The sequence below is a fragment of the Xiphophorus hellerii genome, chromosome 15 (assembly GCF_003331165.1).
Source record: "Xiphophorus hellerii strain 12219 chromosome 15, Xiphophorus_hellerii-4.1, whole genome shotgun sequence".
In the NCBI taxonomy this organism is placed as follows: Eukaryota; Metazoa; Chordata; class Actinopteri; order Cyprinodontiformes; family Poeciliidae; genus Xiphophorus; species Xiphophorus hellerii.
This window is the reverse complement of record NC_045686.1, coordinates 12,869,974-12,942,062: the sequence shown is the minus strand read 5'-3', so window position 1 is coordinate 12,942,062 and position 72,089 is coordinate 12,869,974. Positions and strand designations below refer to the sequence as shown.

Genomic DNA, 72,089 nt, shown 5'->3' with positions numbered 1-72,089 from the left:
ATTCCCAAGGCCACTCGTCATTTCAAGTCCAATATCTGTCATCAAGTTTAACAGCAACGTTTGTTCATTTACTTGTACTAAGCTCTCTCTGAGGTCTGCCTGATTTGCAGATTTTATTGCACAGTTAATTTCTTGCCATAAAAGAAAGGAAAAGGAGAATTTGAAGCAAAAAATTTACTTCCTGCTTGTGTATTATGTATGCAGCGTTGCATCTGTTTGCATGCATGCTCACGTCAGCACCATTTGTTTGTGTGGCTTCAATTTTTTTGGAGGTGAAGAGGAATAACAAGTTAGAGCCTTGGCAGCCGCTTGCGCTCGCCCATCTGCGCGGACCCTTCATCGGTCTCAGAATTTCCTCGTCCATGATGAGGACTGTCAGGGGCTTTTTAACCTCCTAACTGCCACTCCCCATCGGCCCTAATCATGCATTAATGACTTCAGGAGGACCCTAGGGCTGGCCACGTTGCTGCCTGTGCAGACAGGATACTGATGAAGAGGGCAATTACTGACCAGCAAATAGCATAACCTCCACTGATCTGCAAAAGAGGTTAGGGGCTATTAGCTTGCAGGTTATACTCTCGAGATCCAGGAGCAGGTTTAAGGAAGGATCTGGAGCTGAGAGTAATTGGGGAGGTGACTGTGTGTCAAAGGAAAAAAATGTTTTCATGTGTTTGTCATCCTTTTTTTGTCACTCTCTCCATTAAAGACATGCTCGAAGCCTGTCACCAAAAAAGTGTGACTGCTAAGGGGTCTAGCTGTGAAATACCTCTGAGTGGGAAAACTATTCATATTTCATCAAAAAGTCTTTGATTAGTCCCAGACACATGCACACACTTGCCCCCTTCACACTCTCATTCATGCTGCGCTCTCAGTCATGTCCGTTTTCTCGCTTGGAGATGAGTGAGAGTGTTTGTATGAAATATTAACAGGCCATTTGCTTCTCTGCTCCTCTGTTCGAAAGCTGGATCTTGGCCCCGTTGTCTATAGTTCCTCTTTGAGGCCATCTGCTGGGTACAGGCACGAGGGAGGCTTCCAAGAGGGTGGAGGTGATGGAGGGGGGCCCTTGTCACCCAGGCGGGCAAGCCCAAAAAGCAGCGGCACCCTGGGGATCGACGCACCCGACCTGCGAGGTGACGGAGCATCAAAGCTCCGCCAACCTGCCAGATCATTGTACACGCCACAAGGACCACTGATATGTAAACGGCACTGCTTACCATCAGACCCGTGGGGAGCCGACTGAGTCTTTGTGACACTTCTGAAGGGCTGTTTTCAGCACAGTTTAGCTGCTATTTATGTACGGCTTTGTAGAACGGCGGTTTGGTCACAGAGGCCTTGACAAAAAGCCCAGGATCCCTTTGGAGAGGCTTTCTTTTACTTTAAAGGGCTGCTTGCTTAGTTTGGAGGAAAAAAGTGGAACATTTCTCTTTCATCTTACAATAATTATTCTTAAAAAATCTGTTAGAATTACTTACTCCTTTTAAAACAGTATTAAGATTTAAAAAGATACACACAACCTGCTTCTTTGAAAAAAACAGACTTAAGAAGGAAAATGTAAAACAAAGTTTGTTTCTCTACAAAATATGTTCTGCTTTATTGCAAAACTTATACTTCTTGAACTTTTAACACATGTTGTCCCAACCACAAAGTTCAGGTATAGACTTTGACTAGGCCATTTTTACATATGAATATGCTTTGAACTTAACCCTTCCATTGTAGTTCTGGCTGTACATTTAGTGTTTTTGCTAAACATACAGTCAGAGCTACATCTAAGTCCAGGTCTTTTGAAACTTCCAGCAGGTTTTCTTACAAGACTGCAGTGCATTTTACATAATCCATTTTTCTATTAACTTTTGTTAGCTTCCCTGTTCCTCCTGTAAACCACAATGGCACCGCAATGCTTCACAGTGGAAATGGTGTGTTCAGGGTGCACGGTTAGTTTTTTTAAACCAAAGTAAATTTTGAATATTAGCCAAAAAGTTTTATTTTGTTTTATTAAGCTTTGCTGTATTCACTAATGTGTTTCTCCCACCTTAATTATGCACCACCTTTCTCAGCCTATCACACAAAATGTTAATAAATACATTAAAGTTTGATACTATAAACTGACAAGACGTGGAAATGTTTGACTGGTGAATACTTTTGACATCTGCTGTAACAGACATATTTTGGCATTAATCAACCCACTTCAAGGAAAGTGTGTACAACTGTGTGTGCTCACTGACATTTGATGTCCTTGTTTGGGTAATGGATTTGTCAATAGCAGTGAGAGGGTTGGGCCAGATTCAGTCTTATGAGGCCCCTGGGTTAAGAAGGGTGCATTAGCTCACTGCTAAGTGATTACTGATCGTGCAGCTGGTACACACACAGAAACATGCACACACACACACGCATACAAACATGGCGGCATACATACATTCAGTATGCACACATGCACATGCTTACATTCATGTTCATATGCGATTAAAACAGTTTAGTTCCTGTACTGAAAGGGTCCACAAATTAAAAGGCTTTAATGTACATGGTAACAAGTAAATGATGGAAAGACGTTTTATGGGTCTTTAAGAAGCCCCTGCATTAATCTTGCATCCCTGTCACCACATTTTTGTAAATAGATAATTTGCAGTCTGTAGATCTTACTGATGAAATAAAATAATTGATCAAAAGAGAAACTTTAATGTGAAAATATTCATATCTCTTGAACCATCAGGGATTTTGTCACTGTACAGTATTTTATGCTGTTCTGATTTTTATCTTTAAATGGAAGGAAAACGTGTACGAAGTGGAAGAAAAGGATCAGAAATCCTGACAGATAAAAATCTGGTTTGCAATCGTAATAAGAACCATTTTCTGTGTTGCGTCTAAATAAAAACGGATCCACCTGTGAGTAATGTAAGTCCACCTGTTTCTGATGGCTTCATAGGTTTGTTTGAGATCACTAGTAAGCAAACATGTGGATATTTAATTTTAAGAAATTTGCATTCATTTATTTCTGTTTTACAATTATACATCTCTATTAGATGTCCTAGCATATACTGTAACAAAAAAACACATTGAAGTTTGTTGTTGAAATGTGAAAATTGTGTATAGGAAAATACACAGTTTACAAAAGAAATAGCATTTATATTTCTCATATTACAAAATGGACTGCAATTTTGTTACTCTAATTTCCACAGTAATTCTGGCCTATCCTCTGATGGACCAGTCTTCATGCATGCACACTTGAATGCATTTACACATCTTGGCCCTTCTCTCATGGCCGTTGTGTCTGTGCCAGCACACGGCAGAGCCATGCGTGTTCATGTGTGATGCTGGCAGCACCTGGGGCCTCGCCATAAAAAAAAAATTAAAAATACAGCCATCGTCAGAGGTCTTATTCACAGAACAGCTCATCGTTACAGAATCAGAAAAACAGGCTCTCACAGTATGATCCACTACAGTCTCACGCTTAGCTTAACAGTGAAGTTACTTTTATAATAGATTTGAAAAATATGACTTAGGTTAGACGTGATGTACTTTTTATCTTTCTTGAATTTAAACACACAAAGGGGGATTTCCAAAGCTCTGCCCATGAAGATAACGTTAGAGAGGCTGCACATTCAAAGCTCTAAAACCATAAACAGCTTGTAGAAGTGTGATACAATGGAGAATAAGTGATATGATAGTGTATTAATGGATGATTTTGGATTCAGATGACACCCTGTATGAGCAACTACGTTATGTATTCATAAGGCGTCCCAAAGTCATCAACTCAATCACACAAACATGCATAATTTTTTTCTTCTATAGTTTTACATTGAATAAAATAGAATAGAATTTAATTTTAAAAAATTGTATTGGATTTAGTTTCTAAGTGGCTTAAATTAGTGTCTGGCAAGTTTTGCATAAATGGAGCGGATGGGAGGATACCAAAACTGTATCTTCCTATGTGTCTGTGTGCTCCGAAGTGAGCCAGGGAGATCGTATGCAGTGCTTAAATAAGGCAGATTGAGGTGTTAACATCATTATTGCACATTTCCTCCCATGAAATAAAGCATTGTTTCCTCCGTTGCCATCCCAATGGGAATAGCATAATCCCAGATTAAAAAGGATGGGTTAGCAGACACACAGCGAAGCACAATGAGGCTTTTGTGTTCGTGTGTGTTTCTATGTGTGCCGAAGCATTTTTTGTTTACTGTACAGCTTAAACACCTGCGAGAGGGAGAGGAATGTTCTCATGCATGCACTTTAGCAAAATGCAGGCTGCTTTTCGGCAGCGTGTCTGCTCACTAAACAGCAACAATAATTTGTGACGAGAAAGAGCTGGAATGATTCATTTAATCAACAGCACAGCATAGAAATAAATATCTGGCAGTGACTAAGACTGTGTATTATCGGCTTTCCTAATGTTATTTTACATATCCACAATTAGTATGGGGTTTCTCTAGCTGCGTACAGGGGCAATGTCCCCCTCTATAACTTTTATAGTTCTTGATCATTCATGCAAGAGAATTTGTGGGTCGCACAGTAAGCAGGGGGGAGCAGCTAACAAGTTTCTCAGTGTGACAGATGTCCCCTGGAACATTTCTCCATCGGTTCCTGCACCCTCCCACTCTGTTATCCACCTCCGGCACCCATCCCTCCCACCCCCAGAGGGAGCGTTGCGAGGTGATCCAGGCCTGCTTAACCTACTTCCCAAGACCTGGCTCTGAAAATGGCTGCACGCGTATCTCTGCTGGTGCTTCAGGATAACCTCCATGCAACATGTTAATGTATGTGGTTGCTGTCAAACCTCCAGAAGAATAAGTCTGATTCTGATTGGCCAACATTAAACCTTATTTCTTATTGGCTAGACAATGTGTCACAACTCCAACCTTGCCCAAAGGCCTGCTCCTTTGTGGCACATTTACTTGTTTATCACAATAATGCCTTTCTAAGTTGTTTGGTTTTGAGTAAAGCTTTTGCAGTCATGTCAGACACTGTGGCTTTAGAAATGTTTTCTATACATGCACTCTTTGCATAAACAACCTACAGTACATCCTAATATAAAGGAAGATATCCCAAAAGCCAGGACAAGGTGTACCTGATTCATTAGCTCCGGATACATTAAGGCAAACTGATCATATGTGGAAAACGAAGTGACATTTTTGTCATCCAGAGTGAGACTGTTCTATGCTTAAAGTTCTGGCTTGTTATCTGTATGGTTTCTAAAACGTTGACTTCCTTCCTATCTCTTACACCCAAAGTTTCTACAAAATAACTATATAGTAAAAACAAAAAACATCTGAAAGCACCATCAAAAGGTCTTGCTCTTGATACCTGAGAATTAAACAGATATTTGTTGAAATTTTAAATAAGACTTAATTCTTCCTGGAAAAGAAGACGCATTCCACTTTGAGTACATATAGCAGCTACTTGTTCATCATCTGCATTTTTATGTTTGCCTGGCTGTGTAGTTATACTCAACTTAATTTTATACATCACATTTTCACATAGTTATGTAATCAGTTTTATATATACATAAAGATTAACATATATAAATATGTTTCTATGGAATATAATATGGAATTTTAAGTGATTTATGTCATCTACAGCTAACACTGCTATCTCCGTCAGACACCATTGATGCAGGAACCTTGCGGGGATCAACTTTGCAATGTCATTTAAGACAGAGATCAATCAGTGAGATGAAGGGAGAAAGTCTTCAGCTAAAGAGAAATTAAACAGTGGGAGGTTGTGGCAATGGGAGGAGGGCATCCTTTAAATAAAGAGAAATTAAAACAATGACAGGGATGGTGTCTTTAAATACCGCTCAGTGCTCCGTGCAGCTTCCCTCATCCTTTAATGTAATGAGAAGAGGTGGAATAAAAAGGCTTGTACCGAGGATGAAAAGGTGATGCCGGTTTTTTATTCTTTTTTTTTTCCAGAGTGGTGAAAGCCTTATACTAATGTAGATTAGAGGTTAAATCTGACAGAAGGGTGAAGCTTTTGTAAGTCCTCATCTCACTCCGCTCCCCCAAGGTTAACGAACAATTGTATTCTGATAATGAGAGGGAAAAGAAAAGTAAAGTGGTATAACATGGGATACAAATCAATATTCCAAAAGAAGCTATTATGTTTTTTTCTGTAAGATGAATGGACAGCAGTTCTATGCTTCTTATTAGCGTACCACAATGACTGTCTCTTACACTGACTTTCAAAATAAATACCTTTCGTTGGTCAAGCAGTTCATTAGTGACGGACAGAGAAGGTAAATCTCTCTGAGTGTGGGTGGGTGCGCATTTTCACTGTAACAATAATCCCCATGAAATCCAGATTTCTCAATCCAGTAGCTCAAGCTGACACTTTAAATAAAATCATTCTAATCCCACACATGGTAGGAGAAATGAAAATGAGGAGATTAACATGGCGATGGGAGTTTCATCCTCCTCCTCCTCTACTCTGTTCTTCATTCCTCTCCTCCTTGAGCCTCCCTAGAATGATGCTGACCGATTCCCAGCTTAGATACGGAGAAAAACAAGATCAAGTATTTTACTCAGATACTATTAGAAATGACAGGATTTTGGACATTATGCAGACGATAGTGTAACAACTTTAGAATCTGAATTAGCTTTTTTACAAGTCAGTATTAGTAATTCTGCAGAGCTCCAGTGTTCCCAGGAGAAGAATGGAGAACCATCTAAAAGATCAGTCAAATCTACACCTTCATGATACAACAGATATGGCAACCTGCTTCAATTTTGCAAAGAAATATCTTAGAAATTGCCAGATGAGGAGAAACTAAATATTTTGGTTCGAGTAGAACTTTTTGGCTCAAGCCCTAAGCATCATTTTTTGAGATAAACAGCCACTGCTCAACTTCAACCCCACTGTGAAGCTTAGTGGTGGGAGCATCATAATGTGGAAAAGTTATTCTTGGACCAGAATTGGGCGACTAGTCTGTAGTAGCTAAATATGGAGAGAATCTAAGAAAACATGTTTTTTGATTTTGAACATGGACATAAACATGTTAGAACATTGTAAAGTACTTCCACTAAAAATATATACTGTTTATTACATATTCACGTAACCTTCAAATGTACAGCAGATTGTGTAAAATAAGAAAAGTCTCTTTAAGTTGAACTGTGAATGTGTGGGGGCATTTTTGGTTAAAACCTGCTTGTTCTCCGTTTAATTAATTAAATACGGGTAGAAAGAGTAGCCATAAACTGCGCTCTATTAAGAGCACTTACAGTACTTCAAAATTACACTATTCAAGTGAAAATAAAATGGATGGAGCAGTAAAACTACTAAACTACTAAAGTTCAACAGTTTTGAGTCACTCAAGTGTGTGTAACTGAATAGTTGTACCTAGTTACTACTCTGCTCTGATAGGCTGCAAACACAAAAACTGTTTTTCCAGTTTAATCCAACACTTGTCCTCATCCTTCCTGCTTCCTCATTACTTTATCTCTCCATCTTTGCTTTCTCTGCGTAAACCTTCCTCCTCTCTCTCTGGCTAGAGCGAATAACCTCCACCTCGGCTTTTCATTTAGGTATTTCCCTTCACGTTGTTCTCTCTTCTCGCTTTTGTGTTAACCCTCTCCCACACTCATTTTATCACTGCATGATTCATTTGCTCTCTCCCTGTATCGCTAACTGTCCTCGCAATATCACACTCCATCCACATCCCCCAAACCCTTCTCTTATGCACATCCTTTTTTCTTTTCGATGTCCTCCATCTCCAACATCCCTTCCTTTTAAAGGATAATCTTCACATCAGTGGACAGCAGAGTCTCTCTTAGGAGACCATCCGATAATCTCAGGACTTGGTTGAACAACCCTGAGCCGGAAGAAGGGAGCAGATGAGTGGGGAGGGGGTGGATATGTCAGCGATCCCGGAATGGAAGCCCAAAACTGGGTCAAGACAAGGCCAGTTCCTAGGTCCTGTGGGGCTGATTGGGCCAGAGTTGGATTGAGAAAAGGCCAATGCCAGATAAAGTTGGAGGGAGATCATCACAGCAGATGGACATAATCTTTCTATAATTCTGTCCATCCACTTTGTTCTCTCCCTCTCTCTAGCTCTTCAAGGCTCAATAATCTTACTTACATATGTTGGCCTCTGTTGTTCAGAGCTTGGTTTGCTTACAGGAATTCCAAACATGGGCTAAAGACAGGAAATAAGGATGATGTTGGCAAGTTCAGATAAAGACTGGGTCATGATACACATGCAGAAAGGGTTGTCCTGATTACACAAGTACTACGTTGTCTCCTTAGTGGAGAGAAAAGAAACCCTTAGTCAGGCTACCACTCCCCACTAAAACACCCACTCATTTTCTGTTTTCTTTGCTTCCTCTGTTGTCTTCACAGGTCAGCAGGCGAATAAAGCCTTTGTCACTTTCCTTTAGGAAGCGTCGGTGACAGTCAGGCCGATCAAAATAAACTTCCGAACAGGAAGAGGAGATTTTTGTAAGGAAGAGGCCAGAAGGATCAGGAACAGCCCCGGGCAGCACTTGTCCGCTGGCTTAGCAAAAGACACTGAAAACACCAGTGTGTGGGCGTGTGTGTATGCAGCAGGGGAAGCTGGCTGATTCAATCATCATTCTGCCACTTAGAAAGAATAACTAAATAGCCTGAATGTAGATTATAAAGCTTAGTGTTTTAAGAAAGTAAAACAGGATGATTTCACCAAAGAAGCAAAACAGAGTTAAGCAACCTGTACTTGTAATGCCAATGTTCCAAAACATAGAGAAATAAATGTAATTTTGACACTATAGAGCAGTAAGGTTGATAAATGTGTGAACTTATAAAGCTGATTTATAAGGAAATCAGTATTACCAATACATCAAAGTCACAAGTCAAAGTATTTATATACAAATTTGTGGTTCATTACGTAACCTACCTCATAAAGTAAAAGTTTAATATTTTTTATAAAGCACGACGCTTGCTAGTCCTCTTGTAATTCTTTTCAAGATAATATGTTCACAGATCACGACAAATATATTCCACCTCCATGTATTAACAGGGACCAGCAGGAAACATTGTTCTTATATCTATTTATATCAGTGGAACAAAAGAGACAGCTTTCTATTACTGGACTTTGCTCTGGTCTAAAACTGGATCTCTACCTGCCTGTGTGACACTGAAGCACTTTTATAGTGAGGTTAGGCCATGGTTGAGGTATGAAGTTACGGTGCACCAGTCATACAAATTATGTGTGTTGGTGATTGGAAGTTATTATTTCACAGGCATTCATTTTACTTTTCTCTGTGTGTTTCTCTTTGACCAGACAAGTTATAAATTGCACTATTTTATGAAGTGCATAAAAAAAGATTGCATTTGGATTCTGGGTGATACATTTACTAAAAGAAGCACAGCATTGTGGAGGAGAAGGAATATAATTCAGTTTTATAACTTGCTAAAGAAAACATTCAGTGTGCAACAATGTTTAGGGTCCCTCAACAATATTTTGACCAAATTCTCAAGGATTTTTCATCCTATTATGGCTTTTATTCTATGATTACCCAGTTTTTAACTTCTAACATCTTGACCAGCTGCTTTGCATCTGCTCAAGATAAGAGGCCCCACAGCATGATGCTTCCATCAACACGTTTCACGGTGGAAATAGTGTGTTCAGGAAGATGTGCTATGTCAGACATAGTTTTGATTGTAAGCCAAAAAATTTAATTTTGGTTTAATGAACCCACATCACTTTCTTCCACAGATGTGCTATGTCCTAGTCCAGATTAAGTACACAACCAGTGGCTGTTTTTGAAATAGGCCATTTGGGTAGTTGCCAGGGCAGCATTACAAAGGAGGTACAACAGATAACTAGAAATAACTAACCTGTTAGTTGGTCCATTAACACGTTTTCTATTGCTTTTATGCTTGTTCAGTGCATTAGAATTTGAACGAGAATCCCATGTTTGTCACTGAGGATAGGGAGACTGGGTTACAAACTGCATGCTGGACTGCACTGCATTTTCCAACCTTAGCATCACAGATGATTTGTTACAGTTTAATTAGTTGGGGGAATGGCAGAAATAATGGACTTTGTGAATCCCTGTGACTCCCGCAGTGTTAGTATTGGCCTCTTAGCTGCTCACTGATTAATGCTTTTGTTCTTTGTTTGGGTGTGTTCGCAGTTGTGTACTCTTTGCATCTTTGCAAAGAGTACACAATTGCGAAGACGCTCAGTAAGTGCTCAGCAAGGCGCCTAATGCTTGGATGATTGGATCATAACCAAACCTTGCTTGAGACCTCCCCATAGCACTATTCCTGACCTACCTGATAGGACACTTGGTCTTCATGGTATTGTTTGTTCTCAATGTTCTCCAACGAACCTTTTAGGTACTCACGACACAAAACGCAAACTGGTAGATTTTGCTGACCAACTGGGATACTTTTGAAGGCTAATGGTTGCACTAATGTATATGGGAGTGTCAGAGTAAAAGGGGCATTTTCAGATTTCATTTTTAATAGATGCTAACAATCATTTATCACTTTTAATTCAACCCTCAAATTATAAGCAACTTTTGCAGGACTTTCACACACAAATTCAGTAGAAAATGTATTTTGTGGCTGGTAAAATGTTTAAAAGTTGACAATATTGCCACATATAAGGAACATGTCTAACTATCCTGTCTCAAGTCAAGTGTCGGGAAGAGATTCCAACCTTTTGTGTGAATGCATTGACATGCAAATACCTTTTTGCATTCAGTCATGCATTTATCTGCATGTGTTTTGAGCTTAAACAAACAATCCGCTGTATTCAAAATTCAAATCACATATTTCTTTACTCAGAAATCATGTTGCATATCAGCAGAGCAAGACTAAGTACTTCTAAGGACGTGTATATGTAATTGTACAGGAAATAAGTTAATATTTATATTGCAAACAATGGATAGCAGAGGCGTTTTCTTCCAGACATTTTTTTTTCTATATTAAGATCTTTCAATGGAGTGGCAAGAATTGAATGTTATGTGAATTATTTGCTCAGCTTTTCCCTCTGCAGCACTAAAAATCAGGGGAAACAATCAGCAGATAACTCAAAATTTCACCCATCCTTTGTTCTCTTTTATGTGTCGGATGGCTTGTGCAGCCCTCTCCTTCTTTCCAGAAATATTACACCTCCTCTGGAAAGGGTCACGAAGGAAAGGTGCACCTCCTCAGCCAAATTCGGCACACCCTGAGGTAAAAGGAACAGAGAGAGCTGATTGGCTCTGAACACCTGTGCCAAGCAGGCACACGACAGGATGAGGGCGTTGGCATCCTCCTGGTAACCACTTGCTTCCTGCTGTTTTGCACTGCTCCTCTTCACATTTTTTATTCCTCTTTTTCATTCCCCTCTTCAAAGCAGGAAGTCATTTTAGTGACAAAAAACAAAGTAGGGGAGGGGAGAGCATTCACTGTGGACAAATGTTTCCCACTCCAACAAGGGAATGAAATTGAAATTCCTACAGCTTAATAAGTTACTCTTATAGTAAGTTGCAATGAAGAGAGGATGGGCAAATGATGGGGATGGAATGGAAAGGAGGAGGTCAGTTAGGGGCATCCAGAATAGAGGTGGTGGTGGTGATGGCGGGGGGTGGGGGGGTCTCCTCAAAGGTCATACTCAGAGGGCATCGGGCAGCACGAGAGGCAGGATGTTATGGTTTATTCAGCCCAGGATTGGGGGCGACGTGCACAAGGTGCGCCTTGCCCTCAGCACCATCCTCAGCTTGATTTATAGCGACGCTGGCAGACGCCTCTGTCCAGAGGGAAGTCTTTGAAAGTGCCGGGAGTGTGTGCGTCTCTGTGGGGATGTGGGCGCGTGTGTGTGTGTGTGTGCCAGCGTGCTAGTGTACATTAACCTAAGCTTGCGTGTATGCACTGTGGATATTTGTCTGAGGCATTTCTGCATATGTGTGTACTTGAGCACGTGAGAACTTTATGAGCTGCTGACATCTAACCTGTGGCTGGAACTTGTTCATGCATGGCCCCAACAGAGGATAGGTAGTGGAGCTACTCTGATTAATTACAAGCGGCACACATACATCAAGTATCTAAATCCTTATGGTAAGGCACAGTCGTGGGACTATAATCATTATGTTTCTGTTATTATGTATGTATTATTATGTATGTGGCCCAGATTTTTGCTTGACACCAACTTCAAAATATTGCATGAGCCTTCACAGTGACTGTTTTTTGTGTTGATAGCATTACCGCATGCTTCTGGAACAAATGCATCACAATCATTAAGTGGAAACCAAAACAAATGTCAGCAGAAAAGAGCATGAAGCAGCAACTTGTACCGGCATGCAGTCTTGGCACGGTTTTTGGTTTTACTCTAAAGGATTAGATGCCGTTGCATTGTCTCATTCACTGGCCTTTGGAAAATTGTAGGAGGAAACTTTTTCTAAACTATGTGTTATTTATGTATTCACATAATTAAATGTAAGTATGCTACTATTAAGCAAGAACACAGCCACCATTAATTGTCAGCTGTGATTTCAAAACATTTTGTCTAGAAAACAACATTTGTAATATTGTTTTAAGGTGAGATCCCTGCCTTTCTCAAATAAAAATCCTAAAGTCAAGGTTGAATTTTGAGTCTTACGCTATGCTACTGTAGAAAAGAGTCCTAACATATCTCTACAAAGAGTGCCAATAAACGTGGCCCGGGCTATATGTGCTGTCATCCAATGATGCCAGAGGGAATAAAAAAATGATGGCTTGTTAATATTGATCTTGTGGTTAAAAGCATTGTTTTTTTAATCACTGAGGTCATTCAAAATGAATTCAAGACTTTCTTCTAAAAAATATATTTTAAATAGAAATAAAGGATAGTAAATTACTGAATAAGTCATGAAGGGTTACTGTCTTGATTACATTAGGGTTATGTGTTCTAATTCAAACATTAAAATATATAAACCATATGTCAGTAAAATTGTACAGTGCAAAGAATAAATAGGCATGAAAATATTTTGTTTTAATTCAAACTCTTATTTGTCATCTGATCAATATCAATTAAATAAACGTATCAGAGTCACATGTACAACGTTTTGATAATTCAGTAATTTCTTGTCAGCCTCATACACTGGAGACATAATAAATAGCTTTCACTTTGACAAATGAGTTCTATTCAATTATCAAGCAACACACTCCTCAATCTGAATGTCTGTGTTTTCTGTCTGTCTGCGTTCGTATTCACAGACCAATTATAACTCTTACCCTCATCCCGACCTCCCCCGAGGCGGCAGATCTCCTTTGGTGCGAAAGGTCAGAGAGATGTCACCAGAGAAAGGCTGTCCTGTCGGGTACTGCGGGGTCAAAGCTCCATAACAGAGGTCAGAGTTCATGCAGATACATATACCAGACAAGAGGGTGCCAACAGGTACAAGAAGTGTGAACATTCACTGCTGTAACATGAGATGAGACTGTTGCAGAGATCTAAACTTGTTCTGTATGAGGTGAGAGAGCCACTTTAAAGCTATAGTTTTTTACATTTCACTCAATATCCTATAAAAGTATCTCTTTACAGAATTTGAGGACTAAATCACGGCTTAATTCATTTTAAATAGAAAAAGCTTTGTTAAAGTGAATGCATTCGCCCCTGTTAATCAACCATGTAGTCATATAAGCTATTATAAACTCATTAACCTGTGTTTTATTTGAAGCCTCCTGCCCTTGTCCATCATAGCCCTTGATGTGTTTTTCCAGGAGGGTTTTTTTTCCCCTCTCTCTCCCTTTTAGATTTAATTTAGCCACTCTTTGATTTTACGGCTCGCCTCTGTTATTGTAAGGATATCTTCTCCTTTCCTTGTAATTTTATTTTATGACATGGAGTGAGCGGAGTACAATGCGCCCCCCGGGGAGGGCCACTTACCTCCACGCCAACAAATATAATTACACTGATCAGAGGAGTGAAAACAGACCGCCGCTTATCTGCCGCACCACTTGCCTCTTTTTTTCTCTCTTCGGCTCTCTTTTTTTATTCATCACCATACTCAGGCAGGAGAATGACTGCTGTAGTGGAGGGCTTATAAAGAGAAAAGACAGCACCAAACGTAAACATTTTGTGATTTGATCAAACTGATGGATACACTTCCTGAAAATATTTGATCAATTACTGTAGATTTAGACTATAGAGAGTTTTGTAAATTCGACCAGATGGGGGCTATTTTTAATTTTGGGGGGATGATTCACCAAAATCAAAATGAAAAACTATTAAACTTTCCTTAGAACCTTTCTTCACCTCACCTCCAAAAAATTTTTTTGTCTCCTTTAAAAATGGATACAACACCCCAAACACTTTACTTAAACCCATGAGCCCATTCAAAAAGGGTCACTTTAGTGGGGAGTTTAACTAAATATTACAATATTAAAATGTCATATGCATACATTTATGCATTAAAATAATATGCTTGGAGTTCCTGTTTGAATAAAGGTTATAAACAAATGTTGTTAGGAAGGAAGAAATAATGTTGTTTATGGTAACGGTTAGGTCAAGTCCTCCTTGAATAAAAAGGGATTTTTATCTTGAGGGACTTCCTTGTTAAATAAATATTGAAACTGAATAGTAATAAGCCATGGCTCCCAGCCCCCGTTTGGTGGCGCCACTGAAAAAATGACACCCTGGGCAGGAGCCACAAACAGAGATTATTGCATGTACTTTTGAGAGGGTTTAACCTGGCCTCGAAAGGCTCTCGAGAGAAGCAGCAGCATCACACAGAGTTGTAGCTGTGTAACTGTGGCCTTGCAGTGGCTTAAACAGGCCAAGTCACCGCCCGACGTAAACAGCTAAAGTCCTTTTGTGTTTACCAAGTAAAATCCTCTCCTCCATGTTGACAGGTGAGAGTTCATAAGAGCAAAGTTGGACCCCTCCTCCTCCCCAGTGGAACTGCGAGAGTGTAAGCCCCCCCAAGAAATGGTGTGTGTGTGGGTGGGGTGCGTGCGCGTGGGTGTGTGCGTGTGTGTGTGTCAGACAGAGGGAGAGATAAACAGGGAGAGTTGCTGAGGGGGCTCTTTGACTTTGAGCACATAAGCCCTTATTTCATGGTGCCATTGTTTGTTTTAAGGACGTCGGGCTTAATACAGTTCCAGGCGATTTCCCAGCATGTCTGTCCGCCCGAGCACCTCCAAGGCGCTGCATGTGTGTGTGTTTGCGTGTGTCTGGAAGTGTGTCAGTTTACTTTTGCACACCCTACGTTCTAGTTGACTTTGGTGTAACTTCCACCACAAGCAGAGATTTAAGCACTTTCTCAGTTATTTGTAAGGCATATGTACAGGGCCGGATTGAGGGGGACGTGGAGCCCTGGGCGGCAGACAATTCTGGTGCCCCAACCACGTTTCCTTTTTTCATTAAAATTACTTTAGATTGATACTTTATACAGATAAATTTTATGATTGTTTATTCTTGCCAACAGGACATCTTTAATAAATAATCTCTGTTTTTATGATTTCTTAAAATATTCCAGAAAAAAATATTTATCTAGACAAAAGCGGCACATTGTGTTATAGTAACTATGTCAAGCCTTCATGTGATGATGTAGCTCAGTCATTAAACTAGAAAGAATATACTGTAGCAGAATGATTAAAAGAAATTGGCGTTTCATGGCAAACACTGGCCACAGTTAAAATTTTGTCATTTTTCTGTTAATTGGGATCTATCGTGCCATCAAAATGAATTTTTGAAAATATTAAGTGTTAGCTGCTAAAATTATTTATGTTTTAAAAAACAGATTTTTCCCACGTTGTGATGTGTGGTCTCCCGCAGAGAACAGCAAGGCTGAAATCTCCGTGTAGGTTTTGTTATAAAAAGTTGAACTTGGTAAAAGAGAGGAAATGTTATAAGTCTTGTAGTAGAAAAAGTTGCTGTACTATAGCAAGAATTCAATTTCATATTAAGCTTTAGCAAATTCAGCTATACAGCTAATGCTAATGTCAAACATGCAGTCAAGCTGAGCTGCTAATGGTGTGTCTGATTTGTTAGCTTGGACTTTTGAATATTATGTACAAGATAGTCTGTGATTTTGCTAATTTTGCAACAACTATTATTAGCAAGAAATAATGACAACAATCTCAAATTTCAACCTTCATCGACAATTGTTGTATTTCCAACCTGAAACACAGAAAAGTCAAATTCACACATGCAAGTGTAATTTAGTGACATTGGGGGACACCATAAAAATTGTCCCTCTGGTCAGGCAATCTCCTATACATAAAATATTTTTATTATGAATCTGGAAAAATAGAGGACACACTTAAAGAAGCTGTAAATCTGTAACATTTAATTAATTAATCCATGTATTTATTTTTATTTATTTTGTAAGTCAGTTACTCGTTTATACACATTATGTTTTTGTCCACAATAGTGTGACAGTTGTTCTTAAAGTTGATTACTCACTTCTACTCCTAATCCCCTCCCCCTAAATACAACCCCAACTCAACGAAGCACCTGCAACCCCATGATCAATCTCACAGCCCCCCACCCCAAAAAGGATTATGCATAATTCCTGCCTATCTCCTTTTGAAAACTTATTCAAGCTGTTACATTGATTTCTTAGTTCAATTCTAAATTAGTGTAGGATGTTTGGTAGCAACCATTGATATTTGCTTTTAATGGAACTGCTGCATTTTCATCATCCACACTGCACAATGTGGCTTTGATTGTCCATTACTTCCTCACAGAATATAATACATTTTTTTTTCAACTTTGAGGTTTTTATCTAAAATGTTGAAATCACAGGGTTCCCAATCTTAAAAGGTGCTGCAAAGTGTTGTCTCTTGGACAAGACGATACAAGTGTCATTAAAGAAATGTGTTCATGCTTTGGTTTTGTTTTTGTTTGTTTGTTTTTTGGGGGTGGACGTGCTCTCATATTTCATTGTGAGGTTATGTTTAGGCCATGTATTATATTCTGCAGCGATGGCCAATAGACATTCATGCAAATAAAGCATATTTGAATTTGTAGTGTGTGTTCATTCAGTGGACAGCCATTAAAGAGGCCACAGGGGATGCCCCCCTCCTCTGCCCCCCTTCCCTTCTTTCTTTCTGTCACACATACGCACAAACAGACACAAACATAAGCCAAAATCACCACTATTTGTAGCCTAGAAAGAGAGATGTGAGTTGTGGGGATTCACAATCTGCCAATCATCTCTGCTTTGAAGGTAATAATGACATATATGTAAATTGGTGTTATTTCACTGCAGCAACAAAATAGTTGCTTCTTATTTTATGTTCTGGTCATGCAGGCTCCTTTTTTAACCAGTAAAAAAAAAACCCTCCAAACAACCCAAAGAAGAACAAAAAAACAAGTGGCCATCTCTCTTTCTCCAGCATCCTCATCGTTGTCATGGATAACGAAAGCTGAATACATTAAGTCTCGGACACGAGGTCCAACAAGGACTTCAGACTCCTACTCACTTATTACACTCAAATCCTCTCCTCCTCCTCTCGGTCCTGTCTCCTAAACCTTTTTATTCAGGGACCCGGAGACCTCACCGGAACAAAACAGCTTTTAGCGCTACCATCACTGTACGGGTGTGTGTGTGTGCGTGTGTGTGTGTGTGTGGCTGCGTGTCTGCGTATATGTTTGTGTGTGTTTCTCTCTGTGTGTTTTATCTCGCCATCATTTCTCTGAAAACTGTCTCTCTGAAAAGGAATGGAACTGTTGTATGGAGCTCATCAAGTCATTATCTGATTAAGGTCATTTTTATAAGAGATTGCTTCCTCTTCCAAATAATGTTCACTAAGTTTGCTTACACTTTGCTGATTTCCTGCCTTCGAACGACTGGGAGAGTGCCAACAGAAAACAAAACCATAAAAAATAATAATCGTAATAGTAATTGTTATTATTATATGTGACTCATATTCTATGATAGATAGATAGATAGATAGATAGATAGATAGATAGATAGATAGATAGATAGATAGATAGATAGATAGATAGATAGATAGATAGATAGATAGATAGATAGATAGATAGATAGATAGATAGATAGATAGATAGATAGATAGATAGATAGATAGATAGATAGATAGATAGAATATTTGATAAAATTAAGAAACACATTTGACAACACATAAAGGTTTGTGATATTGAAAGGTTTTTAAGTGTGTCAATCTAAAATGGTTTTAGTGCCAAAACCACTATAAATGCTCCTTTTTGTATTGTCACAAGTACAAAACCAGTTTGAAATCCCAGATTATTTTTGAAAACATTTCTGTTTGTGACTGAAAAACATTGTTCTGGTCTGACAAGTCGAACTATTCAAAAAATAAATTAATTAATTAAAATGAAAAAGAATCTTGAATGTAGCACCTAACGACATGATGCTGCTAATCAGACAACAATGTTTTAATTGTGTTTACACTGTCCATACCAAATGGGTTTCATTTTATTCTATGATTTTTTTTTTTTATTTCCTTTTTTCATCATTGTCTTCTCTAGGTAGAGCTGCCCTGGGCAGACAGCCATACTGCCAGTACTGCTACTACTCATAATAAAAATAATATAATAATTTTAATAATAATAATCATCATCATCATCTGACACGTCATTGATACAAATTATATGGCGCAAATACATACTCTTTACGCCGCAGGCCTGTTCATCACTACTCTAAATTTGATTTACAGTAAGTTTACAGCACCTCTGGGGAAAATACTGTGTTCACGGCCTTCCTCATTTGCTTGGACGATGCTCCAATAAATATTCCCTGTAAATTTACCCATCAGCGCGGAATGCCGCTGCGCATTATCAGTCTCGGCCATCGAGGTGTGTTGCGCTCGTCCCCAAAAAAACGTGGAGGTGAGGGGGGGTGAGTTTGGAATAAATGCGGCGGGTTGATCCACCTGGAACGGGCCGCGATAAGAGCTGCCAGGCAGTGTTAAAACCATCACGTTTCCTCTTCACCTCGCCCGAGCCTTTCCTTTTGCAAACAAGCTTTTCTTTAATGTCCCGGCCCTGTTTTTCCAGCCTGTGTGCGTATCGACGGCACCCAGGGGAGCCGGAGGGCCAAATCGAGCCACGGAGCAGTTTAGGGGAGTAAGGGGACCGGGACACCTGCTTTGGAAAAGCCACTCCAGACACTAAACTTTTGCTGACTTCGTTCCATTTTGTTCGTCCTAAAAAAGAAAGAAAGAAAAAAAAATCCCACTTGCTTGCGACATGGAAAAGAGACTCGCCTTTTCCTTTTTGGCACCTGACAGAGGGGTACATGGAAAATAAGATTTTTCGTTAAGTACTTTAGGATCCTGCTTGTGCAAATGATTTTTTAAAAAAGTGAAAGAAAAGCTGGAAATAAAAAGCAAAGGGATTGATTACTTAAAAGAAACAGTGCAAGAAAAGGAAAACGTTTTGTTCCTGTTTCTTAATAATTTTGACGACCATTTTAATAATAAAAAAAATCAGTAATAATGCTTATATTAGTTTGCTTAATATTTTTTTTAAATCTAGAAATAAAAGTTTCTCAAAATAAATGGTTCTGGCCACACCGAAAAAAAGAGTCCTAGGCAAAATAAACATTTTATTAAAAAAATCATTTCTTGCACATTAAAGTCGGCAAACGCCGCGCAACAGTTAGGCGAAATCACCTGTTGTCGAGGACCAAGGACTCAAACGTTTGTTTTCCGGAGCGCACAAGCCGCATTGTAAATTTGGGCATCGAGTTTAAAAGAATGAAGGAAGACCAAAAAGCAACAGCCGTCATCAAGTCATAAATCTGAAGCGTCATTTTTTTTTTTTCCACCATGGAAAAGATCGAATGTCACCGTCCGCAGGCTTCGGGAGTTACAGGTGCAGAGATGAGGAACATCCAGCAATTCATCAAACAGAAAAAAAGAATAATTTGCATCCAGTCAAGCAATATTTTCAAGTTTACTAATGAAGCACTTTTGATGGTCTTTACTCACTGGGATATTTCGGTTCGCGGCTGTGGATCACATTGACAGTTAAACGTTTCAGGGATATATTTATCACTTAGCCAAGCTGTTTCTTTTTTTCTTTTCTTTTCTTTTTTCCAGAGAGACTCTTAGCTCTTCTCTTATATAGATTTCTCTGGGATAATCGGAATTCCAAAGCAAAAAGTAGGCGAATCCCCTGTGCTGCCCTGCTACTTCATTAATCGGACTGTCGCCTTTTTTTTTTTTTTTTTTGTTGCAACCAAAAGGAAAACTCTGAGGTCTCAGCATGCCAGGCTAACGCGCGTCAGCCAGATTTGCTGTGGAAAAACTTCCTTACATTTGTGAAATGTTGAAAATCTATTAGAAATAAGCTTCAACAGCAGCAAACAAAGAGAGAATTCAAGAATGGGAAGAATATTTTAATTTTGGATTTTGGTGCAAAAGATCTGAACTCAACTGAAAGATAAAACATTTCAATAAAAACAGAATATAAATTTAGGTATTCGTATTTTTTATAACTATTTTGGAAAAATATAAAGTTGTGTTTTGATACTGTATGCCATTTCAATACTAACGTTTATGGTTCGCTTTTTTACTTAAACAAATTTGTTGATATTAATCAGTTTAGGCAATTTTCACTTTTTAGAACCTTTGCAATTAAAAAGATGATTAGACGCCAAAAGACTCTAACTGCTGCGGATAAAATATAAAATTTTCGAGCGTACCGATGCTTACTCGCATTTCTGAAGAAACAGATAAGCAATAAGTTGTATTTCCTTTCTTTTATTCCTCCCACTCCCTCACTTTGGCTGCACGATCAAGTCCCGTTCTTCTGGTCAAGTTCAGCGTGTTGTTCCCCCGGCCCTCGCGGACGCTTCTTATTGGTAGGCTGCGACAGTTACATCACGGCGCTCGTGACGCGCACGTCTTCCTGTTTCCTTCAGCCGTGTCTTAAAGTGAATCTTAGTGGCGGAGGAGCGCTCCAGCAGCATCCAGTCCTCCGCTCTGCATCCAGCGCGCCTCAGAGACGCACACACGCACAGCTTCTCTCACTCTCTCTCTCCCTCTCCCTCTCTCTCCTGTCTTCTTTCAAGGTCTCTCACTCTTTCGACCACAGCTGAGGATAGAAGGAGAGACGGACGCGCAAGAGCCAGTTTTTTCCCCGTTTTCTTTTTATATTTTTGCCTCTTTTAGTTCGCGCCGCTCACTTTATTCCAGCTCTTCCTTTCCTCATATTTTGTTCCAGCTCCTCCGCACAGCAGTCCGCGGCGCTTTTCTCTCTTTCGCCGCCGCAGGAGTTCAGGTTGTCCCCCCTTAATCTTCATCTTGGACCGGGTAAGTAACCTTGTCCTCGGATAAGCTCCCTCACTTTTCTTGTTCAGATATTGAACTCTAAACTAGCATCACTTATTCTGCCAATCACCAGCGAACTGAATAGGTGCGATAATAAGGGCTGCACTTGGTTCTCTCAGCTCGGTGTGTGCTGAGAGTTGCGTGAGTAGCCAGTGTTTTTTGGTGAGGATGATTTGCGAACGTTAGCCCAGCCTTCCTCATCAAAGCAGAGATCGAGTTGATTTGCAACTCTGCGAAGTAAGTTTCAGAAGTGTGATTTATTTATTTATTTATTTAGCACTCCGTGATTCAAACGTGTTTATTTAAGGGGAAAAATTTTGATTTAGACTACTTGACCTGTCTGTTTGTAGATTGATCTCTTTGTCCCTTGGGGTATGTGGTATTCTGTCCCTTTTTTTATGTGTTGAAAGAACTTTGCGCAGACGATTAGAGAGCGTTAAGCGCCTTCTTTTTGGCTTTGCGTTTATTTTCTATCTTCTTTGAGGTTTGTTCTGAAGATGACCAACCAGTTTGGAAACAGTGTGCGCAACTCCTGTGTTTGAACGAGAAAAGACATCCCCATATCTCAGTTTTATCTATACAGAGCCTGTTTTATTGTCACTTCATTTTGACTCAGGCAAACGTTATTTTTTACAAGTATGGTGGTTCGTTTACATATTTTTACCAGAAATGTAACATTTTTAGTGAGGAAAAAGTTTTTAAAATACCTCCCCCAAAATCCTTTGTATTTGCCATCTCTGTATTAGGGAGATGGAAAGGGAGAGGGCAATGTGGGACAGGTGCTTCAACATAAGAAAAAAGACAGGTGCTGGTGACTATTTCAAGCTCTTTGTTAAGTTCCCAAAGCAATCCAGTCAAGTTTTAATCCTATGTGTGTTGCTTCTTCTCCGAGCTGCTGTAAATGGCTTTCAAGACATAAGTCTTGCCAATTTGTCAAATTGTTTCATTTAAAATACTTGCTAATGGAGATATTTTCAGAAATTCTGGTTTTCTATTCTTTTATGGAGGCTTTAAATTTTATTTTTATTTTTTAAGAAAATAAGTATGTCACATTGTCAGAGTACAACAACGCCAACAGCTCTGAGAGGGTGTGTGAAGTATAAATTAGTGGATTAGTTTCATTACATTTAAATTTATCTTGTAAAAGTGTCAAAATGTTGGTTATTTTATAATGTTTGCGTAAATGTCACTGGTGCTTTAGGAAATGTCCTCCGAAAACTATAAAAAAAAATTAACTACATCATATAAAAAATAATAACTGATGTAAATGTAGCTCACTTTCTATAACTTCACAAGTCTTTCACGCTTTTATAAAGATTTTACTCATAATCAGCCTAAATTGTGGAAAAAACCTCGCATGAAATTTGGTGTAGAGAACGAGTTTTTATTTTTATTACGAAAGTAAAAAGAAAAATAAATATAAACGTCTGCTGTTTTAATGCTGTTAAAGACATACGGGGAAAGAAATTACATATTTAATTTTTACATTTCGCTTTTACACTTCCATGCACATTAAATATCCTCCCATAAATTCTTTAAAATTAAGACAAGAAACATCTGACGTGTCTCTGACTAAGACTCTGCAACCGCTGCTTACATAGCATTATTCGCGCAGACCTGTACTGACAAAACGTTTTGCTTTCAGAGGGGCATTAGGGTTTTTGTAAGAGCGCTTTAAGTTGCTCTTTGCCAGAGTTGACCCATGTGACCTATTCATTTGAGCAGAATTAACTGCCCTTGCCAGATGAAAAGACAAACAAAAAACACAGAAGTGAGCTCACGCTGGCACCAAAATCAATAGGTCTATTTTGTGCTTCTTTTTTGTGTCATTCTCCCTATTGAAGATATGATGGCCATATTGATCAGAGTGAACACAGGACTTGTTTTTAAAAACTGCACAATTTATAGGCACAGTTTAAAATAATTTCTTGAAGCTGATGAAGCTCATTTACTCAGCAGAGTCAAGTAGTGTGTCTTTTTTGTGTACAATATGTTTTTCCTCTATCTGTATACCATTAAAAAAATATATCCCAACCCTATTTTCTTATTATTTGAATTTGTGAGCTTCTGCCTCGTATGTGAGCTACACTGCACAATCATGGAAATGAGGACAAGTACTTAAGTAATTATCATAATTTTATGCAGCTTTGTATTCCGTGGGAACTGGTTCAGTGTCGCGCAACGTGTAACAGGGGAGAGGATAAAATGTAGGACTTTGCCCTGGAATGTCGAGCCAAGGCCTAAATCTGACCCCATCATGCTTATCTTAATGTAATCAAGGTTTTTTAAGGTTTGAGCATCTTATTGCTAAAATTTGTGAATGCAGTTGTTCATCTCAACTAGTTTACAGTTTTAGATTGTGTGTGTGTGCTTAATGACAAATTGCTACCTTTACCAAAAAATAAGGCCTTCGGGAGATTTCACTTTAGTGTGTCATGCCATTTATTTTCTTCCCCTGTATAGATACTCAGAGGCTTTGACCCTAGAGGACTGGGTTTGTGGGATATGGCCCAATAGCAGCAGCCCGTGATGCCGGACCATGACAGCGACTCCCTCCTGAACAGACAGACCAAGAGACGACGTGTGGACATTGGTGTCAAGAGGACAGTGGGTAGCACAGCCTCCTCCACAGCAGCATCTACTACCGATAACATCGCCCGCGCCAAAGCAGCCATTTTCAGTGCCATGAACTCTCTGAGCTCCCATTCTCACCACGGATCAGACAACGACTCCATGGAGTGCTCTGTAGTACAGCCACATGGTGGGCCTGGCGTCGTGTCAGCAGGCGACAGTGAGTCCAAATCAAATGTACTCCGAAAGCTACTGAAGAGGGCCAACTCATATGAGGATGCCATGATGCCCTTCCCTGGCACTACCATTATCTCTCAGCTTCTCAAGAATAACATTGCAAAAAATGGAGGTGGACATGAGAGAGGGGAAAGAGGAGATAGAGTCGAATCAGGCTTCCCTGGATCAGGGCTCTCGAATGCTAGCTCTGATGCCCCGCAGGAAGATGCATGCAGTAACTCCTCCCAAGACAGCACCCCTCAGGAGTGCTTGTCACCATTTGGTCGTCCTCCTGGGCTGGCCACCTTTGACATTGAACGTCTCAATGATGAACACCTGCGTGCCAAGCGGGCCCGTGTAGAGAACATTATACGTGGTATGAGCCACTCGCCAAGCGTGGTGGTGCCTGCTGCTTCCCGTCATGAGCGTGACCATGAGATGGATGGAGAGCGGGATCTAGAACTGGATTGTCCACCTCGTCAGTCCCAACAGCAAGCCCCAAGCAGTCCACGGGGAGGTGAAGTGTGCAGTAGCAGCCGAGAGAATAAGCGCAAACAGCGACTGCCACAGCAGCAGCAGCAAAGCTTCACCCAGCTGGTGTGTCAGAGAAAGGAACAGAAGCAGGAGGAGCGGCGGCAGCTCAAGCTGCAGCTAGAGGACATGCAAAAGCAACTACGGCAGCTCCAGGAGAAGTTCTTTCAGATCTATGACTCCACCGATGACTCAGAGCACACTGACCTTCACAATGACATAGGAAACTTGTCCGAGGACAGCCCAGGCAGGTCCGACACCGGTGGAGATGACCGGGGTGGAGATGACTTGCGCTCTGACAATGAGATGGCTGATTTGGATCCAGGCCATTTCCTTGACAGGGCGCGGGCTCTGCTTCAGGAACAGGCCTTGTTGGCCGACACTGAGAAGCCAAGAAGAGATGGCCTGAGCCGAAACAAAGGACAGGGAGGTCCGGGTTCCTCCATGCATGCTGAAGGTAAACAGCTAGCAGAAACACTGAAGCAAGAGCTCAACTCAGCCATGACCCAGGTGGTGGACACAGTGGTAAAGGTGTTTGCTAAACCTCCTCGCCCTACTCCTCAGCAGGCCTTTCCACCTCTATCTATACCACCTGAAAGATTTCCTGCTGCTGTCAATGGAGACAACCCAAATTTCCACACCACCAACCAGAGGCTGCAATGTTTTGGTGATGTCATCATTCCTAATCCACTGGATTCCTTTGCTAGCATGCCTGGCATACCAGGTCCTACCAATGACCAAACTGAGGCACTGCCTTTAGTAGTACGTAAGACACCCAGCGAGCATCACCACCAGTCTTCAGCAGTGGGTGCACATGGTGGTAGCCACCATCCAGCTCTCCATCCATCATCTCTCTCTGCCTCCATGGGCTTCAGCCCTCCCTCCTTTCGACATCCCTTTCCACTGCCACTCATGGGTTACCCCTTCCAGACTCCCATTGGCCCACCCACAGTTTACCCAGGCAAGGACCGTACTTCACCAGACTCCATGGACCTGCCCAGAGAGACCACCAGTTTGAGAACAAAGATGGCATCAGGTCACCACCTGGGGCACCACCATCGCTCTTGTTCACCAGCACACCCTGGCAGCACAGCCGAAAGCCTGTCCTTATCCCTAATCAAGTCAGAGTGCAGTGATCTCCAGGATATGGCTGACATCTCACCTTACTCAGGCAGCAATGTATCCTTTTAAAAAAAAATCAAGGTGGGCTGTAGATTTTTAGAATTGTGAAAGCCAAAGATAAACGTATCTTGTTACACACTGCATTTTTCATTTTGAACTAATTTTTACCTATGTAAGAGAGGAAAATTTGCTCTCAGGTGATAGCAGCCCTTACGGACCTACAAGAAACCATGTCTGATACACCAAGAGTTAAAAATCAAATCCTTTTGATTCTGTTTGAAACTAGCCTAAGAAACTGAGAAATTGTTGATGAATCACTTTTCCCTCCCACTACTGTTCTCTTCTCCATTGTTGTATTTATTTTTATACCCGTACCTCTTCTCGCAGCAAAAACAGCATTTTCTTCCATCTTCAATCCTAAGTGCTTTAAAAGCTTTCTTTTGGTATGTAACTTTATTGCAAGAAGATGTGATTACCACATTTTCTTTTTATTAAAAAATTACATTAAAAGAGGGAGACAACATCCTGAAACTTGGGACCCGAGGATGTTGTATAGCATAGCGTATAGTTTAACCCTAGTTTGCCCTGATGCTGCCCTGTGGATAAAGAGGCTTTCCCCCTGTGGGAGGCTCAAATTGAATCCCCTGTAGACACAGGGCTAATCGCTTAAACAGTAATGTTCAGTCCCTTCTCTGTTACCCTTATATCTCCTTAGTGCCTTAGCATTCAACACCCCCTAACCCTTATGAAAGTTTGATTTGTCTCACACCGGCTGCCCAAAAAGAGTTTTGTCTTCCAGTCATTAACATTTATAGTAGGCTTAAGAAATTAATCCTACAGCTTCTTCCTTGTTGGATTTATATTAGTTAAGTGAACATCTCGTTTTTCTCTTTATGTGCACCTGAATGTTTAGTCTTTTTTGTGTGTGTATGGTATGCGGGCGTGCAGGGGTGTGTGTGTATGTGTGTCACAAAAGGTTTGCCTGAGGACTTGGGGTAAAGATGTATATTTATGATTGCTTGTGTTTTCTCTTGTGTTCCTCTTATCATCCATCGTTGTTGTAAAAGCCCACAATCATTGTCGTTTCTTTTCTCTTTTTTTTCATTTCATAAAGATCTGTCAACAGCCCGGGGGGCCCTTCGGCTGTTGCTTGGCAGCCAAATACTTCTTTTTTTGTTTTCACTCCCTGCAAATTCCCCCCTCCCACCTCTCCGTCTTTTCTTTGAAGCGGACGTTAACAGGTGTTTGCAGCGAGCTGTTTATCTTTCATTACCTCGCCTTGTCTTGTCTTCTGACCCAAGGGTGAACGCTTTCCAGAGATCCATAATCCTTTGCTTCTACTGGCTCCCGATGGAGGGATGAAAAGGAAAAAAGGGAGAGAGACATGCATTGACTAAGAGAAAGTAGAAAATAATCAAACAATAAGCGCATATGCCAGATGCTGTGGCTTTCATGGTAGCATTTATAAATTCAGGGCAGTAACAGATGTATTACCCTAAATGAAAGGGACAGGGGGAACATGTCCACATTTTCTCAGGTTTTGTTTTTGATTCGCCTAATGAATATTTCACTGAAAAGTTTGGCTTTTTTAGTGAGACAAAAAATGACAGCTTGTCAGACATTTAGCGAGGTCCGTTCAAGTTCACCAGCATTTTGGAGCAGATGGTCGCTATCACTTATCACATTTGTTCTGAGTTCGACTCCAAATGTTCTTGTCCTTACACCTGGAATTAGGAAGTGTGGCAGCTATTTCCCCCCCCCTCATGACTTTGGGCTTTAGGGAAGTGATGTGAGAATGATGATATCTTGTCAGATGTGGCAGGCGAACAGTGGGCCAGCTGGTGTGAGCTTACCATCATGACAAAATAATGGCCTCGCACACCACCCTGAAGTCCAATCACAATTACATTTGCAAGCTGTGAGTGAATTGGGAATGAAAATGTCTAATCAGGAAGTATGAGGCTTTTTAATTGGTAGCTGAAGGGAGATGATATTGAGCTGAAGGCTGAGGAAGTTAAATTTCAATGCCCGATAAAGGGAAGTGTGTAATTATAATTGAAAAAGTATACACAAATTAGTCTGATTATAAGCACACCTATGCTTTAAGAACAAGTTCTCTTTCTCTTTCTTTCTTCTTCTGTCTGAGAATTCATTGTATCCTCCCTGGTCGGAGCAGATGGTGTGGTGTGGAAAGTGAAGTGCTGCTCTTTTGGCCGGGTCTGACTGAGTAACCCCAGCCTGCCAGGGTTTCCCCCATAAGACCCTCGCTACTTTCTGTCCCCCACTCCCTTGAATCAGACAAAGTAGACAGGGTCTTTAAGGAGCCAGAGCCCAGCGTGGTTCAGGATTTGCTGGCTCTGCTCTGTAGCCCAAAGGCCAAGGGCAATCCAATCTAGCAGCTGATGCCTTCTTCCCACTCTACAGCTACAGCTACATCTGGACACTTGACTGACTTTAACGGTGACAGCCCACTCTGTACATCAGAAAGCCACTCAAGTGTAAACGTAAAAACTTTGTGTTGCTCATTCTGTGTCGTTTTAAGTCACCCCCCACCTTGATTTGACTTATTAAACCAGTTTGAGGTTTGAACACACACCCAGCCCCACCCCCATTCCCTTTTCATAGTCTTATGTTCCAGACTGAAATTATCAGATGTATTATACGGCCGTTAATTCACCATGGAAATGGCTTGGGCCGTTCAGTGGCGCAGATGTGTTCCACTCTTCCCATCGTTGGCCGAGTCCAAAGCCTCAGTGCCTCTCTTCTTCTCCTCCTTCTTTTCTTTTGCTCCTCCAAGGGTTTGGCAGCAACTGAGAGGCTTGGGGGCCAGGGGTGGAGCAGAGGGAGGAGGAGGGAGAATGTAATTGAAGGCTGGAACCATGCTATCCCTCAAGGTGCCCCCAACAGCCTATCTCCATCCTTTACGCTGTTCAATCCAGGGGATCCATTAGGAAGACAAGGCCTCTATTTGAATACGTGAATGCGAGAAGGTTTTTCATACTGCCTGGAACAGTGTTTGGGATCTCTTAGACCTTATTTCGTAGCTGATGTGGCCAGCAGCAGACAGTCATGTTCAGGCTTGGCATGTGTTATCGCCAAGCCATTAGGCCTTCTTGCCCGCCACTGGCGTTAACTGCTGTCTTTGTCTGTGATATGCAAATGTCTCCTTTTTTCTTCCTCCTTTTTTTGGGAGGAGTTTGACGCAGGGTGTAGGCAAAGGCGCTTGGTTGCTTTGACAGTGAAATGAGCCTCCTTATGTAAAAGCACAGGCTGTACTGCTTTATTTACCGTGACGCTCTCACACCTGATACAGACGATGCTAATTCCAAGCAAATGGTTTTGCTTCAGTGCACTGTCTTCAGCTCACCCCTTCCAGCAGCTCTGCATTCACGGTCATGAGAAAATTTGGTTACCCTTCATCCAAATGTACATTTCAAACTTACACTGAGTCATTAGCAGATATAAACAGTATTTGTAATATTCCTATGTTTGCTTGATATACCAGAGGTTCTTGGCCTCCAAACAGTTGTTAATATCCTTAACAGCAGCTGTTTTCAGATCCAGGAGGGCCTCTCCCCTAATCATCTGAAGAAGGCCAAACTCATGTTTTTCTACACCCGCTACCCAAGCTCTAACATGCTGAAGATGTTTTTCTCTGACGTCAAGGTGAGTCTGAGATAGCTTTTAACCTTTTCTTTTTGTTCTAACTGCTTCTGTGGTCTTATACCTATTTGTTTTATTTAGCTTTGGGGTAGTTCATAAAAGGTGCCTTTCGATATCGTATAACCTTATTGCAGTGATAGACGTACACAATGTTGTTTGCACATTTAAAGTCTCAATATTTTGCTCATTCACCTTTGCAAAATATCTCAATGTCAGTTACATTTGATCTGAACCAGTTCTTGTTTAGATTAAGGTCTGAACTCTGACTGGGCCATTCTAACATAATTATTATTTGATCTAAGCCTTTCCATGGTAGTTCAAGTTTTGTTTAGAATCTCAGAGGTTTTATTCCTGGATTACTGGTTATCTATTTGCCTATCTGACAGCTTCCCTGTCCCTACTAAAAAAAACATTCCCACATCATGATGCCGCCACAACCATGTTTCACTGTGTTGATGAGGTTTTTAGAGTGTTGTGTTAGTTGACCACACAAATCAAATTTTTACTCTCATCTGACCAGAGCAACTTCTTCCTCATGTTTGCATGACTTCTTCCTACATTGCTTTTTGCCTGACTTCTCAGCATTCACAACATACAGTTCTCTCATCTTTGTTCACCTCTTAGGTTTGGGATTCCGGTTATGCCACACTGTTTCCATTGAGATGAAGTGAACAGTCCCCTGATCTCACACATCTCAACATGTGTGAGATGTAATTTTTGAATCCACTTAGTTGCACTGGATTTTTTTAGGTGGTATCAAAGTAAAGAGGAATACAACAATTTATAGTTAAGTGCTATTTTGTTGGTTTATCACATAAAATCTAAATAAAAAGCATAGAGGTGTGTGACAGTGATGTGAAAAAAGGATGAAAAATATTAAGGGATATGAAAACATTTGCAACACACTGCGTAAATGGAAGTACATGTTCACATATACTGTAGCTGTTGCTTCATCTTTGCTCAACTTCTTCCTTATATTATTTTTTGCACCTGAGTCAAAAAAGGGAAGTTGATTGGAAATTGTGATGTTCCAGTCTCAGTTACAACAAACAATGTATACTTGTCTGTCTTGAAAAAGGTGGATTTTCACTCGCTACCTTATGTGTTCATGCAAAAGATGATAAATGAGGAAGTTGAATAGGTCTTCACAACGGAAAAGGAGAGCTACTGAGTTCTCCAGAGGTGACGTGAAGGATGAGTAATGGAGGGACAGAGAGGAGCCTCGAGGACAGAGCTGGAGATGGTGGCTCTCAGAGCAGGTGTATGGAGGATGGTTTGATAAAAATGGGGGGTGTAGAGCAAAGAGCTGGTTTAGAGACATGGCAAGGATGCACATTAGCCCCGCTGGGAGTCTAGTGACAGAAAATTTGGAAAACAAAGCACAATATGTAAGCTGCACAGAAAAACAAGAAAAACTACACAATAGTTCTTGTATCATGTGTGGTGAGTTTGTGGTGTTGATGGTGTGTGTGCGTGTTTGCGGAGTGGGGTGCGCGTGCGGGGGTGTGGGCATGTGTGTGTGCTCCTGGACCATGATCGGGGTAAATACTGTGACAGATCCAGGCCATCTTATTCAAATCAGAAGATAAAGGCTTCCTTTCCTACCAGCTGCCCCCTCATGTATGCCATCACCAAGAACCATGACTCTGAGCTCGCATCATTCTTTACAGAGGATTTTATTGGACAGCTTTGAAAATAAGAGGCAACAAAAAAGTTGCTTTTATTGAAAGCAACTTTCAGTGCTGATGCCCCCTCTTTTAATTATCAACATAATACCATCAAACTAATACTTGAAATTTATGGAATAAGAAGTAAGATTACATTTCAGCTTTGCCTAACTCATTAGGCGTTCCCATGAAGGTGGCCTCGTCATGAATAGAAATCTAAATAAGGTCAAGATATTTAAGGGATTAAGTGCCACATAGTTTGTTTTTGTTCTCTGTAAATGACAATAGACTCTGGTTTTAAATTAGTGTATGGGAATGGGACTATCTAATTAAATTCAGCCAGCACAGCCTCTCAGCAAGCTGTTATTTGAAGCTTGTCTTCAAAAAACAGTCTTTTAAGGTTAATCGGGTCTTGTCTAATCAGATCTGGACCTGGGAGGCCAGGAAGCTGATGTTCATCTCGAATAAGCTCATTTTAAGACACTATTTTTTCCCTCTAAGTGTTTCTTAAATGTTTTGACAGATTTTACTTAATACCCTTGTTGGTGTCATGAATGACAGTTTTTATAATCCAAGTGGATTTATAAGATATCTTTATTTAGATAGACAGGGTTTTAGAGTAAGGGCAAATAGATCAAAGATCAGTTCAAAATAATTTAGTTAGTTTAATAAATCATCTTATATTGCTTTGTTGGCATGTTTTTAGAAAACATATTTATGTTGTTTTTTTTGTTGTTTTTTTTATGCCAAACAATGTTTGTTTTGTCAGGACTTTATGACGTGGCAGAGTAAAAATTTGTTTCAGGTTCTCTGATAAAGGAGCAGTTTGGAAATTTAATAGAAAATGAAGGATTTGTAAGAATGTCTCCTTTGATCCATCAAGGCATCACTGATTTTTATTAAACTAAAAAACGAGACAAAAGTACAAAGTGTTGATTAACACATTTAAAAATGGTGGGAATTGGGGTAAAAAATATCCCTTTTCAGAGTTCAATCTGCTGATCACCAATTAGATTTTATCAATGGGATATCAATCGATTTATTGGTGCATAGCTACTTGATAAAGAAAGAAAACAAAAATCAAAATGAGATTTTTCAGTGTTCGATCTGCTGCTCACGGAATCTATCATTGGCCGTTTCGTTAGTAGCATCTCTACTCAGCTTCTGTGTTTACGTTTATGTGCCATGGTGCAGGGAACGTCAGGAAGGGTTTTGCATTTTCTGTATGTCATTCCTTCCCTTTTCTTTTTTTTTCGCTGATGTTGTGGCATGGTATGTGCACCTCGGCGGGTCCGAGGCCTGGAAAGAAAAGCCAGTGGCTGGATTTTGAGTCACAGCAGCAGAAGCAGTAACAAAAGCCCGCTTTCCAGGGCTGCGTTTTGTGTGCAGTCAGCCAATAGACAGCCCCAGATTATCTCCCACAATTCACTCCTGCAAAAACAGGAAACGTTGGAAAGCCCTGATGGCTGTGAGGGGGCTTATATGACAGAGAGTGAGACAGAGAGGGAGGCCCAGGCAGGCTTCTGTGTCTTTCTATCCTCTTCTCCGGTCATTTTGCATGTAGCTGAGCACTCTGAGGTCATCTGTGTGTTTTCTGCTCCACTGTTGAGAAAGCGTTTGCTTTTTATTCAAACACCTTTCAGCCAAAAACCACAGCAAAAAAGAAAACACCTTACCAATTTTACCAAACCCGATAATGAGATGTGTGTAGACCTGAGCACTTTCTTCAGGCGACTACAGTTTAGACATGAGATTCCCCAGTTTTTTTTTTGTCTATTTTAGACTTCAGCATCTGCAGAACATATGCATGTGAGTGTGTGTGCATGCCACTTTCTATCTTATGCTGTTAGCACTAAGCACTGACCTTTCACAGGCTCTTGAGTGTGAGTGTGAGAAACACGCTTTCACTGACTCTCTCTGCTCTGCCTCATAGCCAAGCGCGCGCACCCACACACACTCTTGTATGTATAAACACATTGTATCAGATTCAGCGCACACACTTTCCTCACTGTGCCTCATGTCTGTGCTGCCTGACCCCTGCCAGCTCTGATTAAGGAGCTGCAGTGATGTGCTCCTTTGAACCGATTCCCTCCTTTTACAGCGAACACACCCATCCTTAGCTGGTATCAGGGGGGGTCTCTGTGCCCCTTACAGCAACTTAATGAACCAAGACCGCTGGAAGCTGTAAGGGGAATCTGCCAAAATTTAATCCCTGAGTGTGAGATGTGCAGTTAGCATGGCTGCAGTGCAGTTTAGCATATTTACCAGCACTTACAGTGGCACCGGCCACAATACTTCTTCTCTCAAGCTGTCAGCATAATAAAGTCATTTTTGTCCAAAGTGACAAATTCATTGGGTCATTCTGCTGCAGTGACAATAAAGGTCTCCCAACATGAGCGATAGGAACTTTCACAGTCCAAAATCTCACTGTGCAATGCTCAGGTCTGCATGTAAGCACACTTTCATGGATAAAGAGTTTCAAATGCAGCAACGGTCAATGTTGCACACAACACAAAAGGTGTTTCAGCGTCTCTGCTCTGCTGTCACACTCCGACTGTCTGCCACAGTGAGAGCCATGTGTTTAAGAATAACTCTGCATTGCCAACGTATTTGTAAGTGTCAGTAGTTTGTTTGTTTGATGCTCAGATGTCATGACCCTGGCTTGCTGACTGCTCACGTTCCGACCCCCTTATCCTCCCCTCACCCCTTACAAACTCTGCTGCCGTTACCACCACGAGCGACGCGCTATTGTCCGGTGGTGCTGACCTGCACCCATCCCAACCACGCCCTCTCTTTTTCCTATTTATGCTCACCCTGCACTTTAGGACAGCCACCATCCCAACACTTCCTCCCCATGCACACCCACCCACCCAAACTCCAGCCAAACAAACAGACTTATTCTTCTCCAGTTCACCATTATGTAATTTGCAGATCATTCCAGAAAAGACCACCATCAAAGAAACGTATCTCCTATTTATCAACTTTCCCTACTGTCTTCATGGGTTTGACTGTGCTGTACTGCTGTCCTGTGTTTATGTCTGTGTTGTCGAACAATAGTCAGAGTCTAATCTCCATGTCCAAACCACTCTGCCCCCCCAGCGAGCAGTGTGCTCAGCGTTTAGCAGCATTTTGTCTCCCTTTCTTTCTGCTGCAGAGAGAGCAGAGGGGAGTATGAATGATGTCTGCAAGGTAGAAATTTCACTTAATTTAAGTGTGTTTGAAAAGTGAAACAAGAACCCAAAGCACATAATATTATTACTAGCTGTCTAGATTTTTAGACAGAGTTGTTTTCCCTTTGAGGTCATGATGAAAAGGAGCCAGGGCCAGCTGAGGCTCCTAATAGGTTTACCTCACCCTATTGAATTCACCCAAGCAGCACTAGATCAAATAGCCATTGCCTCCTCGGCAGCGCTTATCGCCTCTGTCTTCTTATTTTTGCTCTTTTTTTTTTTCTTCGTTTCCGATTCTCCCTGCACGGGAGGTGCGGTGAGGGGAGGAGGAACAGGGTGTAATTGGTGAGCGGGGTTAAGTACATGTTTGAGCCCCCCTGCGGGCCAGGGCGCTTCAGATGATGACTTAATCGTTTTTCTGGTCAATTATGTGTTTGCGGTCTCACCCCCTCTCTTCCACCTCTCCCTCCACTCGCAGGGTTATGATAGGGGGTAGGTCTGCTCCCAGCGGGGAAGATGAACCACACACACACTCTCTCTGGCGTCTATTCTTTTCTTCCCTCGCCAACCTCCTCGCTTTGCTGTCTTACTTAATATCTCTATCATCGTCCCTCACTCTGCAACCTGTTTTCTCTTCCGCTCCTCTTTTATCTCTCCCAGCTTCCTCCCACCTTACCTCACGCCTCAGTTACCTGACATAAAACAGGATTCATTCAGATTCATGTCAAAAAGCTGTTTATAAGAAGCACACTGACACATTGGCCTTGTCTTCTGCTGACCTCTCCATTCCTCCTCTGTCTTTTTTTCCAGTTTAACCGCTGCATCACCTCCCAGCTGATCAAGTGGTTCAGCAACTTCAGGGAGTTCTACTACATCCAGATGGAGAAATTTGCCCGGCAGGCCATCAACGACGGTGTCACTGGAGCCGAGGAGATGAGCGTCAGCCGGGACTGCGAGCTCTTCCGAGCCCTGAACATGCACTACAACAAGGCCAACGACTTTGAGGTAAATGGTTCTTGATGTAGACTGCAGCGAAAAGCTCGGTAGAAGGAGGAACTGAGGGGGAAAACTGAAATTTCATCAGACGGCTAATCCAATGTGTATTCTGATACATTCTCACTGTATCCTCGATGACTCTGGATCTGCTTATTATGCTGAGTTCAAGTCTGATACAGAATTATTCAAACCCCTAAGCTTTTGTCATATTACACACACACAGTCATTTATTTTAGCTGAGTTTTATCTGACAGCAACATAAGGTGTATTGTGCGTATATCCTCAGTTCAGTTCAAATAATTGCCTACAGAAGTCACCTTATCTTAAACAAAAATCCACATGATTTAATCTCAGTATAAATTCTGCTTCTCTGTGAGGATTGCTAGAGAATAGTTGTGATCATGAAGATCAAGGAGCACGACAGACCTGCCATGATATGACCATCACTTAAACTGGCAGGGTGGGAAAGGAGAGCAATAATCAGAGAAGCAATCAAGAGGCACAAAGAGGTAACTCTGGGTGAGCTTCGAATTTAGACAGCTCAGGTGGAAGAATCTGTTAACAGAACTAATGTTAACTGTGCATTCTACGAATCTAATCTTTGTGGGAAAAGTGGCAAGAAAATAGCTGTATGGCTAAGTCCCATTTGTAGAGGACACAATAAAAATGAGGAAGAATGAGACTGAGATTAAAATTACTGTCCTGAATGTATATTGCTACCTAGGACAAAGGACCAATACTGCACACATCCCCCATACACAGTCCCTACTGTGAATCATGGTAGTCACAGCATCATTCTGCAGAGATGCTTCTCAGGGAGGCAGGTCAGATTTAATATAGAAATGGAAGGGGCTAAAAGAAAACCTAAAAAGAGCAATAAGACTTAAGACTGCCGAGGTTTGCCTTCCAGCAGGACGAAAATCTGTGGCTTGAAATTTACCGTTAACAGACACTCACCATCTAAACAGACTGGACTTTAGCTACTTTGGAAAGAATAATGCACAAAAAAATCAGTATTCAGTCAGCGAGAGAAAATATAAACTACACTTTTTAGATTTTTAAAAAATAGTTTTTCTTCGATAGTCTGTCACGTTGAAGCCCAATACCATATCTCAAAATTTGTGGCTGCAATGTGACAAGTTGTGGTAAAGTTTCGGGGCAATAAATACTTTGTATGTACACACCATATACTGGAAAGGCAGAGGAATATTTAAGCACCTTTGGCTAAAAATATTATAGCCAATAAAATTTCACATTTTTTTTCAGTCTAGTTTAAACCTGTTTAAGGATGTTTCTTCTGATGAGGAAGAAACGCACAAACACCTTGCTTATTTCACCTTTTCTTCTTCAGCAGTTTCCTCTCTACGGTTATTTGCTTACACTACCTCTCTGTGTGGGGATGTTTTAATATTTTGAAAAACTACCTTGTACTTCCCTGTCCTCATTTGCCTACGAGCATCAGTGTGACCATCCACTGCTTTCCGTTGATTGTCATAAATTCCTGGCAGGTAGCTTCACCTTTAATATGTTCCATTTTTTTCCTCACTTCTCCTTTTGCCGACATCTCTTTGTGCGTGCGAAATGTTTAAAGATATGGACAGCATTCCTCTCAATGTCAGCTTACAAAAGAGCTTTAAAGGACTTGGTGTTAAGAAAGACCTGGAGTGAGCTGCCTGTGTGTGTGTGAGTGTTTTGTTGTTGCTGCATTTCCCGGTGTCCTGTTCACCTCGAAGGGTACAGCCGTCCCTTGGACCGGCCTGGCATGCTGGCAAAGCACTTCTCCGGTGTGTGTGGGTGAGAGTGTGTGTGTCACTTTGAGGGGGGAAAAATCTCACTGTTATCAAGGTTAAGCGTCCTACTGTTTTAGCTAGAGGAAGGGGAAAGAAAAAGGGGGAGTGGGGGACAAGGGAGATGGATAGATAGGGGACGGAGGGTGAGAGCTCGGAGACAAAAGAGAGACCGATGAAGGGAGAAGGGGAAAGGGGGGAAACCGATGGGGGAAATGGAAGGAGAGAAGAGGGAAAAGAGATGACGTGCAGGAGCGAAGTGCCCTTGCGAGCAGTGGGAGTTTTGCAAGCTCTCACATTTAAAGGGCTTCGCTTTCTTTCCCTGTGTTTCCTTCTGTCTCTCTCCATCATTATTTGTCCACTGGGGCTGCTCTGTGTGCACCCAAACACTCACCCCCACACACACACTCTCTCCCCCACATCCATCTTCAAACCTCTTAAGAGAGGCTTTGAAAGACTCTGGCAGACAGAAGCACTTGTATATATGAGGTCTCAATCAACTGGAAGCACATCAGGGCAAAGCAAGATTTCTTCTATTTAGGCAGGGCCCTAATATGTGCAGAAATCAGTGAGATAGGGAAATAAATTAAACAGACAGTAAGTTAGAGTCTCTCACCTCTGGGTTTGACTAAAATTAAACTGCTAAAATATAAAATATTTCATACTATTCCATGTGTCTTAGAAAACAGGATAGATATCTACATATTTGAAGTTTTTAACAAAATAAAAACCCATCATAAGGACTTAGTTCAAGTGTGACATCACTGATTTGGGCATTCTAGGCTCATTTTTGTCACAGTCTGTTCCTATAAAAAATTTTATGAATAGACATAGAGAAATATGTTTTCCCTCTAAATGATGTGAAACTGTGGTTGAAAAATGGAAAACAAAAAAAGGAAAAGGACGCAGTTAAAAAGTGGTTGGGGTTGATAAAAATAGCTAAGTAAGCCTGACATTCAAGATCTTTAAATGGCTGGGACAAAAAGACACATTTTCAATATTTTTTTTTTTAAAATAAGGACTGCTTTAGCTCAAATTTCTATAATACTAATATCCAGTGTTTATAGGATTCACTTTCAAATGATTCTCAAAGCATTATGAGACTCCAATGGCTCACAAACATCAAGTTTACTTGTTTAATTATTGATGTTTCAACCTGGCTGTTAAAATAGTTTCACATCAACAGGGAAACAAGTTTTAGTCTTTTCTTCCTACAACAACCAACATCAGAAAACAGCAGCCTCCACGTTTATTACACTGGCAAAACATATTAAAAATAGCTTTTTGAAAAAATTATCTGAGTTATTTTGTGGCACCCACAACTTTTACTGGGTTATAAATATTATGTATGTGACACTCCCATTTCTGTTAGGCACTCTTTAAAATGAGAAAGGCCTTTCATTTAAGGCAGATGTGTGTGTTGAGGTTTTTAAGTCAAGAAACTGACACATCTACAGTCAGAAAAATCATTTAAAAGTTTAAAACAACTGGAACAAAGCTGGACGTTGGCCGAAGGCTATTCTGCCACCATGTCTGGGGAGGATGAAAGCAAGGGAGGCAAAAAGAAACACAAAGTTAATTGTGAGATTACCACAAAAAGCTTTTCAGTGTGAGATTAGGCTACTATAATGAAACATACATCTTCATTATAAGTACCAATAAATATAGAGGACAACATGAATGTAAAGGCAATAGATGACTTAGTTGACTTTCTGAAAGTGAATTGCACTAAGTTACAAACTGAACCAATGAATTAATGATCATTAATTATCCAAAGATCTTATTGTGTATTTATATTTTGGCCAGTTGCGGTTTAACGTCTTTCAAGACGACTTTTAAAACAATTGAAAACATTTCATTAAGAATCAAGACATAAACTGTTATGACAACATTATATTTTTTGCATTTGCATGTTGCTGCCATACAAACCTGCACATGAGCTTGAACATGAAAATGCGAAATTAAGTTTGAAAATGTTGATCCTACAGGAACTAATGATTGCATTTCACCTTAAAATGAACAAACTTTGTTGCCGGCCATAGAAAATGTGGATGTATCCATCTGTAGGGATCGAGTTTGCAACACATCCTCTCAAACAGAGGAGACATCTTGTTCCCCCTTACTAATTTTCCTACGATACCTTCAAACAAGTCTCTCATTCTTTGCCGGGCACCAGGAAGTTACTGTTGAAACAGGCTTAAGGGGAACAGCTGATTTGCATACATAAATGTAAAAATTTGCAAGAAGACAAGCAGGGTGGGAAAGAGTTAGCGAGGCCAGGTGAATAAGTCTTCTGTTGGCCGAGGAGCTGCCTCAGTGGAGGAGGGTGGGAAGGTGTTTTGCATATTAAGGTTTTTTTTTTTTTTGCACGCCGGGCAGGTGTCTGAGAGATACAGGAGCTGATTAGAGTTTAGCACAAGGAAAATTTGCCCAGCCATGCAAATTTCTAACCCCCCTGATGAACCGACCGCCTTGGTGAGCGCTAAGACTCTTTGTGTAAGTGTTTGGCTTTTTGGCGTGTGTGTGTGTGTGTGTGTGGGTGTTGTTTGCGTGTGTGTTTGCGAGTGCGTGGGTTGTGTGTGTACTTTTTTGATGTTTGTGTGGGGAGCAGTGTGTTTGCGTGTGCTACACATGTGCGCGGACACACTCGTTATGTTTCCCGTCTTATGTGTGTGCGTGTGTGTGTGTGAGTCATAGAGGTAATGTGGAGATGGAAATGTACTGCATGTGTATCAGGATGCCTCCGAGGCCCTTTTCCGTGGATCTCTCCCCTTTCTCCTCCTCCTCCTCCTCCTGCTGCTCTTCTTCCTCCCCTACCTGCCTGCACCACCACTTGAAACAGGAGCCTACGCAGATTCAGCAAGCAAACACACACACACACACACACACAGTTTTCCCTTTGCCAGACTCTGCATCATCAAAGTTCCATCCACCTTGGTGGCGTCTTTGGAATGAATATGTCCTCTGTTTCTCTGATCGCAAACACACACACACACTTACACACACACGTCCGTGGCCTTTCTTGTTTGATGCTAATCTGCTCTGTCACTGTGCTGGCCTAATACGCTCCCCATCTCCCTCCCAGCTTCTCTTTTGTCGCGATTGTTTCCCCTTTCCCCCTTTTCATATCCCTCCTCTCTTCCTTCTGTTCCCTTCCTCCTTTCATCCTCCTTTTTCTTTGCATGTCTTCTGTTGTTGCCTCCCTCACTTTTCTCCCCTCCATTAGGAAGTTTTAATGGCATAATTGTCACATTCCTTCTGGCACAATGAACACCAGCAGTAATTAAAGAGCTTGCCGTTAATTACCTAGACCCCAGCTCTACTTTCCTCTTTTCTCAGCGACCCCCTCTTCCTCCCCTGATCCTCTCTCTTCTTCTCTTTCTTCTTCGCTTCACATTCACTCCGTCAGTTGTCATCAAAGTCCTCCGACAACACGCCCGGCCTCCCAAAGCCTTGACTTTGAGCAAGCGCTGCTTTCATGTAAGGACTCAAGTGAAAATTCTCACTTAGTGTCCTTTTCTTTGCCGTCCTTGTCTTTGAACCCCCCCCCCAACTCAATGACAACAGACACATTGCCTTTCATAAAACAGGAATGTGTGTGACCCGGTAATGGGTTAGAGACACAGAAGAGAGGTGAGGTCTCTTTATGATGTCTCTGGGAAACTCTCAGATTTCCATAAGACAGACCAGGCCAAGTTTTCTCTGTCAGCTGCTGCTCCTCCCACAGCAGACACACACACATCTTGGCGTTTAAAGAGGAAGTCCATATGATCTCTATGCGAAAGGGAGGCACCGTGAAAAGTGGTGAGAAGCCTTCTTCTGCGCACTGGGATCATGTGTCCTCTCTTATCAGCTGTTCTTTCTATTGCTGCAAAGACGTGTCACTCCTTTTGTCTCCCGTTGTCTTTTGTGCATCCTTCCGTCTGTCATTGCTGTATTTTGAAATGTACTTTCTCTGGACATTTATAGGGTTTCTTAACATTTTTCATGTAAAATTGATAAAAGTTCCTCAATTCAGGTTTACAGTTTTCTGTCATTTATGGTCGTTCTATGTACGAGAATGAAATGAATAAAAGAAGGAGGGAAACAGGGAAGGACAGAGGGGAGGTTGTTCAAGAAAAAGAAATAAAGGCAGGACAAGAAAGAAACGGAGGTGGACACAAGGAAATAAGGATGGTAGTTAGGTATGACAAGGAAAAAAGAAGGATGGGAAAAGGAAGGACAAAAGTGGGAAAAGGCAGGAAAGAAAGAAAAGATGACGCTTATCTTTTTTTGTTTTATACTTATCTAATGCTTATAAATAGTGAAATAAAATTCCAGACTTTGTAGGCACCCTGGACAATCCCTGAAAAAAAAACAAGGAAAAAAAAAGTAAGATTTTACACCGTCACTTCCTCTGTCCTGTGTCTTCCCTTTCTGTCTTCCCACTTTTCCTCCCGCCTTCCTTTTGCTCTCCTTGTCTCTCCAGCCTTTCCCAGAGCCTCAGAGAGCTGCGAGCAGATGCTGTCTGTCCAACCGCCTTGCCCCATAGCATTGTGTGCTTCACCTCTCCTTCCCCCTTCTTTCCCCTCGTTCCTCCTCTTCACATCCCTCTCGGGGCTCCATTTGTTCTCCACCCAGAGAAACTAATGTCTGTTTTCTCCTCCTCCTCCTGCTGTTCCACTCCTTCATTCCTAGGCTTTTTTTTTTTTTTGTGATGTTCACACCACATAGACCATAACGTATGTGTGCGCGATTGGTGGGCGTGTGGGGGTGTGCTTTGGGGTGCGTTTACGTGGGTGTGTGTGTTCGTGTGTTTGGAGTGTGTCTTTGACCAGCATTTGACCTCAGGGAGTTTGAGGTGAAAAGGTCACAGGCGTTTCACTCTGATGCGAAAGCAAAAGACGCAGATTCAAACATCTTGAAAGATACATAAGTACCTACAAACGCGCGCTCTTACACAGGTGTGGCTCCTCCACCGAACAGCTTTAGGGTTCTCTTTGAAGAGCGATTGAAGACAAAAAGGTAGACGAAAGAAGTGGAAAGATGAAAAAATAAAGCTGGCGGTATAGATTTAGGTTCAGACCTGCCAAAAATACGAACAAATACAGTACGCCTTGCCAGTGGGTTTATTTCCACAGCAAGCACAAACACCTCTCCTCTCACCTTCTTCTGCCTCCTCCTGACTACAATCTCACTCTCTTTCATTTTCCTCTCATTTAGCTCTAAGTTAAGCAGAACATGCATTAATGAATGCATGTTTGCACAGATTGCAAGTAGTTAGAGGATTTAGACAATACCTTTAACCAGTGTTTCTACACAGTTTGGAAAATCTGGAAGTCTAGAGTTGTGTATGTAAGATAAAGCTAAGCAACAAATATTAATGTTTATAGATATTACAAAAATGATGAGCTGAAGGACGAAACATCTTAAATGAGCCCCATTCAGTAAGGAGTGCCCTATAGGTTTGAAAGCAAAAAAAGGAAGGACAGAAATCTATTGCATTGAATGACTTTTCTATTATTGATAATATTCCTATTTAAGATTAAATTGAAGAAGATATTTTTTAAGGAATTTGAACTCCATTTAAAAATCTCTTGTTCAAAATCTAAATCAAAATCTGGTCAATCTGGAACGAGAGCATTCCCAGATTTGTCAAAGGGAAATTTGACACTTTTGAAGCCTTGACACCCAATGCATCATTCCTGCAAAAAGTGATTATAATAAAAGTTATAACAAAAGCACCTAAAATATTAGTTGACTTATCAAACTAATAAAAAAGTCCAATAATGTACCTAGCCTCCAAAACTCAATAGATGAAAGTCATCACAAAAACAGCCGTATTCCCCATCTGCCTTTGGGGACAAATCTATATAAAGTTGGAAATAGAATAAAATGGATAAACAATTAATCAATTAATCTTAAATGAACATCCACAGTAAATATCCAAGATGTTTTTCTTGTTTCATTTCTGTTATTTTTTTGTGAAATTAAAAAAAGGTAATCGGCTTCTCATCTCACTGCTATTAAACCCCCCAATTATATATGTATTCTGACAGATCTTTTCCTCATTGTGTACTGTTGATTCACACAATCAGATGTGATTAAATGACCAGAGTGGTGTGTGTAGCACCTGGGGCAAAATAAATAGCAAAGAGACACTTAAACATTAAGACTTATATGATGTTTTCACTCCTTTTCCACACCTGCTCACACACACCTTATCTCACGGCACTTTGTTAGTCCTAGATTTCAGCCTACCTCCTCCTCTTCCTCTGTTCGTCTTCCCCTCCTCCTTCTGTCCCTGGTCACCTTGTGCAGGGCAGCCTGCTCTCTGTGGCACAGCTGCTGATTATGTCATTATTTCTGGACCATTTTGGTCTCCGTCCGTGTGTGTGTCAGACTAATGAAGCGTGGCAAAGGGACGCATGCCAAAAATGACCAGGGCGTGCATCAGAGCTGCAGATGTGTCAAGACACCACTCCCCCCACGGCCCCTTCATACTCCCTTTTTCCTCCCCCTGCTGATGCCAAACTCCCTTTCCTTCAATCCAATCTGCAGTTTATTATTTCTCCTTTCTTCCCCTGCCATTTCCATCTTTCACTTACCCTCACAGTCTCTCTCCCTCCCTCTATCCATCCATCAATCCATCCATCTTCCAACCTCTCTCCTGCGTTCCAGCTCCTTATCTCCCATCTTTTGTTGTCCCAAACCCACCCACCCTCCTTCCTCCTCTTCGTCCCTCCCCCTGTTCTCCTCCTCTCCAGATGTCCTGCTCCTATCTTCCAGACTCCCTCGCTCCTTTCTTTCCCTGATGCCTCCTGCGCTCTCAGTCTCTCAAAGCTCGGTTGACTTCCTGACCTCAGAGGCCCAGCACTCAGTGACCCCGTCTCCCCTCCTTCATTTAGATTGTTTTCTCTCAGCTGGGGACACCGTATAATATCAGGCAGTGAATTTCTAAGTCTCTAAACAAGGTTTAAATCTATGATTTCAGTTTTTCTGAAATCATAGATTCAGAAAAAACACTGTAGATTTGTAGATTTTGATGTAGTTCCTGTCCAAATGTATGTACACGTGAACGTTTTCACATGATAAAACCACATTTTCAGTTTGTTTTATTGGGATTTTAGGTGTTACATCAAACCAAAGGATTTGTAATTGGGAAGTGGAAGAAAAAGAATTGGCCCAGTCAAAGTCCAGAACTTGACAAGGCTTAAAAATTGAGGTCCACAAGCAATGTCTGCCCAATCCAACTGAGTTTGAAATATTGCAAAGAATAATTCAGTCCCTATATGCAAAGCAGGCAAAGATGTAGTTTCAGTACAATTTATGTGCTACGTTTAGCTTTTTAGTATGGAAAATCTCAAAAGATTACATACAATTTCTTGATTTTAACATAAATTAGTTTTTGTCAAACTCAGGGTGCAGCAGAAAAGAAAATGGATGTCAAAGAGATACCAAATACATGTTCAACTACTATGTGTCTAAGGGTGGAAGTCCAGGCACAAAGGAGAACAACTTCAGTGTCTTTGACCCTGTCCTGTCCTTGACTCTCTCTTGGAGGTGCACCTTGAGAAGACTACCATGTGACGCTAATGCTTCTGCACACAAAAACACACCAAGCTTTCCACTAGATACAAATCCACATACACATATATACACAACGGCAGCCCCTCAAGGCTCTACATTCTCAAGGCTATCAGTGGAGTGAGGGTGGCTGATGTTTGCTCAGCTTTGAGGCCCTTTTCCCGTCCCATCAGTCTCTGAAGAACAGACCTCACAAGAGATAGACCTAAGGAGCTGAATTGTATCATTTCAATACAGAAGGCTGTGAAGATGAAGAATGTAAATCAATAAATTAAGAGTGAATTAATTTCAGGAACCATTCCTACTTGCCACTTGCTTTGCTTTTGTGGCTGTTTGACGTTTCAGCCATGCCACAGTGTTATCAGTGCTAAGGGGCCAGGGGACAAGCATGGTGAGGGGTAGCAAGAGAGGGACATGGGTTGTGTTTGCATAAAGTGACAGTGTGGGCCAAGGGCTTATCAAGGCCTTTGTAGATTATTGATTGGAGCAGATACGTGAGGTACACGAGTCTCTACGTACCAGAGTGTGTTGGAGGTTTGGAGAACTCTGGCTTGACTCAAAAAAGATGCAAAGATGTTCACCTACACTTCTTTTGTGAACTATTGAATCTTCTTGCAACACGGCAACCTTGGATACCATCATTTAAAAATGTTCCTGCCACACAGATCTAAACACAGGGTATGGAAAACATGGGAAGTGCTGATATTCCCAGGCTTGGTTGGAGTTAGGAATTAACCTGGCTGTAGCATGGGGCTTATGTTGTGTCCCTGCATTTCATCCTTCAAGGCAACAGCTTGCTAGCAAACACCCTCTCTTGTGCATGCACACATACACACAGCCTTATCTTCCAGGGTCTTGTCTTGTTTGGCTAACACTGTGCAAATAGAAGGTGCAATACATCTCCTGACAGTTCCCAAAAGCAAAGGGGAGAAACACGCTGGTCAAACAAACAGCCAACCCTGAGTCACCCAGAGAGAAGAGATTTCTCAGGCTTTAACGAAACACAGATACACACACACACACACACACACACATATATATCTCTACACTTGGTGTGTAACAGTAGCCTGAATTTGAAGGCTTTGGGGCCTCTGGCTACCTTTTTAAACGTTTGTCTAAGCAGTCTTAAGACAGGAGCTGCTGCTCCTGGAATGAATGGCTCCCAGCAAGCCATCCACAGGCTCCCTTTGTCCTCCGTCATATTTTATTATCTCATCAAAAAGCAGGAAATCCGATTCCCTCTCTCTGAAAAAGAGCTTATCCTTCTGTCTCAAAGCAACCTGTCACAAGAGGGAGAGATGGAGAGAATGGGGGAGAGTTGTTGGGGCGACGGGGAGACAGTGTAAAGGAGTGATTAACTGCCTCATTGCTATCAGACTCTCTTTTCTTTTTTCTGTCTTGCTTTGGTCTGTCCCTCTTGATTGGTATTTATCCAACACAGAGCACAATGTGAGGGGTTAGGAAGGCACAGATTTATCACCTTTGTGGATTTTTTCATCAGTCTTTCGTCCTTGTCTTCTTTTTTTCATATAAAGTTACACAAGGTAATAGCTGCATAAGTATCAGCTTTCACGAGAGCTGTTTTTTTAAACATCCTGTCACTTGTGTCCTTTGTGTTTTTTACACTAAATATTGAGTCTATATTCATCTGGTAATTTTCAACATATAGTTCTATGTTATGGACATAATCTGGCTCCTTTCATATGAAAATCATTGCTTTTATTTTATAAACAGGACAGAGGGACAGAAGTCCATATGATGGTTGTCCCAAACAACGGTGGGGTGTCCCAATCCTTGAGGTCTGGTGTCCTGCAGGTTTCAGATGGATGCTAGGTGTGTTTCAGTACAGCTAATTCAAATACTTCAATTAACTAAACCAGAAGAAGATTTAAAACCTGCTGGGCATCAGTCCTCAAGGACTGAAAAAAAATCTTTCCTGTATTTGTTGTCGTTTTTACACTTAATGGAAAATGAAGTCATTCTTGCAGCACAGAGGGGGAGACAATCAATTTCAGCTAATTGCTACAAGTTGCCTGGAATCTTTCAAATGGTTTTTGTGCTAGCTCTCACCATCAAAAAATATGAATCTTGTAATTTCTCAAGCTTTACATGGCAAGTTATTTCTTTATATTGCTGTGTTTTTCATAACAAAATCAGAATACTATGAAGTTATCTTGAATATCATCCACATATCTACTTCGTCAGACACTGAACACTTTAGAATAATATCTGGAAAGTGGATGTCTAATAATAGCTATAGAGGGAATACTTGATCTTCATGCAAAAATGCACAAGACCAAACACTGCTCCACTGCACTTTTTATTAAAAGAAAAATATGTGCCTACAATTTTTTTATTTTAATCAAAAAGGTTGTAAATAAAAAAAATAATGAACCAGTGTGTGGCAACTACATTGACAATAGCAGTTCAAATCCAATAGCAGAAGATCCTGAGCATGGCTAAAGCAGTGCTGGGTTTGTTTTTTTATGATGCATATGTGGGGTTGAGTTTTGATTGAACTTTCCTCCGTTTTTTATAGTGTTTCATTGGTCAATGCTTGCTCTTTTTTTTTATTGACTTGAGCAACAATTTAAAAGTTTCTTCCAAAGCAAAATTTTTTTGTCTTGCCTGACATTTTTTTGGTTCAAGTCACTTTTTGAGCTCACATTGGAAGCTTTCTGAAAAGAAAGTTGTTGTGGTAGTCGGCCTTTATGCGCATGGTTTTAATAACATCTGGATGACTAGTCCACACCTCACTAGATAGTTTTTTAATGCTCCTTCCTGTTTTTGAAAAAACTATGTTGTATTTATCATCAAAAAATGCTGCAATTGGCCACAGTTGGTATTTACACCGATGTTAACAGCTTTGAAAATAAAGCAGTGACACTTTTGTCTAATTTGACATAATTTACCCTTTATTTTCTCTAATATAATTTCCTGATTTGAAGCTTACTTCAAACAGTGTCAGCTCAGTATAAGAAAGTCATAAAAGGCCTACCATTTATTTATTTTATTTTATTTTTTTGGTCTTTTTGGGGAGTTTTGTCATATAAGACTCAGTTTATATCCACATGTGAGGCTGTAAATGCACCAGAAATTTACTTATTTTTTTTTTTAATTTTGTGTTAAGAGGACTAGGCCTCAATCACCTTGTTTGCCTTTTCCAAGTGCTGCTGCAAACCTCACAAAAAACTCTCCGTCCTTTATCGCCTCCCCTCCTCTTGCATCTGTGTTTTAATTTTGGGCTCTGCTGAGAAGTTGTTAAAAAGCCCTATGAAATATGTATGAAGGATTGTGAGCCACGCGATTGGCCCCATTTACCGGACAGCAGAGCAAATGAACAGCCACACTGGATAATCCTCCACAATGCCTGTGGAACAAAGGCCCAACAGCTGACCCTACAGAGAAGGATGGAGACAAGCGGAGAGTCTGGTAAAAGGGTGGGGGGTGCAAACAGTTAGGGCTCACTGGTGGTCAGGGGGCAGTTCACTCATATGCGCCTCACATGTAGTGGCAAAACAAAGGCTTGTGGGACAGGAATAACTCCCTCTGTTCTGTTGTTCCACCCTCTCTCCTTAGACTCTTCTCAGCCCCTCCTTCCCTCACCATCGCTCCCTCCCTCCCCCTCTCACAGTCAAGAGGATCTGAAATACCAATACCCTTTTCTCCTTGACATTGCTTTCTCCTTGCAGTCAGCGTTTTGCTGTCCTTTTATAGTCAAAACGTCAGGAGAAATTCCATGCAGGAATATTCTTAGTAATGCAGCACTGCCTGCATCCAGCGGCCAGGGTGCTGCGCTCCTTTGGCCAGTCAGCGGAGTCTATGGGGAACAGCGTGCGCAGGCAATTGCACAAACATGCCGTGGCACACGCATTACCTTGCCCTCGTGCCAGGGTTATTGTGCCAGTATTTCGGAAGCTACAAACAGCCCAAACAATGAATTATATCCTCTTCCACTCCTCTGGACAGGGGGATTCAATATTTGGGGAATTGGGTTATAGCATCCAAGCTCCTTATTCATGACTCACCTTTTCACTTCCACAGAATAACATACACACCACACGCCATTCATCACCCCTAGAGGGGGTGGGTGGGCTGTCCCATGTGTGTCTAAGAGTGTGAATAAACCCTGCATGTGTGTGTTCATCGTGTGTGTCCACTAACCTTGCTGTGTCCTGACACTCCTGATGAGTATCTGCAGGACACTAGGAGAGGAGCGCGCACTGTCAGGCGTTTAGACTAGCTGCTGCTGTATCTATATATGTGTGTGTGTGTGTGTGTGTATCAAGAGAAGCGGGCAGGGAGACAGTCAGCACTATCCAAGCAGGTGACCCCTGAAGGCTGCATCGCCCTGAGCTCTGAGTCGAGGAAAGAGCCAAATACACCAGGGTAGCTAAAGTGTGTGTGTCACCATACAGGATGTGTCATCTCCTTGGCACAAGAAGGTGTGTGCGCTAGTGTGTGTGCTCACGCCTGCATAAGTGCGTGTGCAGGCGTGTGTGGGCGTGTGTGTGTGTGTGACAGAGTGTTGGCTTGGGGGAAGGTGTCACAGATCTTTGCCAGACTAATCATCTCCGCGGTGTCGGTGAGCGCTGCTGTCAGGGACACTAAAGAGGCGGCGTGTCTCCCCGTTCCCAGAGCATTTAGTACTTCCTCTTTCGCCAGCACCTCTCTGTCGCTCTTCAAGTCGACTCCGCTCTCTCAGTTGGTCACAGATTTGCAGCAAGAGCCATAAACATGTCACATGTGCCATGTTGCTGCAGAGGGGGCGGGGAGTGAGAAGCGTGATGAACCTGAGTATACACAAGAAGTTACTTTTTTCTCAGGCTGCCACCTCAATTGCATTTTAAGGAAGTACACAGAGGAGATTTATGGTTTTACATCCACAGTGAAGATATCAAGATACACTACCCTAGAAGATATTCAATTCACAGTGGCATGCAAAAGTATTTACAACTCTTTAATGTTTTCACATTTTGCTTTATTACAACCAGAAACATCAGTTGGCCTTAATGGAAAAGTGTGTTTTTCAATCCCATTTAAAACTTTCCACAACACATGTAAACTTTCTAAAGAAGGCGCTCTAGTCAGATTAGACTAAAACTGAACTCTTTGTCCTAAATGGTGGTGGCAGCATCCTACTATGAGAATGCTGTTCGTTGATAAAGATAAAAATGTTGGTTGAAGTTCATGGAAAGATGAATCGAGCTAAATGATGGGCAAGCCGGAAGAAAACCTGATAGATGCTGCAGGCAACTTGAGAAAAAACTAAATTCTAATGTTCCCTTCTTCTCTTTGTCCACTAAGGTCCCTGATCGTTTCCTGGAGGTGGCTGAGATTACATTGCGGGAGTTCTTTAATGCCATTGTGGCCGGCAAAGACGTGGACCCATCCTGGAAGAAGGCCATCTACAAGGTCATCTGCAAACTGGACAGCGAGGTCCCTGAGATCTTCAAGTCCCCAAATTGCCTTCAGGAGCTTCTACATGAGTAAAATTCCTTCTACACCTCCAGCTCTGCTCATCTCTTTGCGCTTATTTTGTTTGTCGTTTCTGATTTAATTGAATTTTTCAAAAATTCCCCCTTAGTTTTTTTTTTTATTATTTCTAACTAAACGTTTGATTTTTTTGTTCTTTTATTATTATTTTTGAATGTATAAAAGTTATGGAGTAGCATTCCCAAACTAAGGCCTCTGTGGCATTTCCTAAATGATCTAGCTATTGTGTTGTTGTTCATATATTATTATATGTTTTGTTTTTCTAACATTCTGAAGTGAAGAGACTTTTATTACTGGGTGTTTTTGGACTGTGTGAGCCCTCACCTGTATGGCCTGTTTTATGAACAATACTACCTGAGTGTGCGGAGGGACTTTGCAGTTACACCACTATAAACACAGGCAGGGTTTACTGTATCCCTCCAGTTCTAGGGGCATCCTGACGAACCGTTTCCTGCTTGGCTGCCCAATAGACTCTGCTTTATAAGATGTCACGAAGAAGACACACATGCACACAAAATTGAGACCTACTATGTTTATTGACTGGACTAAAACTGGACTCGTGTTACTGGTCAGCACTGGTCTGCAGAACTTGGACTGGTTTTAAGAGGCTACTGAAGTCTACCACCTTTTGAAGTGTATTTTCCCTTAAAAGCAGGGCATTGTGTTTATTGGGTGTACATTATTTTGATTAATATTCTTATTGTTGTTTATGATTATTTGTCATTTTTTGCTTGCTGAAGATTGGCACTTCAAGATTTGTTTGTCCCTTGATGCCGTTGCAGAAGAAAAATAAATTATTATTAATATTACTCCAAGCGCATTTAGATTCCTAAATACTTTCTCCACCATATTTCCCTCCATCCTTCTTTGCAACTTCTTTGCTCAAGTTTCTTCATAAAAGCAATCATGTCAGGTTTTCTGTTTGATTGGAGTAAAAAATGTCCCTAATTAGTCCCACTGTGTCTAAAAAATGTTGCAGTAACACTTCACATAAAAGAGTACAGAAATACAAAGTGAACACATTATATTTTTGTTTTTTTTCTTCATACTCATCTTTAAATCAGCAATGTTTCAGATGGTGCTCCACCTGAAAGTGTACAACTGCTCATCTGTATTTGTATACTATTTATATCTAGCTCTTATAAGATGAGGACAGCCTGATTACTAGTTAGGCTTCTGCTCTAATAATCCTATGCGAAGTGAAAATGACATGCTAAAGTTGCTTTATTTGCAGATGATACTTGAATATTTCAGGATATTGTAGATAAACTTAGCTTGAAGCAACACACACACGTGTGCACACGCAAATCAACCGTAACAATTTGACCAACTGTTTAGTGGTGTATACAGTCAAAATTATCCATATTCCTGGTTTTAAATAATCTTTTACCAACGTGTTTCTTATGACTGGAAGAGATGTTAACCAATTAGATTTAGGCAAAACTTGAATTCCATTGAGAACCTATGAAGAAATCTAAAAATTAGGGTGATAACTAAAAGGCCTTCCTCTCCTAGAGACAGAGTTGATCACCACCAAAGATATATTATCAAATACCAACGGAATCCTATGAAAACTGGTCAGCAATTATAAGAAGGATTTGTGTGATGTAATACAAATAAAGATGTCTCTTCCTTTTTGTTTTAATTAGGTGCTCCTTTTAAATAATTTTATTCTCTTTTGAGTGAGACTCTGCCTACCATAAACAAACTTCTTGGTTGAATGATAATTACTTTAAACCAAAATCTGCCAGGTATACAAATTATCCAACAGGCGAAAACCAACCCATTCATTATTTCTGACACATGGACACATGCGGCAGTGGCATCTTTCTTCCATGTTCATCTGCCTGTGAGTGATCTTGCTTTTTCTACAAAGTAACAGTTCAAGGTCGGAGGTGAGCACTCACCCTGAGGGTAGATGGAGAAGTTCTCAGCACTACAAAGATCAGGGACAATGGAGCAGAGCGTTGTACAACGCACACCTGGAGCTCTCCGCTCTGCCCCGCTGTCTCAAAGCGGCTTCGTTTTCAGACCCAAAGTGTAATTTGCTTGAAAACCACAGTGCCCAGATTGCTAAATGGCGGTCCACAGAATTTTACCTGTGATAATATAACCCAGATTTTTTTTTTCCCCTCCTTAATTGCACATATTTTTAGAGTTATTCATTTGTGTGTGACTGTGTGCTTTCATCCACCCTCTCTCAGGCTTAATAAACGTGAAGGAAAAAGTTGACTTGAAAGTGCGTGCAAGCTAGCTGTTGATCTCACCTTGGAGTCATTATCTTATAGGATGTCTTTGTGTTTCACAAAAGATCAAAAGGACCAGGTTGCTTGACCTGCTGACTCGTCTAAGCGAGACAAAGCACCTGACAAAAGGCAGCAGCAAAAGACTTAGAGCTACTCCCTTCATTATGTCCCCCTCTCCTTCTCCTCCCTGGACAGTGTTTCTTCTTAAGATTGGGAGCCCTGAGAAAACGACCCAGACACTTTTCGCACTGAAGGATGCCTGAGTCTCAAAGCACCAGCCAAGGGCTCTAAAGCGTCACAAACAAAAGGGAGAAAGGAAAGACTTTTATCTGATGCGCAGATTATTATCGCTCCCCTCCCTGCCCTTCCTGAAACTCCACCCTGATGTAATATAGTTTCTATGCCTAACGATTGTGAAACATTATTATTTTTGTCAAGTTTTCATTTTCAATTGTCATTTGATATTTATGATAAAAAGATATTGAAGTTCAGTTCTAGCATTTTCTGGTAATTTATGAAAATATCTTCAGTTCCTGAAGGATCTTTGAAAAGAAAAGGTTTAATAAAGCAGCTAATGGGGGTAATTTAGGTGGCAATTTTATTGAATTTAATACTTGGAAATTTCTCAACTAGGAGGAATAGGGGTAGGATTTTACACCTTTTTTGGACAGTTTCATTTTTTATGTGTCTTTATTTTCCTTGCTACGAGTTGAATTAATATCTTGTTGAGAAAGAAATGTGTTTAGAAATTTTAGGCACATTTCAAGAGTATGAACTATTGTGGCAAATGTCAATATGTCAGGATGAAACAAAATACTTGTACAGATTTTTTATATGATCGGTAAGAGTGCTAGAGAGGAGTGAGTGATTAAAAGACTAAGTTGGGGGGGTGGGGATAAATCTCCAAAAAATACAAAAACAGCCAGCCCCCTTGGGTCCCCCACCCACGCACACCCCTGCCAGGCCTTTAGCGGGAGTCCGTCTCCCATCTCCCATTGGCAGTACTCTTGAAGTTGCACCAGCGTTGTGGTTTCTTTTACCGAGCGATGGGGCCATCATGGCACAGGTGGTCGCCAACATAGACTTAGACCGAATCCAGGAAATAGACAGGACCTTGCAGTCAGACTAGCCATGGAAAGGAAATTTGTACATATATGCTTTGATTAAAGAGGCTGGAGGCAGACGTAAAATTCATATAGGGCCGTTTTTTTTATTGTTTGGTAAATATTTGTGGATTTTCTGTGTGCTCATCCGTACGTTTGTTTGCGACATGTACTGTATACAAGTGTTTGCGTCTGTGTGAAAGAAAAGACCGATTATGAGAACCTGTGAACCACTGAGTGACACAATTCTCAACACTGTGTGCCCTCCCCCACCCCTGGGAGTACCATCCTGACATGTAAACGATTCTCATTAAGCATTGGCAACATGTGTTTTGGTGTGTGGGCGTGTGGGCGGGTGTGTGTGTGTGTGTGTGTTGTGATAATTTCTTCTGATCTGTTTCTGACCTGTTTGAAAGAGGATTTTGATTTAAGGCTTTTGGTGGTAAATCCTTTCTTTAAATCATTATTATTATTATTATTATTATTATTATTATTATTATTATTACACTGCTCCTCTTTTATTGTAAATAATAATGACGTGGGCTTACATTGATAAATACGGCCTTTGTATAACTTAGCAATATGTTTATGTAAATAGTGTTTTGTTCATGCTTTTTCTATGACATTATTAGTGCAGTGATTCCAACTGGAACAGCCATGTTTTTCTACAGTCTGAATAGTGACAGGTTGTAAAAATAAAACTCATAACGTGGCTGCTGTACTTCTTTCTCCAATTGCTGGTGTCTATTTGTGTCTGCAGATTTTGTGTAATTTATTGGTTTAATTTATCCTAATTTATTTCATGTTGTTCGTTTTGGATTTCCTTCCATCCAGCGAAAGCTGCACTGCATTGAAACAAGCTGAATCAATTTAAAAGATTTCAGCCTTTTTTATTTGAAAGCGAATTTCAAAAATTTTTTATGTAATTGATAGAAATGCTGAATGAAGATCAGGCAGCTTAATGGAACTGGCTAGATAATGGGTTTGACTGGGTAGAGGGTGGAGCTAGAAAGCTTGAAACTAGTTTAAAGACTTTTTTCTTCTTTTGAGATGTTTTATTTTTCCCCCTGTGTTGTTTTGGCCCAGCCCAACAAAGAACCAGTAGTCAAATTGCCTTTTGTGCCTTCACCCTCTATGAACTGAATGTATGTGCAGTATATATGCAAGCTTGTGCTAAATGCAGAAAAAGATAAATAAAAATAAAAAATGAGAGTGGAAAATGTCAACGGCATGTGGCTTGTTTATTATTTTTTAAAGCATCTACAAGATTGTAAAGACTGACACTGAAAAATAATTCTTCGTTTCAATTATAAAACAATATTTTACACCAGGAGTTCTCTAACTTAATATTTAAAAGATCTAAATCTAATTTCTAGGGGAACAAATCAGATATCCAGATCACCTAGAAATAATTTCATTTTAATACATTCACTTTCAACATACAAGTGTTGTGTTTAATGATCTGTTACCTTTACCCAAATTATTATGACTGATTTTAAAAAATCAGTCATAATAATGATTTAAAAAAAAAAACTTTCATAATAATCTACTTGATTAGTTTAATGACAATACCAAATATTTTTGTTACACATAACAATGAAAAAAAGTAAGTGCAACAAGACACTGTCACACCAAACACAGATTACAGATTCCCAAGAAGAACACACAGAATCTCAGTGTTAAAATATGAGTTTATTTGTCTTCAGTGAGCTGCTTAAACCTATTATTTTATCAGAGTTACTTGTTTTCAAATTTGTTTCACAAAGTAAAAGAACCCACATTTTATGGGGCTACTGCTATGGTTTTTAACAATCTTAAACAATCATATCAGTTATATAATATATATTATTTTTGCTAAATGTTTTGAAATGCAATGCGATTGTGCTCTTGCTTACTCATTATAAGAATCTGCAGGATGCTTTGTTGGTGATCTTGATTTACTTTGTTTTGACAGCAATTAACTGGAGTATTTTAACTGGAGTACTTGAACTACAAACTCACCAAAAATGCACATAACTTTGCAATTTATTTCTCAGACTGTGTGACAAAATACTTTGAAAACATTCATCTTACTCCTCCTGAAATATATGCTCATGGCAATTTCTGCCTCTTACCTTTTTTTGTACCATAAAGACGTGCTTAATTTTTTATGTTGTCATAGCAGCATAACACTCATAATGAACTTCAACTTAGCATATACTTTGTACACTGTCTGGCCACAGTTAACACCTGTTGACTGGGTCTAGACTGACTGGCAGTTTGGCCCAGATCCAGATCAGAAACTGACCTTTGAAAATCATTTTATTATCCTGATATCTCCAAACTTGTTTCTCCAGCATCGAACGCTCCGATCCATTTAATTTATGAACCACGCCCTCTGTTATTGTGGAGAACATGCCTCTATGATGTGGCAAATAAGAGCTGAAAAAAGTTTTTTTTGTTTTTAATGAAATAGGTTTTTATCCTTGAATAAAAGGAAGACTTTTATTCTGAAAGACTGCAATGATGGACTTCAAGAATTTGATTATTATAATATATAATTATTCACATATTAGCAAAACAGATTGACATGGTATTTTCGTGTCTATTTGACATGACACTGATACTTATTTACTGCAAAGGGAGGAAATTATTTTTATTCTATTATCGATGTAAAGTCGCCTAAAATTGTTGAAGTTATAGTGGAGCAACAAACTGTGGTCATACAAAAACAACTAGATACATATTGTTTTATGTATTGTTTTTCCAAAGACTTATTAATTACATTTTATTTACAGTGACAGTAACTATATTCTGGTTTGATCCATTTATCAACGCCAGAAAAAGTTGTAATAAAATGCATAATGATCCCTCAATGATAACTGTCCAGAAATTTAATTGTTTTAAAGTTTTTAAAAGAGAACATGTTTAAGATTCGCCTACAGACTTTACCTTTTTGGGGGGTGTTTCTGTTAGTAGATTGGGAATTGTTTAAAAAGGCTATTTAAAAAAAAAAGTATGGTGTTGTTCTCTCTGCGTCATTTTGCTGTTTTCTTATCGTGACCTCCTCTGTACTTTCCAGCATGCCAGCCCATCGCTCTGTTCCTTTTTTTCCTTTGTTCTCTCCTGACTTGCTTTTCTCTTTTTTGCTTTGATGCTCATTTTTTGGAGTTGCCTCTTTTGTGTCTTTCTTGCTCGCTTTTATTCTTTTCTACTCCCCCCTCCTTTGCTCCTATGTTCCTTTTCCCTCTCGTCCTCCGCCCGCCTCCCTCCGCTCGCCTTAACCGGAGGCTACAGCTCCTTAGGTTGGGCTGAGACAGCATCTTTGTACAACACCGACCGTCTGCTCTGTAATCAAATACCATCTGTCGCTACATCTGAAGACTCACTTTCTCGCTTCCTGCATCGCACACACACACATGCACGCCCCCCCACACACCACATCTGTGTTTTGTAAGGTGTGTGTGTGTGAGTGAGCTTTTTATGTACAGTGACCCATGTACTTACAATCATTACACCTGGTTCATTCTTGGCCTGCAGGGTGGAAGTCACCAGAGTCACTTTCACCACTTCCTGTTTTTCCCCTCATCTCGCTCACCTAGTGGTTCAAAGGTCATTGTCTTCAGGTATCCATGTTTGTTCTGTGTGTCAGCAAGACCTTGGCTGCCGTATCACACAGGAGATAGCGGACTTTAGCTTCCCAGTCTTCAGATCAACGGCCCACTATCTCAAAAGGTCTGCCAGTCTTTCCCAATGTTTGCCCAAAGTTTGTCCCTGCTCCGGCACACAAAACGTTGACACGGCTCCCCAAGGTCTCTCAGAGCGCCCCTCCTCCCTCCGTGGTCGCTCTTTATCGCACACTCGGGTTCAAGAGCGTTTATCCTTAAAAGGCCTTTTATTTACAAGTTAGACAGGTTTGCTTCGACGTTTCAATGCAGCTAGTACATAACAGATGACAGATCTTCTGTTCATAAATTATTTTGTGGAAGGGAGGATACTAAAATTCAAAGCCAGAACTATACGCAAACGTTTCAACAGTTTAGGGCCCACTGCTGGTCTGGGGGCCCCAAGGAGCACTTGAAGTAATACAGAACGGGTTCACAAATGGTTGTAGTCATAGTTGGTTGCCACTGTTTTTAACATGTAGCATTATGTTTTTGCACATTAAATTGAAAAAAAAAGAACAGTCAACTCTAGCACAACAGATAAAATTATTATTTTGCGTAAATAAACAGAAAACATCCTGGATATTCTGCAAGATGTGAATGTCAAATATTTCTCTAAAATATAAAAAAAACAAACAAATGGAAAATAATTTTCTCATACAAAGATTTTTTAAGGAAGTAATAATAAAGAATTTTCACACAAAATATGGTATGAATCGTTTTTATCAGCTGTATTCATTATTTATAAGTTTGATGCTTATTCTTTGCCCTTATGGTGCTGCCATAAAACAAGAAGCCTTACACCTAGTCACCTCAATACCTGTATGATCTAAACTCCTGTAACTCCAACAGGGGCTCAGTTTAAGTAATTTTAAAAGTTTATAAGTTGACTAAAATTCTCCTCTTGACAGAATGATGTTGACATTATGACACAAAGGTCACTGCAACCCTTATTTCTATATATTAAGGAAGTTGTTCTCTATTTGAAAGTTAGAATCATGTTTGATTGATAATGTAATAATTTCTGCAGCTTGTGTTACATGTAGTGCATATTATAAATCAGACCAACAGACAGTACATTTTTTTCCAGTTGTTTCTTGTAAAGGAAAGTTTAAACTTAGATTCACAAGTTGATATTAACTGAGATGAGCTTCATCAAAAGTGAGAGCCTCAAATAAACCTCTCTTTAGGGCCTTACACACCCTTGGGTCGTCCCTATTAAAGGCTTTATTCCCTTTCTGTGTGACATTTTAAGCTTTTTATCACCTACTCTTGGTTTTGAGTGTGGGTGTGTGTGCAGTGGACCATGAGAAAAATGCTTACATACTTTCTTGCTCCATTTCTATTTTATGTGAAATTCTAGCAAAAATCCCTTTTTTTGCTCAAACTGATCCAGTTTTAATTGAAGATCTTGAAAAGTTTTTTTTTTGTTTGTTTGTTTTTTGTTTTTTTCCTGCTACAGTAGGGTGTTAATTCTGGCTCACCCGTTTGTGACACCAGTGTTGGAGACACCTAGTGGTCACTATGTGTACCTTGACAACATTTTTGACTGTCCCTCAGCCTTTTCTCATCCTGTTTCCTCGTTTTCCTCTTCTGCTAGTTCTTCTTATCTGTGCTTCTTTCTTCCCCCTGTTCTTCATCTGTTTTTTGCATGTGTGTGGGGGGGGGGGGGTGCGTGTGTGTGTGTGTATATATATTTGTTAATAGAGGATTCCAGTTGGACAGATCATTGTGCCCTCTTTTTCTTCCCTCCCTCTGCCACTCTCGCTGGAAGGCTTCAGCGCAATTGGAGCCTCGGAGGCTCAAGAGAGGAGCCTGGGAAAGAAGGAACAAAGGGCCGTCCGTCTGCAGCAATCACCACTCCGCGCCTCCTCTCCCTTTTCCCCGTTCTTCCCTCCCTCGGTCCCCCTTCACTTCCCTCTCTCCACTGGCCAGCGCCCCAAATTAAGACTTCAGACAAGAAAATGGGCTCACTAAAAAAGGAGAGGAAAAAGCGAGAGAAAGAGAGGGAGAAGGAAGTCCAGAACAAGCCAAGAGGAGCAGTGCAACAAAGCCTCTGTTGTTGGAGAGCAGGGCCCCTCTGTTGCTCCGCGAGGAACTGTCACTGTGTCAACTTGGACCCCCTTGTTTTGAGGAACACAAACCATAAAGAGCACACACACAGAACACACACCCAGAGACGGAAATCATGCTGCAGAGGACAGCATGCTCACATTCTTTCATATTCACCAAAACAAATGATGATTTCATTTATGAAGGACAAAAGCGTTCAAAACCAGTCTGGCCCTATATGAAAAGTAATTGCTCCCTAAACAAACAACCAGCAACAACTGACATCAAGAGTTTGCCGGAAATTGAGCATGAATGATCAGATTTGAGCATGAAGATTGCGCCGCAGCAGATTTAGGACAAGACTTTGACTAGGCCACTTCAAAACCTTTTTGTCATCATTGTATTGTTTTTATTATTTTGAGACATTCAGATGTGTACTTCCTGTTTTGCCTTGGATCATTGTCCTGTTGCAAATCTCATTGATAAAAACTCAAAGTGAATTATGAGTACAACAGAGAATGAATTGTTTAATATTTGTGCATATATTTATATATTAGAAGGCTTAACCTCCATACAAGAGGAGTGTTAATTTTACACAATTACTCCCAAGAATATTTCAAATTGCTGTCAAACATACTTGAGCCAAATCATAAAATAAATCTGATCAAAGTCAAAATAGGGTGCTTTTGTCTTTTATTTCTTTATTGAATAAAATAATTAAAAATTATGTTTCTGCCTTGTCTTTGTGAAGTCACCAGAGTCACTTTCAGAAAGAGTCAGAAATATGTGCTAATGAGGTAAAGATGTAAACTTTGGTTCTTCTATAAACTTTCTGTCTGTTTTGTCAACCCAGAACTGCACGTACACACAGAGACAACATGCCAAATACGTGCTGATTCTCCAAATTATTCTAGACAGTAAAGGTGAGAGGACAGCAGCTGTGAATTCCCAAAGCAAACCTTCCCGTTGACTGCCAAGAAGAGTCAGAGGGGGGCAAACTGAGGCGGGAGGAAGTAAACTTAAAAAAGAAGCAAAGTGAAGGTTGGGGAATCTATGCACCTATGAGATTGAGTGCTGAAGGTAGACAATTCAAAAGATATTTATACTATATCAGACCATTTGTTGATGCCTTACAGGTGAAGTCTGGACTCTGAGGGAAAACAACTTTTTTATAAACCAAAGAGACCCCAAAAATACAATCCTAGTATCTTTGGACAGATTTTTTACAAACACACAGAATGCAAGAGTATTTTCACATTGAACACATGATTTAATGTTGCAATTGGTTTATTTTATTTTATTTCTTTACATAATCTGGAGGCGTTCACCCATCCTGAGTCATTACTTTCTAAAACCAGATTTCACTGCAATGAGTGTCCAATTCTGTCAATTTGTCTTCACAGAATTGCTTAAATTAGATGAAGAGAATCTGTGAACATCAATTTTCAGATCTTGCCACAAACTAATACCTTTGGACTTTTTATAATGTATATCATTTAATTTAAACCATTATTGATTTGTTTCTCTCACTTTTAATTGCCAGTTGTGTGTTCAACTGATTTGATCATTTTAAATGATGGTGTCTTTGTCTCCAATGGTTAAATGTCTGTTTCTTTTGTCAAGCATCCCAAAAGCTTTTTTGGCACACCTGACTGGAGAAAATTGGTTTATGAGAAAACTGATTTTCCTCTTTTGTTTGTATTTTTTCACAATTACCCTGTATTCAGCTCAGTCCATCTTCCCATTACTTCTGACCAGCTTCTCTCTCCTCCTAAAGAAGCATGTCCCCACAATGGTTCGCCATGGAGAGGGTATGTTCAGGCTGATCTACAGTTCAAGTTCCTCTCCACATATTGTTTGTTAAATTGTGGTCTCATTTGATCAGACTTTAGCCACAACATCTCAAAGCTTCTTAATGCTCTTCTTGTCCAGTGTGCTAGTGTAGGTGGGTTTGTAGGATGTTTTGCAGTTGTCCTATACTTTTTTCAGTTCTTTGTGAGTTTTTAAACGTTTGGAATAATATTTTAGAACATATAACAGCTTTAGACTTCTATACAACTTTATCTCCTGCTGTTTTCCTTGGTCTTCATGATGTTGTTGGTTCACAAATGTTCTCCAACACACGTCTGAGGTCGTCACAGAACAGTTCTACTTATAGTGAGATCATGGACTCTATCTAGTCTTTTGGTGAAATCTGAAGGCAGTTTGTACTATTTTGTTTTTTAGGGGTGTTAGTTTAAAGTAGCCTAAATACACCTGCAAGACTTTTTTTTTTTTTTTTTACATTTTATGTAAGGTTTCAAGTTGGTCAATCACATGAAATCATAATAAAACACACTGAAGTTTGTAGTTGTAATGGGACACAATCAGGGTGTTCATAGGGGTGTGTATACTTTTGCAAACACTGTAATAAGTGCTCTTTACCAGCACCAAACATCTAAAGCAAGAATACAACTTGAAAAATAGAAACACAACTAGCTTTAGACATCACAAAGCTATTTTAGCAAATAAAATCAAGCTTCTTGTGCTCTATATACCAAGAACAAACTTTTAGAATATTTCACATTGGAATGACAGAGCTTCAGCTTACATATTTTTTTTAAGTGTTTTTCTTCCTTGCATAAAAGAAATAGATTATTGTGAATATGTGTGCATCAGCCTTTGTGTGTGTATGCATAACTGTACATTGGGATAGAGATAAAAAAACTGAACTAGTTTGGCTTCTTCCAGTGTAAACTGGGTCTAGTGGGTCCAAGACAGATGGCTGTGAGGGCAAAGCCACTTTGGGCTCCCTCGCTTTCACAAACGCACACAAACATGAATACACATCTTTTAATAGCCATTATTGGCATCCTTTGCCTCTTCCAGATTTCCGAGTCAAAAATCACAGAGGCCCATTATATTTCCTTTTGACCCATTTGGCGAGATGATGGGAGCATTGAGTTCTGGATTAAACGAAAAGCAGTTTATAATCCAGTAATTCTAATGTTTTAATTACTTAGATGAACAGGAGGTGTTTGAGCAAAGGCTAATCTCTGAGACATAAGGGGGGAGAGAGTGAGAGGGAGGGTGAGATTTGTTTTCTTTGCAGTGCACACACAAACACACACACAAACGGCCACACACAGGCTTCCTCATGGAATATTAGCTGTGTGTTAAAGTTTATCACCTGTTATCAGCACAGATTAAAAGATTCACAAACTATATTAAGGTGAGGCACAGACTGGAGGTGCAAAATCATTACCGAGCTTGACTGCCACTGTCTATCCATATAATGAATTGTGCATTCCTACAACATACTACACTCCACTTTGGAAAACCTGCAGTTCTACAGTAAAGTTAGAACATGTTGTTGTTTTTTTTAAATCAAGATCAGCTGTATCTGGAGTGACATTCTGGTCACAGTTGTGACTGATCCCGTGATTGTCTTTAATAGCCACCCTTCCTGTCAATCAGGCAGCAGGACAAAGGTGGCTAATGCAAGAATGATGACCTCATGCCTGGGGTCCCGCCATACTGAAGGGGTCTTAACACCGTTCAACTTGCCTTTTGTGTCTGGTACCTTGTTTTGTTTTTCCATAGTGCAACGAATTTCATCCGCAGTATTGTTCTGGAGTTTGAGATGCACGCACGTACACAGAGGCCCTTGATCCATGGGGCTGGAGCGATTAGCCAGGAGTGAGCCTTAAGACAAGGAGTGACAAACGGGACAGCTGCAGGGTTTGGAAGGCTGTCTTGGTACCCCCCAACCACCCTTCACCACATACATACACACAGCTTCACCAGCACATCCTCAAGTCAGCCAAACAACCTATTGTCTCTGGCTTGGGTCTCTCGCTGTGGTATTTCATTTGTCATGAAATGGATATGATTATAGATTAACTATTAGGCTTTTTTCTCACAAAAACACACTGCTGCTGTAACTGCTGTAATGTCTCTCCGTCCTTAACCCCCTTATGCAACAACCCCTACGCTCCTTCTTCTGATCTATTAACAGATCAGCTAGTATGAAAGGTAGAGAAAGGTTGGTGCAACAAAGTCATTGCTTTGTAAAGGTGAGAAAAGATTTCTCATTATGCCCATTTTTAATTTGTCTACCAGCATTAAAAAGGTTAGATGTGGCCCATTGTAGCATGAATAGAGGCTTACTTTGGTATGAGTGTTGAGTAAAGCTTGCTTAATTTACACGCCATGAAAATGTAGATGTTCTGCAACCAAAAATATTCTCCAAAAGCTCAATATGTCTTTTTTTGTATTTAAGGAAAAATATTGGGGTTTTATTTACCCAGCTGACCAGCAGGTCAGAGCAACAAGCTGAAGAGGTGCAGCACTGGATCCTTATCAGAGCTAGAAAATGGCTGTGGTCACTCAGGAAATTTCTATGACATCTTGAAAAAAGCTTTGGACTGTAGGAATGGTTTATTGGGCAATTTTAACATATCATTTTAAGATCACGGTATACCTTGATTCCTGTAAGAGGCTCATGGCAACAGTGGTTGGAAATCGTTGCCCATAATCAGTTAGGGGGTCTGGATATTAAGTCAGATCCACTAAGTGACTCGGCAACCTTTACACAGGTACTTTGATGCTAACATTCTCACATGTCTTCAGGAAAGTAACATCACGTGTGTATGTTGAACAAAATGTCACTCACTGCTCTGTTTCTCCTGGCACTAATGAAATCAGTAAAGATGCTAGAATGTTCAAAGGTCCTTCAACAATAAGTCTCCATGTCCAAAAGAGTTCATGGGCATATAAACAATACCCCTCTATCTCCGTCAAGGGCATTCCTTGGCACAACAATAGGACTGTATCCCTTCACCCCCTCCCCATATTTTCCTTTCCTCCCCTCCCTCCTCATTCTCCAGCCCTTCCATCAAAGAGCATTCCAGCTCCAGAGCCCCCTAAGCCCTTCACTCTAGGCCTGTCCATGTGACACGGCACACAGACAGTCATCTTTAAGAATTGATTCACTCTGGTATCCAAAGCCTACGGAGCCTGGCTGCCAAGATACCCAGCATAGGCGCCACTCATGGGGTCCAGGTATACGACAGCTGCTCCCCAACAATAAAGGCAAAAAATGGAAGGCACTCAGGGGGAAGATGCAGCCGTAACCTCTCTCTCAAGCCTGAACTGGTCACCTTGAGCCAGTTGTTGCCTTGCTTACTTTCCGAGATGACAAAGGATTGAGTCCAACTTTGAGATGAGAGCAGTTAAAGCGGGGTTGGGAAGGGGGATTGTTGAAAGACAAAAGGAGAGAGGCACAGGGCAAATAAGGGAAAGAGAAATATTTTTTTCTTTCCTTGGAGGAAGCACACAGTGACAGCTGTGCAACCAAGATTGTACAGTGACACGCTGAAGACCGTAAATAAGACAATGGCACGTTGTTTTTTTTTTCTAAGGCATATCTGTGAGCCTGGAGGTCAAGTAAAGGAGATGCAAGCCTGTTCTCTTGCACACAAAAATGCACATGTAGGAGTAACCAAGGCAATGTGGTGATAGTGCAGATTGAGATCACAAATCACGCAGAAGGAGACAGGAGAGATATTACTTCACCTGAAGTGTTTCCATAAACTCGTCGCATACTAAAGCCTTGGGAAGCGCCATCACTCTTCAAGCAGGTCCTAACCCCCCAACATACAGTGATTTATGCTTTTAGAATCTAGCATATCATCCATCATAAATAAGAAACATTAAATTAATAGAGGCAATGTATACGGCAGTTCAACCTCTGAGAATTTGTATGATGTTTCTTGGTGGTCTAAAAGCCAAGACACAATTTCCGGGGTCATGTGGGACAGAGGAGACATCAGCCCCTCTATATTTCCTGTAAGCTAAGGAGAAGGGCAAAGGCAAAGGAAGAGAGTGAGGAAATAAAAGACAACAAAAGGAAGAGAGATAGACAAGGGCAGAGAGGAACTTGGCATAATCAGTCTTCCTGTTAGAGCGGAAAGACTGAAGAGGAAAAGCAAGAGCACTGGAGAGCCGCAGAGAGTGGGGAATTTACCAAAGCAGCTCAGGAGGGCCCTCATTACGATATTAAACAAGATTTAATAAGTGAGAGTGATTTGATGAGGTGATTATCCAGGCCCATTAATCAAGCAGGGTTCTAGCCTCACTGTAATATGGCCCATCTTTCCGCCTATACCAAAGCCTCTTTAGATGCTGAGCTCCTTACTGCACTAACGCCGCTTCAGAAACAACACCAGCCAGAGAGGAAAAAAAAAAAAAGCGGTATATTACGTCTCGTCTCTCAGGCCGTAGGGTATTTTCGAGGCTCACTCATCCCTTCACCTCCCCGTCAGCTCTTCTGGTGCATCTGATAAATTGAACTCCTTAACATCTGGGTCAGAAAGTAAAGTCTTATCAGAGGCGGCTAAGAGTGATAACTGGCATTGATAGCAAAAAAGCATCTGTTGGCTTACGGCTTTTGGTTTGAGAACAGAAGAAAGTTGTTCAGACCCCACTGGATTGTTGGGCTTTGGGAGTTAGGGACTGCATGTGTGTATGTGTGTGTGAGGAAGGGCTGATTCATCCAATTCTTTTGAGGGAAAACATAAAACTGAAAGTTGCATGTGAAAGTAAATGTATTCTACTATTTATGTTTAAACAGAAAAAAAACTTCTTTACTCATCTTTTATACAATAACCTATTGTGCTGGTTGAAATTTTCAAAGCTCAAACTTGCAATACGTACAAGAAAATGATATTTTCAGATCACAATGCTTTGAATTGGTAAATATTGTAAACTAGAATGTTATTGAAAAGTACATTTATTTCAATGATTAAATTCAAATACTGAAAATATATACTGTAGATTAATTAGACAAGTGCTGTACAGGCCTGTCATGGTGAAAGAGAGAGCTAGGCCAAAAGGAAAATTTGTCAATCTATGTTCCTCCTGTCATCTATGGTCATGATCTTTGGGTAGTGACTGAAAGAACAATGTCTCGTAAACAAGAAGCTGAAATGTGTTTACTCCACTGGGTGTCTAGACTTTCCCTGAGAGAAAGGTTAAGAAGCTGGGTCATCCTGAAGGGACACAGAGTGGAATCATGGCTGCTCCACATCCAGAGGAGCCAGGAGCCATCTGGTTAAGACATCTTTTGGATGCCTCCCTGCTGAGGTGTTCCAGGCATGTACCACCAGGAGGAGACCCAAAGGAAGTCCCAGGACATGATAGAGGGACTTCCTGGAAATGCCTTGGGATTCCCCAGAGGAGCTGGCCCAAGTGACTGGGGAGAGGAAAGTCTGTGTCTCTCTGCTTAGACTGCTTCCCCCACAACAACATACACCTGCTTATCTAATTATATTCCACCACTATAAGAATGTATTTACTTTTACAACAAGTTCACAGTGATGTGACATGTTTGTCCTACAGGTAAGGAAACTATCATCAACTTCAACTTTACAGGACCTGACTGTGTAACAGAAAGTTGAGTGGAATGAGGAAGTGCCATTATCAGGATGTATCAGCGCAACCTAGAGAGGACTGTGAAGAAAAGCACATCCTGAACAACACATTGACTTATTTTTCAGGATTTTAATGATTTTTAGGGAATTTTGCCTGAATATTTGATCTTCTCTGATTCAGCTCTAAAGAACCTAAATCTGGTCTGAGTAGGTAGGATTAGTGCCTGACCTTCATTTTCAACATGAAGGTCAGTGTCAGATAATCAGTGATTATCTGACACTGGGGTCAGATCGAATCATTGGTTTTGTAGAAGTCATTGAAGTTTGTAGAGTTAGTAACAAGTTATGCCTTTTGATCATTAATTAAACATTTTCTTCCAATCCAACACCCAGTGATACAAAACCTTCTACAAGATCCCATTGAAATCTGTGGGTAAAGATTTCTCAGACAAAGACTAAGACTAAAATGGTTTTTTAACCTTCAAAACCAATATGTTCAGCTAAAACTAGCAGTCTCTTTAGGTACATTGACCAATCAAAATTATTGATATGTGGAAACTGCATTGCAAACAGAAAAGCATTGTATCAAACTAACGTCTTTCCGTTTTCTGTTTGACCATAGAAAACCAGAAATACAATCATTTTAATCAAAAATGTTTACCACTCAGTGAAATTTTTTTAAAGGTGAGGGGTTTTTTGCCCGTTTGCTGCCAACATACAGGTGCATAACTGCAACTGAACTGAAGTGTGGGACAGAAGACAAATAGCAATTAAAACTAAAAGTTTAGAGTTAAAAGAACTTTGGATTCCATAACACTGATCTTAGAATGTCTTATTCTAAGGCCAGTTCAGTAGGCTAAATATACAAAATGATCAGCAACATCTCAAATTTCAGGTAATAAAATTATTGTGATCATTCTGTCATGTCAATAAACTAAAAAGGTGATTTTAGTTTGTTAATAAAATGTTTAATTAAGATGAAGTCACATAGGAATGTCTCTTGTTCAATGCTGTAGATCTCACATCCCAACGTCACACTATTTGTATTAATTCTAAAGATAAAGTCTACCTCTTAGCAATGTTGAAAGCTAAACCTGCTTTCATACTGTTCGATACCTTACAACATATGTTGGCACATTGAAAGCCATGTATGACTAAGTCACACAAATCTGCCAAACATATTTGTAAGGCATTGTTGTTTTTCTTCAGAGTGCAAAACAGTGCTATTTTTCATTGCTGTCAATATTTTTATCAAAAAGATGTATGATTTACAGCAAACAATGAGAAATGACAAATATAACCTTGAGAGTGAAGAGAATAGGTATTACAAAGACAGCAACCCCCCTCCAAACATTTTAAAAGCTCAAGTGGAAGAAGATTACCTTAGAGCAGGCGTGGGACGGAGCTTTTTCAGGGAACTGCCTGAGAGTATTAATACAATAAGCACAGAAATATAATACAAGAATGTTTTTATCAACATAATCCAGGGAGATGAGGCTGAACCAACCTGGAATATAATCCCAAGGAGAAGGTCCCCTGGTTATCTTTCATCAGGGACACACACCCTCTACATTCACGGAGACTCACTCACACACGGCCTCTTTTCAAGTCTCGACATTGATTCAAATAATCGGCAGATAATCTTCAAGAGGATATTGTCATTTCAGCCTCTTCTTTATTATAATGTCCTTCTCTGCAGTCAAGATCAAGCAGCGGTCAGCTGCTCAGTTTAACTATGAATAATAATACTTACATTCAGACATTTCTCACATGATACAGCATAATTTGGATACTTTAAATCATACGTGCAGCATTTCATATCCAAGATAAGTTATTAAGTTATTTAAAGCTGAACTGAATTCATCTATTACCTGTGGGGTTTTTTTTGTGTGTGTTGTTTTTTGGGGGGGGTTTGTCCATCAGGTTCTAGTGAAAGTTTTGATTTAGGATATGCAGAATAATTGCTTTAAGACATTCACACTTGTAACCATTTTGCCTGCTTGTTTGTGCAAGGTGGTTTAAACAAGTTGACCAGAGATTAGTTTATATACTAAATATGGACACATTTTGCAATGTATCATAAATGAAGTATAATTTTTGTTTTGTTAAGCCCCAGTTAAGCCCCTTAACTGTCCCCCTCAAATGATTACATGTAAGTCAGAAGACAACCCCCTGCTTCTTCTTCAGTTGATGACACTGGTGTCATCATGACAGTTAATTGGTTAAAATGCAATCATTAAAATGAGTTTTACCCAAAGTGACCTCTTTGGTAACCAAGATTATGGGAATTTTTTTTGTTATCCCACTCTTTGTGAGTCTTTCTCTTACTCATTTGTTAGCTTAACCAAATTATTTGGGGTTGAAAAACCCAACCTTGTTGTTAGGTGAAATCTATAACCCACGTAAGTAATACTATACCCCTGTTTTGTTTGTTTTTTGTTAATTACTAAATTATTACATTGGGTTTTAAGACACCTGAAGTGCCGAAACTGCTTTTGTCGGCTTTGTAGAATATGGAAAGTGTTCAAATCAGCTTGTCTTCATAATAAAACCGTTAACGAGCAATTACAGCTCTCCTAAAGTAATGTCTTTAGGAAAAAGAGGAAGCAGGGGTTGTTTAAAACACCGTTGTAAAGACAATTTTGTAGTAGATATTTTGGAGGACTGCAAGTCAATGGCGCCTTGGCGAGTAACTTTCTCTCCCTCCCGAATCCCCCTTGCTCTCTGTCCTGTATCCACGCGGCGTAATTTGAGCAAATGACAGGGGAACATCTGCTGTGCATAAGAGAGAGGCCAACACTTTAACATGCAGATGTCTCTCTCCATCTGCATTAATTCAATAATTACTGCAATGGAGGGCGGGGGAGGTAAAAATCTTTTTTTATAGCTTAAGACAATGTTGTGTGTGCCAGTTGGTATGGGGAGGGCAAACAAGCAGGAGGAGCAGGCAAATGCATAAGTGTATGTGCATGTGTGTGTGCTGGAGGTTTGTGACAGGAGGGGTAGATTATTACACCATTTAGGCAGAGCAAGCTGTCACATTGCAGAGAATCTCACTAATACCATTGTGTCCTTGGTGAGTCACTGGCCGACTCCAAGTGACTGATGATGCCTCAACGCCACCACTTGGCCACCTGATGACCAGCTCGTCTCACCCGGCATGTCACTAAGTGTGTTTTACATTGAATGTGACTGAGCGTGTGTGTTGGGTGACTTATCAGAGTATTTTAATGTCTGTATAGGTATGTGCTTGGATATGCGTACAGTGTTCCTTACTCTTCAACTTTTTCACATTTTGTCACGCTACAATTTCAAACTTCAGAGAATTTTTTTTTTTTGGCATACTACTTGGTAGGCGAACACAAACTAGGACAAAATTGTGAATTTTGATAAAGTATTTTTATTTTTAAATACAAAAATCTCAAAATAATGTGTGAATTTAAGTTTAGTAAGTGGAACTGTGACACCCTTAAATAAAACCCAGAGAAAGCAACCGCCCTCAGAAGTCACCCAATTTATTACACATAGGATACTTCTTGTATTCATTTCTGAGTGTCATTTTTTCACCTTATGAGTTTGGTTTTGAACATTGTCCATGTCAGAAAATGTGAATACTTTGAGATAAATTAACTTTTGTAATGTCTTTGTTAGAAATTGTTTTTTTTGTTTTGTTTAGCAGAGAGATTCTGAACTTTTCCACTGAATATACACAGTTTACCTAAACTATATCCAATCATTCCTGTTTGATTCACTCAGGAGGTGTTCCAAGAGTAGCTAAAGAGTAAACTGGTGTTGATTGTTGCCAACTCTGGAAAGTGAAGGTGTCTGAATGCTTGTGTCCCCTGTCAGGCTCTAGGTTAAGGTTTTGACATATTTACAATCTAAATACCTCAGAAGCCTGTTCCACTTAGAAAATGGCTTATCATATTCTGGCAGGACACTTTGCAGAACAGTGAAATGACTGCTTTATTTAACATTTAAACATCTCACTCCAATCAAAAGCATTGACAAAGCATCATTGTAAATCTATTTGTAATTCCCATATGCAGTGTGTGAAAAAATTCTTCCAAATCTCCACCCTTTGCCCAAAAGACTCAGAGTGAGAGACATATGCAAACAATTTAAGGATGTATCACTGTACATATATGATAACAGGCATAAATAAACAGACATCCTGAGATAATCCCCACCAGCATGCACACACTTACTCATAAAGCCCCAAAGTACCTTCATCCATCCAGTATCTCTCACACACATATCTGACTCTTACATGCCTGCTAAACATAGGGACAAAGGAAAATAACTGTATACTTGGCAGGCCAACTTCCTTTGATTGGAGGAGTGCTGCTGTAGGAAACAATGCACAGGCGCTATTAATACACCAAGGAGAAAGAGAATTCCTCTTAGAGGAAAGCTCAAAGGAGCCATCGGCTTGGCTATTTACAGACTTACTGACTGATTGGATGACTGACTGCACTATACTTAACCATCGTCTTTGCATCTTGTCTTACTCAACTTATTCTCTCCAAGGATTTTGCCTGGGGATGCATTCGGTGCAGTGTGCAAGAAAGAGACGTATTGTTTTGCACATGAAAAATTATAATACAGGCAAGTGTTTAGGAAATGCTGCAAATCTCTACGTGCTTCCACTGCTGTGTTACATCAACACGCTCATGACATTTGACTGGTGGCAAATAGCTGCCTGGCCACACTTATGATCGCCTCTCTTTTCTAGAAGTGCCCAGTTAAAGAGCATCAAATCCCATCACACTAAACCCACACAAGCCCAACCTTCATTAGCATAGCTAACTAACTCCCTGAAACAGCAATAGTGGGGAAAACAATGGCAGTCTATTAAAGGGGGAAGAGGAGGAGATGGAGGAAGCTATTGTTCTGATCGCATTTAGCCGCTGCCGTCACCCTGCAACTGTTGTCACATCTAAGTTTAGCTGGATGCTGGAGAGTAGGAAAAGAGTTTAAAGGAGGAGAGAAGGAGGGAGAGGAGGATAAAAGGATGGGAGAACAATGCAGCAAAACATCTGATTTTTGGCAAACTTCAAAACCCGAATATTAGCAAGAGGCCCACTCATAAATTTAATCAATTCTCAATACCCTAATTATTCCAATATATGTCTCATCAATGTAAGATGTTGACAAGACATTAAGGAGAACAAACTAACTTATATAGAAGTGCAATGTTTTAGCAGCCAGCTGATTTATCGGTGCTGATTTCCTTAATTTTGGGAGATCAGTGATCGGCCGATTTTAACATGCAAAGCCAATCTTATCCACCGATTTTATCTACCTCTTCAAAGGTCTAAAAATCAGCCACTAACCTCTGCTCTCCCATGAGAAAGATTTGACTGACAGATCGGCCCACCAGGTTATGTTTGCATGTTTACAGTTAACAATAGTTACACCACTGTTGCCAATTCAGTAACTTTCTGACTATATTGAGCAACATTTCAAACAAAACAAATTGGTATTGGCCAAAATCGAAATCAGCAGGTAAAAAAGATCAGTAATTGGTGATTGGCCAGAAAACTGCAATCGGTGCAACCCTAGGCTTATATTTTAATATTTTAGATGCGTGGCCTAACATCCTTAAAATAAAAACAACACACTAAAGCAGTATTAAAAGATGACCTC

The 72,089-nt window shown here is 40.4% G+C and overlaps 1 protein-coding gene across 1 annotated transcript; it reads left to right on the top strand.

Moving 5' to 3' along the window:
• Nucleotides 1-19,844: 19,844 nt before the first annotated feature.
• Nucleotides 19,845-54,558, top strand: LOC116734316 (prospero homeobox protein 1). Its single transcript, XM_032585636.1, has 5 exons — nucleotides 19,845-21,180; nucleotides 23,662-25,695; nucleotides 29,197-29,304; nucleotides 34,949-35,143; nucleotides 49,795-54,558. Exons 2-5 carry the CDS (start codon nucleotides 23,728-23,730, stop codon nucleotides 49,978-49,980), a joined length of 2,457 nt encoding a protein of 818 aa, XP_032441527.1. The 5' UTR covers nucleotides 19,845-21,180; nucleotides 23,662-23,727; the 3' UTR covers nucleotides 49,981-54,558.
• The last annotated feature ends 17,531 nt before the right edge of the window (nucleotides 54,559-72,089 follow it).

Coding starts and splice junctions, on each gene's coding strand:
- LOC116734316 (XM_032585636.1), top strand. CDS start 23,728: ATGCCGGACCATGACAGCGACTCCCTCCTGAACAGACAGACCAAGAGA. Junction 25,696..29,196: donor CACCTTACTCAGGCAGCAAT/GTATCCTTTTAA, acceptor AGCTGTTTTCAG/ATCCAGGAGGGCCTCTCCCC. Junction 29,305..34,948: donor TGTTTTTCTCTGACGTCAAG/GTGAGTCTGAGA, acceptor CTTTTTTTCCAG/TTTAACCGCTGCATCACCTC.